The 72,089-nt window shown below is 43.6% G+C and overlaps 2 protein-coding genes across 2 annotated transcripts; both read left to right on the top strand.

Annotated features, from left to right (window-relative positions):
- The first annotated feature begins 14,724 nt into the window (after nt 1-14,724).
- LOC130405726 (uncharacterized) lies at nt 14,725-25,840 on the top strand. Its single transcript, XM_056610892.1, has 17 exons — nt 14,725-15,972; nt 21,551-21,644; nt 21,794-21,897; nt 21,995-22,267; nt 22,361-22,454; nt 22,593-22,660; nt 22,765-22,992; nt 23,075-23,146; nt 23,278-23,412; nt 23,581-23,643; nt 23,790-23,909; nt 24,069-24,143; nt 24,363-24,503; nt 24,853-24,918; nt 25,123-25,185; nt 25,418-25,693; nt 25,829-25,840. Exons 2-17 carry the CDS (start codon nt 21,551-21,553, stop codon nt 25,838-25,840), a joined length of 1,884 nt encoding a protein of 627 aa, XP_056466867.1. The 5' UTR covers nt 14,725-15,972.
- Nucleotides 25,841-26,018: 178 nt separating this feature from the next.
- On the top strand, nt 26,019-32,861 carry LOC130406357 (uncharacterized). Its single transcript, XM_056611886.1, has one exon. The coding sequence runs from the start codon at nt 26,404-26,406 to the stop codon at nt 32,650-32,652; it is 6,249 nt and encodes a 2,082-aa protein (XP_056467861.1). The 5' UTR covers nt 26,019-26,403; the 3' UTR covers nt 32,653-32,861.
- The last annotated feature ends 39,228 nt before the right edge of the window (nt 32,862-72,089 follow it).

Here is a 72,089-nt window from a genome sequence, read left to right as displayed (position 1 = left end):
GTGCTGGCCTTAATGGCGTTCAATAAAGAATTCGGAATATTTCGCCATTAGGGGGCGCAATAAACGAGGAAATTGTATATCTTCTAATTGGCCGAAAGAATGTTCTTCAAACTATAAGGGAACCATCAAGGGGCAAACCCGAGTCTATATAAAAAATATGGCCAAGAATTATTATTAGGGGTCCAAGCCAACAGGTTGGATCCCTATTGTTTTTGTAAGGATTATTATTATTATTATTATATCCCCCCTAGAAGTGGGCCCACAGCACAAACCGTAAATGGTGCAGACATGCCAAATGCATGACTAGATCAAGATCCGTGGCGACTACGCAGACGACAAAATCTAGACATGCCGGCCACTAGGTGGCGCTATACCAAGGAATACGCGTTTGGGGCTATAACTCCCACACCGAACCACCCAGAGTCCAAAAACTTGTACACACAGATGCACTGGAGTCTGTTGCATCTTTTTGCCTAGGCCACGCCCATTTGCGTCAATGAATATTTTTCGCTAAATCGCGAAAACCGCAAACTGTTTTTTCCCTACTCCTCCCACTTTCTTGACCAATCAACCCAAACTTTGCACACGGCATCTTCAGACGCACACGCAAAGAAATCATCAACAGTTTTTTGATCCGACCTTCGACGACGAAACGGTAGCGTTTTGAATATTGGTTTATTAGCTAAATTAGACTGGAATATCAAAAATCCAAAGAAATCCAAAATTAGACATCGGATCGAGTCCAAATTTTACACACATGTTGGTGCTAACCTTAATGTCGTTCGAAAAATTTTTTGGAAAATTTCGCAATTAGGGGGCGTCATAAACGAGGAAATTGTATATCTTCTAAAAAAAATTGCCGCGAACTGACTTCTCGCTACTCCTACCACAGTCAAATCCTTTGTATCCACAGGTTCAGGGTAGCGTTTTGAACACATGCTTCGCGTTGTGCCGGCGAAAGCACATTTCTTGTCGCGTTGTGCCGGCGAAATGCACACTTCTTGGACCCCTGCATAATTAGGGTCCAAGCCAACAGTTGGATCCCTATGTTTTTGTAAGGATTTTTTAGGGTCCAAGCCAACAGGTTGGAACCCTATTGTTTTGTAAGGATTATTATTAGGGGTCCAAGCCAACAGGTTGGATCCCTATTGTTTTTGTAAGGATTTTTTTTTTAGGGGTCCAGCCAACAGGTTGGATCCCTATTGTTTTTGTAAGGATTTTTAGGGGTCCAAGCCAACAGGTTGGATCCCTATTGTTTTTGTAAGGATTATTCCTATTATTATTCCAGCACTAAAAGTGTGCCCACAGCCCAAACCGTAAATGGTGCCGACACGCCAATTGCATGACTAGATCCAGGTCCGTGAGGTGACGGCAGACGACAAAATCCAGACATGCCGGCCACTAGGTGGCGCTATACCAAGGAATACGCTTTGGGGCTATAACTCCCACACCGAACCTCCCACCTTCAAAACTTTATACACACAGATGCACTGGAGTCTGCTGCATCTTTTGGCCTAGGCCACGCCCATTTGCGTCTATGAATATTTTTCGCAAAATCTCGAAAACCGCAAAACTGTTTTTTCGCTACTCCTCCCATTTCTTGACCAATCAACACACAACTTTGCACACGACATCTTCAGACGCACACGCAAAGAAATCATCAACAGTTTTTTGATCCGACCTTCGACGACGAAACGGTCATTTTGAATATTGGTATATTAGCTAATTAGACGTGGAAAATCCAAAATACAAAAAATCCAAAATTAGAAATCGGATCGAGTCCAAATTCTACACACATGTTGTGCTAACCTTAATGACGTTCGATAAAAATTTCGGACAATTTCGCCATTAGAGGGCGCATAAACGAGGAATTGTATACTTCTACAAAATTTTGCCGCGAAAACGCTACACTGACTTCTCGCTACTCCTACCCAGTCGAATCCTTTGTATCCACAAGTTCAGGGTAGCGTTTTGAACACATGCTTCGCGTTGTGCCGGCGAAATTCACATTTCTTGTCGCGCTGTGCCGGCGAAATGCACACTTCTTGGACCCCTGCATAATTATACTTACCCCCCTAAAAGTGGTACCACAGCCCAAACCGTAAATGGTGCACACACGCCAATTACATGACTAGATCCAGATCTCTTCGGACTACGCAGACGACAAATCCAGACACGCCGGCCACTAGGTGGCGCTATACCAGGGAATACGCGTTTGGGGCTATAACTCCGACCCCGAACCTCCCAGAGTCCAAAAACTTGTACACACAGATGCACTGGAGTCTGCTGCATCTTTGGCCTAGGCCACGCCCATTGCGTCTATGAATATTTTTCGCTAAATCGCGAAAACCGCAAAACTGTTTTTCCCTACTCCTCCCACATTTCTTGATCAATCGACACCAAACTTTGCACACGACATCTTCAGACGCACACGCAAAGGAATCGTATAGAGTTTTTTGATCCGACCTTCGACGACGAAACGGTAGCATTTTGAATATTGGTATATTAGCTAAATTAGACGTGGAAAATCCAAAATACAAAAAAATCCACAATTAGAAATCGGATCGAGTCCAAATTCACACACATGTTGGTGCTAACCTTAATGACGTTCGATAAAAATTCGGACAATTCGCCATTAGAGGGCGCAATAACGAGGAAATTGTATATCTTCTACAAAATTTTGCCGCGAAAACGCTACACTGACTTCTCGCTACTCCTACCACAGTCGAATCCTTTGTATCCACAAGTTCAGGGTAGCGTTTGAACACATGCTTCGCGTTGTGCCGGCGAAATTCACATTTCTTGTCGCGTTGTGCCGGCGAAATGCACACTTCTTGGACCCCTGCATAACTGCTTGCAGTTCTAGTTTTATTATTATTATTCCCCCCTAGAAGTGGGTCCACAGCCCAAACCGTAAATGGTGCCGACATGCCAATTGCATGACTAGATCCAGGTCCCTGAGTTCTAGGCAGACGACAAATCCAGACACGCCGGCAACTAGGGGCTCTATACCAAGGAATACGCGTTTAGGGCTATAACTCCCACACCGAACCTCCCAGAGTCCAAAAACTTGTACACACATATTCACTGGAGTCTGCTGCATCTTTGGCATAGGCCACGCCCATTTGCGTCTATGAATATTTTTCGCAAAATCGAGAAAACCGCAAAACAGTTTTTTTCCCTACTCCTCCCACATTTTTTGACCAATCAACACCAAACTTTGCACACGACACTACGACGCACACGCAAAGAAATTATCGGACAGTTTTTTGATCCGACCGTCGACGACGAAACGGTAGCGTTTTGAATATTGGTATATTAGCTAATTAGACGTGGAAAATCAAAAATCCAAAAAATCCAAAAGTAGACATCGGAACGAGTCCAAATTTTACAGACATGTTGGTGCTATCCTTAATGTCGTTCGATAAAAAATTCGGAAGATTTCGCCATTAGGGGGCGCAATAAACAAGGAAATTGTATATCTTCTACAAATTTCGCCGCGAAAACGCTACACTGACTTCTCGCTACTCCTACCACAGTCAAATCCTTTGTATCCACAGGTTCAGGGTAGCGTGTGCCGGCGAAATGCACATTTCTTGTCGCATTGTGCCGGCGAAATGCACACTTCTTGGACCCCTGCATAACTGCTTGCAGTTCTAGTTTAGGGGTCCAAGCCAACAGGTTGGATCCCTATTGTTTTTGTAAGGATTTTTAGGGGTCCTCCAACAGGTTGGATCCCTATTGTTTGGAAGGATTATTATTATTATTCTTACCTCCCTAAAAGTGGGACCACAGCCCAAACCGTAAATGGTGCCGACACGCGAATTGCATGACTAGATCCAGATCTCTTCGGACTACGCAGACGACAAAATCCAGACACGCCGAACACTAGGTGGCGCTATACCAAGGGAAAAGCCTTTGGGCTATAACTCCCACACCGAACCTCCCACAATCAAAAACTTGTACCCACATATCCACTGGAGTCTGTTTGCATCTTTTGGCCTAGGCCACGCCCATTTGCGTCTATGAATATTTTTTCGCAAAAATCGCGAAAACCGTAAAAACTGTTTTTTTTCGCTACTCCTCCCACATTTCTTGACCAATCAACACCAAACTTTGCACACGGACATCTTCAGACAGACACGCAAATAAATTTTTGAACACTTTTTGATTTGCCCTTCGACGACGAAACAGGTAGCGTTTTGAATATTTGTTTATTAGCTACGTTTCACGTCGAAACGCAAAAAATTAAAAAATACCAAAATTAAACATCGGATCAAGTCCAAATTTTTTGACACATGTCGATGCTACCCCTACTGGCGTTCAGTAAAAATAATCGGAATATTTCGCCATAAGGGGGCGCAATAAACGAGGGAAATTGTATATCTTCTAATTGGCCAAAGGAATGTTCTTCAAACTATAAGGGAACCATCAAGGGGCAAACCCGCGTCTAATTAAAAACTATGGCCAAGAATTATTAATGTGGGCGGGAGTTATTTGGCAAAGGAAAATTGTCTTTGGAAAATTTCGCCACAAGGGGGCGCAATAAACGACGAATAATACATCTCCTAACTGGCCAATGGATGTTCTGAATAACGCGTTTTGGGCTTATACTCCCACACCGAAGCTCCCCACAGTCAAAACCTTTAATATCCACAGATTCACTGGAGTCAGCTGCAGTTGTGCCTGGCGACAATGCACACTTCTTTATTCTTAACTCCCTAAAAGTGGGACCACAGCCCCAAACCGTAAATGGTGCCGACACGCGAATTGCATGACTAGATCCAGATCTCTTCGGACCACGCAGAGGACAAAATCCAGACACGCCGAACCACTAGGTGGCGCTTATACCAAGGGAAAACGCCTTTGGGGCTATAACTCCCACACCGAACCTCCCACAATCAAAAACTGTACCCACATATCCATGGAGTCTGTTGCATCTTTTGGCATAGGCCACGCCCATTTGCGTCAATAATTTTTTTTCGCAAAATCGCGAAAACCGTAAAACTGTTTTTTTCGCTACTCCTCCCACATTTCTTGACCAATCAACACCAAACTTTGCACACGACATCTTCAGACAGACACGCAAAGACATTTTTGAACACTTTTTTGATTTGCCCTTCGACGACGAAACGGTAGCGTTTTGAATATTTGTTTATTATTAGGGGTCCAAGCCAACAGGTTGGATCCCTATTGTTTTTGTAAGGATTTTTATTATTAGGGGTCCAAGCCAACAGGTTGGATCCCTATTGTTTTTGTAAGGCTTTTTCTTTTTAGGGGTCCAAGCCAACAGGTGGATCCCTATTGTTTTTGTAAGGATTTTTCTTTTTATTATACTTCCCGCCTTGAAAGTGGGTTCCACAGCCCAAACCGTAAATGGTGCACACGCGCCAATTACATGACTAGAACCAGGTCCGGCACCGCTACTCAGATAACCAAATCCAGACATGCGGCCACTAGGTGGCGCTATACCGAGGAGAAACACCGTTTGGGGCTATAAACTCCCACACCGAACCTCCCAGAGTCCAAAAACTTGTACACACAGATGCACTGGAGTCTGCTGCATCTTTTGGCCTAGGCCACGCCCATTTGCGTCCATGAATATTTTTCGCTAAATCGCGAAAACCGCAAAACTGTTTTTTTCGCTACTCCTCCCACATTCTTGACCAATCGACACCAAAGAAATCGTATACAGTTTTTGATCCGACCTTCGACGACGAACGGTAGAGTTTTGAATATTTGTTTATTAGCTAAATTAGACGTGGAAAATTAAAATCCACAGGTTCAGGGTAGCGTTTTTGAACACATGCTTCGCGTTTGTGCCGGCGAAATGCACACTCTTGGACCCCTGCATAACTGCTTGCAGTTCTAGTTAGGGGTCCAAGCCAACAGGTTGGATCCCTATTGTTTTTGTAAGGATTATTATTATTAGGGGTCCAAGCCAACAGGTTGGATCCCTATTGTTTTTGTAAGGATTTTTTTTATTATTATTATTATTATTATTATTATTATTCCCCCCTAGAAGTGGGTCCACAGCCCAAACCGTAAATGGTGCCGACACGCCAATTGCATGACTAGATCCAGGGCCCTGAGTTCTAAGCAGACGACCAAATCCAGACACGCCGGCCACTAGGTGGCGCTATACCAAGGAAAGACGCGTTTGGGGCTATAACTCCCACACCGAACCTCCCACAGTCAAAAACTTGTACCCACATATTCACTGGAGTCTGCTGCATCTTTTGCCATAGGCCACGCCCATTTGCGTCTATGAATATTTTTCGCAAAATCGCGAAAACCGCCAAAACAGTTTTTTCCCTACTCCTCCACATTTTTTTGACCAATCAACACCAAACTTTGCACACGACATCTTCAGACGCACACGCAAAGAAATTATCGGACAGTTTTTTGATCCGACCGTCGACGACGAAACGGTAGCGTTTTGAATATTGGTATATAGCTAATTAGACGTGGAAAATCAAAAATCCAGAAAAATCCAAAAGTAGACATCGGAACGAGTCCAAATTTTACAGACATGTTGGTGCTAACCTTAATGTCGTTCAATAAAATTTTCGGAATATTTCGCCATTAGGGGCGCAATAAACGAGGAATTGTATATCTTCTTATTGGCCAAAGGAATGTTCTTCAAACTCAAAGGAAACCAATCAAGGGGCAAACCCGAGTCTATATAAAAAATATGGCCAAGAATTATTAATGTGGGCGGGAGTTATTGGCAAAGGAAAATTGTCTTTGGAAAATTTCGCCACAAGGGGTCGCAAATAAACGACGAAATAATATATCTCCTAACTGGCCAATGGAATGTTCTGAAAACGCGTTTTGGGCTATAACTCCCACACCGAAGCTCCCACAGTCAAAACCTTTCTATCCACAGATTCACTGGAGTCAGCTGCATCTTTTTGGCACACGCTGTTTCTCAATTTTTGAACACATGCTTCGCGTTGTGCCGGCGAAATGCACACTTCTTGGACCCCTGCATAACTGCTTGCAGTTCTAGTTTATTATTATTCCCCCTAGAAGTGGGTCCACAGCCCAAACCGTAAATGGTGCCGACACGCCAATTGCATGACTAGATCCAGGGCCCTGAGTTCTAAGCAGACGACCAAATCCAGACACGCCGGCCACTAGGAGGCGCTATAACAAGGAAAGACGCGTTTGGGGCTATAACTCCCACACCGAACCTCCCACATTCAAAACCTTGTACACACAGATTCACTGGAGTCTGCTGCATCTTTTGGTATAGGCCCGCCCATTTGCGTCTATGAATATTTTTCGCTAAATCGCGAAAACCGCAAAACTGTTTTTTCGCTACTCCTCCCACATTTCTTGACCAATCGACACAAAACTTTGCACACGACATCTTCAGACGCACACGCAAAGGAATCATATACAGTTTTTTGATCCGACCTTCGACGACGAAACGATAGCATTTTGAATATTGGTATATTAGCTAAATTAGACGTGGGAAATCAAAAATACAAAAAAATCCAAAATTAGACATCGGATCGAGTCCAAATTCTACACACATGTGGTGCTAACCTTAATGACGTTCGATAAAAATTTCGGAAAATTCCGCCATTAGGGGGCGCAATAAACGAGGAAATTGTATATCTTCTACAAAATTTCGCCGCGAAAACGCTACACTGACTTCTCGCTACTCCTACCACAGTCAAATCCTTTGTATCCACAGGTTCAGGGTAGCGTTTTGAACACATGCTTCGCGTTGTGCCGGCGAAACGCACATTTCTTGTCGCGTTGTGCCGGCGAAATGCACACTTCTTGGACCCCTGCATAACTGCTTGCAGTTCTAGTTAGGGGTCCAAGCCAACAGGTTGGATCCCTATTGTTTTTGTAAGGATTTTTATTATTAGGGGTCCAAGCCAACAGGTTGGATCCCTATTGTTTTTGTAGGGATTTTATTATTAGGGGTCCAAGCCAACAGGTTGGATCCCTATTGTTTTTGTAAGGATTATTATTATTAGGGGTCCAAGCCAACAGGTTGGATCCCTATTGTTTTTGTAAGGATTATTATTCCTATTATTATTATTCTTACCCCCCTAAAAGTGGGACCACAGCCCAAACCGTAAATGGTGCCGACACGCGAATTGCATGACTAGATCCAGATCTGTTCGGACTAAGCAGACGACAAAATCCAGACACGCCGGTCACTAGGTGGCGCTATACCAAGGAATACGCGTTTGGGGCTATAACTCCCACACCGAACCTCCCACAGTCAAAAACTTGTACCCACATATTCACTGGAGTCTGCTGCATCTTTTGGCATAGGCCACGCCCATTTGCGTCCATAATTTTTTTCCGCAAAATCGCGGAAAACCGCAAAACTGTTTTATCCCTACTCCTCCCACATTTCTTGACCAATTGACACAAACTTTGCACACGGCATCTTCAGACGCACACGCAAAGGAATCATCAAAACTTTTTTGATCCGACCTTCGACGACGGAAACGGTAGCATTTTGAATATTTGTTATTAGCTAAATTAGACGTGGAAATCAAAATACAAAAAAATCCAAAAGTAGACATCGGATCGAGTCCTAATTCTACAGACATGTCGGTGCTACCCTTAATGGCGTTCAATAAAGAATTCGGAATATTTCGCCATTAGGGGGCGCAATAAACGAGGAAATTGTATATCTTCTAATTGGCCGAAAGAATGTTCTTCAAACTATAAGGGAACCATCAAGGGGCAAACCGAGTCTATATAATAAATATGGCCAAGAATTATTAATGGGGCGGGAGTTATTTGGCAAAGGAAAATTGTCTTTGGAAAATTTCGCCACAAGGGGGCGCAATAAACGAGGAAATAATATCTCCTAACTGGCCAATGGAATGTTCTGAAACGCGTTTTAGGCTATGACTCCCACACCGAAGCTCCCACAGTCAAAAACGTTATATCCACAGATTCACTGGAGTCAGCTACATCTTTTGGCATACGCCGTTCCTCAATTTCGAACACATGCTTCGCGTTGGTGCCGGCGAAATGCACACTTCTTGGACCCCTGCATAACTGCTTGCAGTTCTAGTTATTATTCCCCCCCTAGAAGTGGGCCCACAGCACAAACCGTAATGGTGCAGACATGCCAAATGCATGACTAGATCAAGATCCGTGGCGACTACGCAGACGACAAATCCAGACATGCGGCCACTAGGTGGCGCTATACAAGGAATACGCGTTTGGGGCTATAACTCCCACACCGAACCTCCCACAGTCAAAACGTTATACCCACAGATGCACTGGAGTCTGCCTGCATCTTTTGGGCTAGGCCAACGCCCATTTGCGTCTATGAATATTTTTCGCTAAATCGCGAAAACCGCAAAACAGTTTTTTCCCTACTCCTCCCACATTTCTTGACCAATCAACACCAACCTTTGCACACGACATCTTCAGACGCACACGCAAAGGAATCATCAACAGTTTTTTGATCCGACCTTCGACGACGAAAACGGTAGCGTTTTGAATATTTGTTTATTGGCTACGTTTTACGTCGAAACGCAAAAATTCAAAGAATACCAAAAGTAGACGTCGGATCAAGTCCAAATTTTAGACACATGTCGGTGCTACCCTTAGTGGCGTTCAATAAAGAATTCGGAATATTTCGCCATTAGGGGGCGCAATAAACGAGGAAATTGTATATCTTCTAATTGGCCAAAGGAATGTTCTTCAAACTATAAGGGAACCATCAAGGGGCAAACCCGAGTCTATATAAAAAATTATGGCCAAGAATTAATGATGTAGGCGGGAGTTATTTGGCAAAGGAAAATTGTCTTTGGAAATTTCGCCACAAGGGGGCGCAAATAAACGGCAAAATAATATATCTCCTAACTGGCCAATGGAATGTTCTGAAAACGCGTTTTAGGCTATAACTCCCACACCGAAGCTCCCACAATCAAAAACGTTATATCTACAGATTCACTGGAGTCAGCTGCATCTTTTGGCATACGCCGTTCCTCAATTTCGAACACATGCTTCGCGTTGTGCCGGCGAAATGCACACTTCTTGGACCCCTGCATAACTGCTTGCAGTTCTAGTTAGGGTCCAAGCCAACAGGTTGGATCCCTATTGTTTTTGTAAGGATTATTATTATTATTATTTCGTACGCCTTAGAAGTGGTACCACAGCCCAAACCGTAAATGGTGCACACGCGCCAATTGCATGACTAGATCCAGAATCGGCACCGCTACTCAGATAACAAAATCCAGACACGCCGGTCCCTAGGTGGCGCTATACCAAGGAATACGCGTTTGGGGCTATAATTTCCACACCGAACCTCCCAGAGTCCAAAAACTTGTACACACAGATGCACTGGAGTCTGCTGCATCTTCGGCCTAGGCCACGCCCATTTGCGTCTATGAATATTTTTCGCTAAATCGCGAAAACCGCAAAACTGTTTTTTCGCTACTCCTCCCACATTTCTCGCCCGATCAACACCAAACTTTGCACACGACATCTTCAGACGCACACGCAAAGAAATCCTAGACACTTTTTTGATCCGACCTTCGACGACGAAACGGTAGCGTTTTGAATATTTGTTTATTAGCTAAATTAGACGTGAAAAGTCAAGAATCCGAAGAAATCCAGAATTATACATCGGATCGAGCCCAAATTTTACAGACATGTCGGTGCTAACGTTAATGACGTTCGATAAAAATATCGGAAAATTTCGCCATTAGGGGGCGCAATAAACGAGGAAATTGTATATCTTCTACAAAATTTCGCCGCGAAAACGCTACACTGACTTCTCGCTACTCGTACCACAGTCAAATCCTTTGTATCCACAGGTACAGGGTAGCGTTTTGAACACATGCTTCGCGTTGTGCCGGCGAAATGCACATTTCTTGTCGCGGTGTGCCGGCGAAATGCACACTTCTTGGACCCCTGCATAACTGCTTGCAGTTCTAGTTATTATACTTCCTTCCCTAAAGTGGGCCCACACCCCAAACCGTAAATGGTGCGGACACGCCAATTGCATGACTAGATCCATGTCTGTGATGTGTACGCAGACGACAAAATCCGGACACGCCGGTCACTAGGTGGCGCTATACCAAGGAATACGCGTTTGGGGCTATAACTCCCACACCGAACCTCACAGAGTCCAAAAACTTGTACCCACAGATGCACTGGAGTCTGCTGATCTTTTGGCCTAGGCCACGCCCATTTGCGTCTATGAATATTTTTCGCTAAATCGCGAAAACCGCAAAACTGTTTTTTTCCCTACTCCTCCCACATTTTTTGACCAATCGACACCAAACTTTGCACACGACATCTTCAGACCCACACGCAAAGAAATCATCAACAGTATTTTGATCCGACCTTCGACAACGAAACGGTAGAGTTTTCAATATTTGTTTATTAGCTAAATTAGACGTGGAACATTTAAAATCCAAAAAAATCCAAAATTAGACATCGGATCGAGTCCAAATTCTACACATATGTTGGTGCTAACCTTAATGACGTACGATAAAAAATTCGGACAATTTCGCCTTTAGGGGGCGCAATAAACGAGGAAAATGTATATCTTCTAATTGGCCAAAGGAATGTTCTTCAAACTCAAGTGAAACCATCAAGGGGCAAACCCGAGTCTATACAGAAAATATGGCTTATAATTATTAATGTGGGCGGGAGTTATTTGGCAAAGGAAAATTGTCTTTGGAAAATTTCGCCAACAGGGCGGCTCCAAAAACGACGACATTGTCTATCTCCTATTTGGCCAATGGAATGTTCTGAAAACGCGTTTTAGGCTATAACTCCCACACCGAAGCTCCCACAGTCAAAACCTTTATATCCACATGTTGTTCACGGTAGCGTTTTGAATACTTGCTACGCGTTGTGCCGGCGAAATGCACATTTCTTGTCGCGTTGTTGTGCCGGCGAAATGCACACTTCTTGGACCCCTGCATAACTGCTTGCAGTTCTAGTTATTATTATACTTCCTACCAAGAAAGTGGGAATACAGCCCATACCGTAAATGTTGCACACACGCCAATTGCATGACTAGATCCAGGTCAGTGAAGACTATGCAGACGACAAAATCCAGACACGCCGGCCACTAGGTGGCGCTATACCAAGGAATACGCGTTTGGGCTATAACTCCCACACCCGAACCTCCCACAGTCCAAAAACTTGTACACACAGATGCACTGGAGTCTGCTGCATCTTTTGGCCTAGGCCACGCCCATTTGCGTCTATGAATATTTTTCGCTAAATCGCGAAAACCGCAAAACTGTTTTTTCCCCTACTCCTCCCACATTTCTTGACCAATCGACACCAAACTTTGCCACACGACATCTTCAGACGCACACGCATAGAAATCTTAGACAGTTTTTTGATCCGACCTTCGACGACGAAACGGTAGAGTTTTGAATATTGGTTTATTAGCTAAATTAGACGTGGAAAATTAAAAATCCAAAATAATCCAAAATTAGACATCGGATCGAGTCCAAATTCTACACACATGTTGGTGCTAACCTTAATGACGTTCGATAAAAATTTCGGAAAATTCCGCCATTAGGGGGCGCAAATAAACGAGGAAATTGTATATCTTCTACAAAATTTCGCCGCGGGAAAACGCCACACTGACTTCTCGCTACTCCTACCACAGTCAAATCCTTTGTATCCACAGGTTCAGGGTAGCGTTTTCAACACATGCTTCGCGTTGTGCCGGCGAAATGCACATTTCTTGTCGCGTTGTGCCGGCGAAATGCACACTTCTTGTTATACTTCCTACCAAGAAAGTGGGAATACAGCCCATACCGTAAATGTTGCACACACGCCAATTGCATGACTAGATCCAGGTCAGTGAAGACTATGCAGACGACAAAATCCAGGACACGCCGGCCACTAGGTGGCGCTATACCAAGGAATACGCGTTTGGGGCTATAACTCCCACACCGAACCTCCCACAGTCCAAAAACTTGTACACACAGATGCACTGGAGTCTGCTGCATCTTTTGGCCTAGGCCACGCCCATTTGCGTCAATGAATATTTTTCGCTAAATCGCGAAAACCGCAAAACTGTTTTTTCCCTACTCCTCCCACATTTCTTGACCAATCGACACCAAACTTTGCACACGACATCTTCAGACGCACGCGCATAGAAATCTTAGACAGTTTTTTGATCCGACCTTCGGCGACGAAACGGTAGAGTTTTGAATATTTGTTTATTAGCTAAATTAGACGTGGAAAATTAAAAATCCAAAAAAATCCAAAATTAGACATCGGATCGAGTCCAAATTTCGGAAAATTTCGCCTTAAGGGGGCGCAATAAACGAGGAAATTGTATATCTTCTAATTTGCCAGAGGAATGTTCTTCAAACTCAAGGGAAACCATCAAGGGGCAAAGCCGAGTCTATAAAAAAAATATGGCCAAGAATTATTAATGTGGGCGGGAGTTATTTGGCAAAGGAAAATTGTCTTTGGAAAATTTCGCCACAAGGGGGCACAAAAAAACGACGAATAATATATCTCCTAACTGGCCAATGGAATGTTCTGAAAACACGTTTTGGGCTATAACTCCCACAACGATCCTCCCACAGTCAAAACCTTTACATCCACAGATTCACTGGAGTCAGTTGCATCTTTTGGCAAAGGCCACGCCCATTTGTTTTGAACACATGCTTCGCGTTGTGTCGGCGAAATGCACATTTCTTGTTAATGTATTTGCATTGTACTAAAATGCATTCATTTTCAATGGGTATCAATGTGTCTGAAACAGGTGCATCCCAATTTTTTCTAGAAAAATGTTTTTGGGGGAAAGTGGCTGTGTGTGTCACTAATTCACAGATGGGATAAATGCAGTGACCAAATTCCTTGTATGTGTGAGCATACTTGGCAAAAAAAGCTGATGATAATTCAATAGGCCCCTGTGGCACGGCCTATGCTTTTATACTTGGCAAAAAAAGCTGATGATAATTCAATAGGCCCCTGTGGCACGGCCTATGCTTTTGTCCTTAATGGCATTTTTTCCCCCTTGCATTACTTTAAGTAGTTTTGAAACCAGTACTTTTATACTTTTACTTAAGTAAAAAGCTTGAGTTGATACTTCAACTTCTACAGAAGTATTTTTAAACGCTAGTACTTCAACTTCTACAGAAGTATTTTCAAACGCTAGTATATTTTTAAACGCTAGTATCTATACTTCTACTTGAGTAATGAATGTGAAGCATTTTTTCCCCCTTGCATTACTTTAAGTAGTTTTGAAACCAGTACTTTTATACTTTTACTTAAGTAAAAAGCTTGAGTTGATACTTCAACTTCTACAGAAGTATTTTTAAACGCTAGTACTTCAACTTCTACAGAAGTATTTTCAAACGCTAGTATATTTTTAAACGCTAGTATCTATACTTCTACTTGAGTAATGAATGTGAATACTTTTGACACCTCTGGATGTCAATTTGTGTAAATGAAGTGTAATAAATAAACAACATGAAATGTTTTTCATTTTTCTTTTGACACCTCTGGATGTCAATTTGTGTAAATTAAGTGTAATAAATAAACAATATGAAATGTTTTTTTTCATTTTTTATTCACGCTTAACACATCACTCTTAACACATCACTCTATTTACACTCCATTTACATTGTCCTCTCTTTCCGTTTTCAGGGGCTTGGTAGTAGATCTGCAAAATGTAAAGAGAAAAGTATCAGTTTTCCGTATTTTTTTTTCATGGATTTTTATAACCACTGACAGACATTTAAAAGAAGAAGGTGTACCTCCATTCCCGTTCTCGTCCATGATGTCATCGTAGTCTCGGGTTGAACACAATTGCGGGGTATCAGTATCTGATGGGAGGAAAGATTGTTTTGATTATTTTTCACATTTGGCTAATAGGTGTTATACATGACAAATCAAATCCATATTGGGAGGAATCAGTATCTGATGTCCAATTCATATTAACACCATGTATCGTCATACCTTGGGAGGCAGTCGTGCTGTCCAGGTTGTCTAGTTCTAGATAGGAATTAAAACAAACGTTATTAATTAGTAATTTCGATTGATCTCTAACCAAATTAAATCACATAGCCATAATATAATTATGGCCGTTTATCAATATTAAGTATTGTCATACCTTGGGAGGCGTTCGTGCAGCGGAGGTCATCAAGTTCTAGATAGGAATGAGAGTCATGTTAATATTCCATTTGTAATCGTCATTTGGATTGGGATGCACATTTTGTAAGCTAGGTTAATAAATGAGTTGGTAAATATAGTCTAATGGGTAAAATCATAAGACTTGAAATCTCCAACCAAATTAAAACACATAAGCATAATATAAATATGTCTGTTAGTCTGAGTGTTCTGTAGTTGGGAGTTGGCTGAAGGCCTTCATGTAATTAAGTTGTTTTGGTTGGTAATCTGCCTTCATTTTTACCGTTCTGTTGAAAATAAAAAACACTACAATTAAATAATTACGCTGGTATACATACTGCCCCACAAAATACAGTATTTATTAATTAAACCTAAAATTGGAATATTCAATGAACGAACCATACACGGAGTTCTCTGCCTCTCTGTCCATTGTTTGATTTGAATTCGCGGGCTTTTCCCATCATTCATTGCGGTTGTATCCATTTTCACGCAAACAAAACAAACCAACTGTATTATTCAGTCTACCCGTTTTGGACATCCGTCAATCTTATCTTTTTTACTTTGGCGAGCAAGAAGTCAGGAGATGTTGTCTGGTATGAAGAGCAGAGAAACACATCTACAAGATCTGTAGAGGTGTGGGCGTGGCATACTCCCATGGTGCTTCGCGAGTTGAATGACTATCGTCAGCGACGCACGGCACGGCTCACTCTCTGATCGGATTTTCTCTGCTTGAGACATCTTTGTTCAGATAGGCCCTTTTGCTCTCCTTTCCACGGATTAATATTGTGAGCGGATTCATTCGAGTACGTTCTGTCTTTCAACTTTGCGGTTCAACCAAAGAACTTCGTTGTCAAGGTAAGTCCTTATGAAATGGATAATTATGTTTATTGTATTACGTTGGCATGGTTGCTTTGGCGGTTTGCTTTTGATGCAGTAATGGCAAGCAAAGGATTTGCGACAAAACATTAAAGCCCGTGGATCCGCCATTTTGCCACAGAAAAGCTTTGTGGTGGAATCTGTTGTAGCGGTCATTGACGCTGTATGTATAATACAAAACACACTGAAGGCATGATATTTTGTCGCAAATCCTTTGCTATATAGTGTTCATTATTTAACTCTCGAAACGAGAAAACGTGGGATCATCTGAAATGGATATTTATGTTTATTGCCATACGGCGGCGTCTTAGGCCGCCATTTTGTCGCTTTGTGGTGGAATCTTGTAGCGGAAATCTTGACGGATTTACAAACGGTTTGGTTTCTTACAAACGCAGCTTTTCTCTTCGGCAGTGATGTTGATAGGTTTTCAATGTAGGGTTAGGGTTGTAGTTGTTTTGGTAGCGGCTAAATTAGCATGCGCCGAGTAGATGCGCAGAGGGTTGAAACGGCGGCGTCCAGGCCGCCAGCCATATTACCACAGAAAAGCTTTCTGGTGGACTCTGTCCATACAATGCAATGTGTTTTAAATGCTGAAATGTCTGCGCAGAGGGTTGAAACGGCGGCGTCCAGGCCGCCAGCCATATTACCACAGAAAAGCTTTCTGGTGGACTCTGTCCATACAATGCAATGTGTTTTAAATGCTGGAATGTCGTGTTACATTCACTTTTACACGCACACATCCGCCCAACAGTCTAAACTCTACCTCTGTCCACCATATGCAATGTGTTTTAAATGCTGTGCTGTTGGTCATGAAACGGGAGAGTGTCTGTGTGTCTGTGTCTGTCTGTGTCTGTGTGTGTCTGTGTGTCTGTCTGTCTGTGTGTCTGTCTGTGTGTCTGTCTGTGTGTCTGTCTGTGTGTCTGTCTGTGTGTGTCTGTGTCTGTGTGTGACTGTGTCTGTGTGTGACTGTCTCTGTGCCTGTCTGTGTGTGTCTGTCTGTGTGTGCCTGTCTGTGTGTCTGTCTGTGTGTGTCTGTCTGTGTGTGTGCCTGTGTGTGTGTCTGTCTGTGTGTGTCTGTCTGTGTGTGTGCCTGTGTGTGTGTCTGTGTCTGTATGCCTGTCTGTGTGTGTGTCTGTGTGTGCCTGTCTGTGTGTGCCTGTCTGTGTGTGTGTGTGTGTCTGTGTGTGTGCCTGTCTGTGTGTGTGTGTCTGTGTCTCTGTGTCTGTGTGTCTGTGTGTGTGTCTGTGTGTGACTGTGTCTCTGTGTGACTGTGTCTCTGTGCCTGTCTGTGTGTGTCTGTGTCTGTATGTGTGTGTGTCTGTGTCTGTATGCCTGTGTGTGTGTGTGTGTGTCTGTGTCTGTCTGTGTCTGTATGCCTGTCTGTGTGTGTCTGTGTGTCTGTGTGTGTGTCTGTGTGTGTGTGTGCCTGTCTGTGTGTGTGCCTGTTTGTGTGTGTGCCTGTCTGTGTGTGTCTGTGTCTGTGTGTGTGTGTGTGCCTGTCTGTGTGTGTGCCTGTCTGTGTGTGTGTGCCTGTGTGTGTGCCTGTTTGTGTGTGTGCCTGTCTGTGTGTGTGCCTGTCTGTGTGTGCCTGTCTGTGTGTGTGTCTGTGTGCGTGTCTGTGTGTGTGTGTCTGTGTGTGTCTGTGTGTGTGTGTGTCTGTGTGTGTGTGTCTGTGTGTGTGTGTGCCTGGCTGTGTGTGTGTCTGTGTGTGTGTCTGTGTGTGTGTCTGTGTGCGTGTCTGTGTGTGTGTCTGTGTGTGTGTGTCTGTGTGTGTGTCTGTGTGCGTGTCTGTGTGTGTGTGTCTGTGTGTGTCTGTCTGTGTGTGTCTGTGTGTGTGTGTCTGTGTGTGTGCCTGTCTGTGTGTGTGTGTGTGTGTCTGTGTGTGCCTGTCTGTGTGTGTGTGTGCCTGTCTGTGTGTGCCTGTGTGTGTGTGACGTCTGTGTGTGTGCCTGTCTGTGTGTGTGTGACGTCTGTGTGTGTGCCTGTGTGTGTGCCTGTCTGTGTGTGTGCCTGTTTGTGTGTGTGCCTGTCTGTGTGTCTGTGTCTGTGTCTGTGTGTGTGTGTGTGTGTGTGTGTGCGTCTATAGGCCGCCATTTTGTCGCTTTGTGGTGGAATCTTGTAGCGGAAATCTTGACGGATTTACAAACGGTTTGGTTTCTTACAAACGCAGCTTTTCTCTTCGGCAGTGATGTTGATAGGTTTTCAATGTAGGGTTAGGGTTGTAGTTGTTTTGGTAGCGGCTAAATTAGCATGCGCCGAGTAGATGCGCAGAGGGTTGAAACGGCGGCGTCCAGGCCGCCAGCCATATTATCACAGAAAAGCTTTCTGGTGGACTCTGTCCATACAATGCAATGTGTTTTAAATGCTGAAATGTCGTGTTACATTCACTTTTTACACGCACACATCCGCCCAACAGTCTAAACTCTACCTCTGTCCACCATATGCAATGTGTTTTAAATGCTGTGCTGTTGGTCATGAAACGGGAGTGTGTCTGTGTGTGTCTGTGTGTGTCTGTCTGTCTGTCTGTCTGTCTGTCTGTCTGTCTGTGTGTCTGTGTGTCTGTCTGTGTGTCTGTCTGTGTGTCTGTCTGTGTGTCTGTCTGTGTGTCTGTGTGTGTCTGTCTGTGTGTCTGTCTGTGTGTGTGTCTGTCTGTGTGTGTCTGTCTGTGTGTGTCTGTGTGTGTCTGTGTGTGACTGTCTCTGTGCCTGTCTGTGTGTGTCTGTGTGTGTGTCTGTCTGTGTGTGTCTGTCTGTGTGTGTCTGTCTGTGTGTGTATGTCTGTGTGTGTCTGTGTGTGTGCCTGTCTGTGTGTGTTTGTGTGTCTGTGTGTGTGTCTGTGTGTGTGTGTGTGTCTGTGTGTGTGTCTGTGTGTGTGTCTGTGTCTCTGTGCCTGTCTGTGTCTGTGTGTCTGTGTGTCTGTGTGTGACTGTCTCTGTGCCTGTCTGTGTGTGTCTGTGTGTGTGTATGTGTGTGTGTGTCTGTGTCTGTATGTGTGTGTGTCTGTGTCTGTATGCCTGTCTGTGTGTGTGTGTGTCTGTGTCTGTCTGTGTCTGTATGCCTGTCTGTGTGTGTCTGTGTGTCTGTGTGTGTGTGTGTGTGTGTGCCTGTCTGTGTGTGTGCCTGTTTGTGTGTGTGCCTGTTTGTGTGTGTGCCTGTCTGTGTGTGTGTGTGTGTGTGTGTGTGCCTGTCTGTGTGTGTGCCTGTCTGTGTGTGTGTGCCTGTCTGTGTGTGTCTGTGTCTGTGTGCCTGTGTGTGTGCCTGTTTGTGTGTGTGCCTGTCTGTGTGTGTGTGCCTGTCTGTGTGTGTCTGTGTCTGTGTGCCTGTGTGTGTGCCTGTTTGTGTGTGTGCCTGTCTGTGTGTGTGTCTGTGTGTGTGTGTGTGTGTCTGTGTGTGTGTGTCTGTCTGTGTGTGTGTCTGTCTGTGTGCGTGTCTGTGTGTGTGTGTCTGTGTGTGTCTGTCTGTGTGTGTGTGTGTGTGTGTGTGTCTGTGTGTGTGCCTGTCTGTGTGTGTGTGTGCCTGTCTGTGTGCCTGTGTGTGTGTGACGTCTGTGTGTGTGCCTGTGTGTGTGTGTGCCTGTTTGTGTGTGTGCCTGTCTGTGTGTGTGTGTGACGTCTGTGTGTGTGCCTGTCTGTGTGTGTGCCTGTTTGTGTGTGTGCCTGTCTGTGTGTGTCTGTGTGCCTGTGTGTGTGGCTGTTTGTGTGTGTGTCTGTGTGTGTGTCTGTGTGGGTGTCTGTGTCTGTGTGTGTGTGTGCCTGTTTGTGTGTGTGACTGTGTGTGTGTGTCTGTGTGCCTGTGTGTGTGTGTGACGTCTGTGTGTGTGCCTGTCTGTGTGTGTGCCTGTGTGTGTGTGTCTGTGTGCCTGTCTGTGTGTGTGTGTCTGTGTCTGTGTGCCTGTTTGTGTGTGTCTGTGTGCCTGTCTGTCTGTGTGTGTGTGTCTGTCTGTGTGCGTGTCTGTGTGTGTGTGTCTGTGTGTGTCTGTCTGTGTGTGTGTGTGTGTGTGTGTCTGTGTGTGTGCGTGTCTGTGTGTGTGTGTCTGTGTGTGTCTGTCTGTGTGTGTGTGTGTGTGTGTGTGTCTGTCTGTGTGTGTGCCTGTCTGTGTGTGTGTGTGCCTGTCTGTGTGCCTGTGTGTGTGTGCCTGTCTGTGTGTGTGCCTGTCTGTGTGTGTGCCTGTCTGTGTGTGTCTGTGTGCCTGTGTGTGTGCCTGTCTGTGTGTGTGCCTGTTTGTGTGTGTGCCTGTCTGTGTGTCTGTGTGTGTGTCTGTGTGGGTGTCTGTGTCTGTGTGTGTGTGTGCCTGTTTGTGTGTGTGCCTGTCTGTGTGTGTCTGTGTGCCTGTGTGTGTGTGACGTCTGTGTGTGTGCCTGTCTGTGTGTGTGCCTGTTTGTGTGTGTGTGTGTGCCTGTCTGTGTGTGTCTGTGTGCCTGTGTGTGTGTGACGTCTGTGTGTGTGCCTGTGTGTGTGTGTGCCTGTTTGTGTGTGTGCCTGTCTGTGTGTGTCTGTGTGCCTGTCTGTGTGTGTGCCTGTGTGTGTCTGTGTCTGTGTGTGTGTGTCTGTGTCTGTGTGGGTGTCTGTGTGTGTGTGTGTGTGTGTGCCTGTTTGTGTGTGTGCCTGTCTGTGTGTGCCTGTGTGTGTGTGTGTGTCTGTGTGTGTCTGTGTCTGTGTGTGTGTGTGTGTGTCTGTCTGTGTGTGTCTGTGTGTGTGCCTGTGTGTGTGTGTGTGCCTGTCTGTGTGTGTGCCTGTTTGTGTGTGTGCCTGTCTGTGTGTGTGTGTCTGTGTGTGTGCCGGGCTGTGTGGGGCTGTGCCTGTCTGTGTGTGTGCCTGTCTGTGTGTGTGCCGGGCTGTGTGGGGCTGTGCCTGTCTGTGTGTGGGGCTGTGTCGTGTGTGGCTGTCTGTGTGTGTGCCTGTCTGTGTGTATGGGGCTGTGTGTGGGGCTGTGTCGTGTGTGGCTGTATACTGATTTTCAGATTGTCTAAGCAAGGTAGGTTTGTTGGTCATGTGTTGAAAGGGGAAACAGGAGATCGTCCGCCGTTCAACTCAAGGTGAGGTGCTGGTTAAATTACTTGGTGCTGGTTGGGTTTTGACTGAATTAGCATTTTAGTTGTCTATTAATAGATTTTTTTGGGAAAATGGTTTCTGTACTGCCTATGTCATTCTATGCAAATATTTGGCTTTAAATTTGTCCTGGGATGAAAGCTTTATAAGTTGGCTGTGATTAGGAAATTTTAAATGCTGCAATGTCGTGTTACATTTCCTTTTTACACGCACACATCCGCCCAACAGTCTAAATTCTACCTCTGTCCACCATATGCAATGTGTTTTAAATGCTGTGCTTTAGCCCATATATTGATTTCACATGAACACCTTGTGCGTGTGTGTATTTATTGCACCTATCTGTTCTGTTTAATGTTCATTTCATATGAAAACACATGGTTATAATTACATGAATACATCTCTGTACAGGGTGTGGTTTTCAACATGCAGCCTTTCTTGATGTATATTTGTAAAGGGAAATCCTGTACCTATTTTGAAGCATTCTATTTTTCTTATTGTGAAATCATTAGATGCCTCGTGTCTCGCGCGCTTCGTCTGCAGCCAAGGTGAGGAGGAGGACGATTCTTCCGATGGCAACGACTCTGGCTAGAGGCTTCCTCCCTGGTATGTAGTCGTAAAGATACAATAATGTTTTCAACTCATTTATATCCCTCAGAATTCTATTGCATGAATGTGTGATGTTTGACTTTTAGATCAACAGCTCGAGATAAGTTATTCATTTTAGTTTTGTGTTGAATTTGTCTTTTTATTAGTGCGTGGCACTGGAGCTCGTCACCGTGTCAAGCCTTGGCCTGTCTCTGCCCGCACTGGGAAGTTCAACCGATTGGATCTCCCTCCTGAGTCTCCAGATAAGCAGGTAAACTTGTCAAAGACCTTTCAGAAAATAATGTATAATTTAGCTGTGGAATATGTTTGGAGTGGAATGACAACTTTTTATTTGTCCTTATTTATAGTTTGTGCTGTTTGTGGGCGACTCGCATCTGCGTGCGTTGGTTGACCGTTACGTGAGGATGCCAGACGGTTGCCTTTCGTTTGGGTTCCTGTCTACGCCTGGGGCGTCTGCCGCTGAGCTCCGCACCGAGTTGCTGAACGCAGACATCCCCAGAACCCCCGACATCGTTTGCTTGCTGGCTCCGAGCAACAACCTCACGGCGACGCCTGGCATCGAAGCGGCTGGAGTTGCCTTCGATGGACTTCTGAGAGCTGCCCGCAGTCGATGGCCTAAGGTAGTTTTTGTGTTACAAAATAAAGTGTATTTTCAAGGCAGACTATTTAACAGAATTGTATAGTGTGTAATCCAAAACTTTTGTGCGGATCAGGTGTTTGTGCTCGATTTCCCTCCCCGGCTGGCGAGTGAATTGACACCGCAACAATTCCTTCGAGAGGAGTTTCGTCGCGTTGCAGCAAAGAACGGTATGTAAAATTGATTAAGAGATAATGTCAGTATAGAATATCTTTGTAGGAAAGCTTTTAGTGTATCAACACCACCTCTTGGTACCACGTGTAAAATATGTATATAGTGTATGGTTTAATATTTGTTTTCTTCTGCAGATGTAAAGTACTGCGTCACAGCTGACCGCTTTCCGCTGGACTCGCGTGCCTTGTGGAGTCGTGATGGGGTAAGTCGTGTTATAACTTGGCACGTGAGAAATTCATGTAATGTCATTTTTATATGGCAAAAGCAGTTTAATTCAATAATAACCCGTGCTTCTCATTATAATAGATCCACCTGAGTGACGATCTGGGGATGCCGCTTCTCGCGAAGCTTCTGTGGCACTTCTCCTTTCTGCAGCTACAGTCACCTCTGCCTGCTACACCTCCGCCTGTGTCTCCTCCCAAGTCACCCCCGACTGTGAGACCCTTTGCTACCACCGTGGTTGTGAAGGGAGAGGTTTCCCGTCCACGTCCCCTTGACCCCTTCAAGGAAACTGTCGTCGGACGTCGCGGAAAGGTAAAAGTTATACAATTTTGAAGAGCTTTAGTTTTAGTTAGGCCACATTTATTGAATACTAATTCCCCCTATGTGTTTATAGCGCAGCCAACCTGAGTCCTGGGATGCGCCTGAGGACTGGGATCAGTCTTCCGTGCGGATCCTTCCTCATGAGGTTTGTACATTGGTATGATAGCTGATAGGAAATTAAACCGTAATGATGCGTACATTTGTTGTTTCATTTAAATGCTATTCCTATAAGACAGGGCAAATGGTCAATGGCTCAATTCTGTTTTTTATTTCTAGGTTTGTGTGCCTCCTCTGGTCCTGAGGGAGTGCTTTGTCGTGCTAAACCCTATCCGGTTTAGCACTGACAAGTTGGCTGCAATGGATCGCATTGTTCCATCCAACCTTGACGTCCCCATGGGGAATCGCTCAAAGGTAATTTGTGTGATTTTAATATTAACTGTTTGTGAGTGCATACATATTAATAGCGCCTGTAATCCTATATGACAAGCTTTACATTGTATGGTACAGATAGTTGCATTGATAACAAATGTGTTATATTTCATTAACTGTTATCATTTCCGTTCTCTTCCATTATGATAGAAACGGAAGGTGGCACATGGAACCACGGCTGTGGTCTCCAAAGGAAAGAAGGCCCGCCTTGAGGTTGGTAATTTCTCAGTGAAATATGTACTTGTTTTTTGGTTGAAACACAGGAACAACTATTTTCTGATTTCGCCTTTAACACAAGAGATAGTCCAACATTCTCTGTGTAGGTATTGTTTTGCCAATGATTTACAATTATTTTCCAGGCACTTCCAACTCCAGCAAGGATTGCCAAACCTTCGAAGCTGGTACCTCCCCCTCGACCTGTTCCAGAAGCTGCTGTACCAGCCACTCTGGAGGGCAGCGTCTTTGTGCCTTCGAGCAAGGTAATTTGCATACAACATGTGATGATTACACACATTCAGTGAATAGAGTGCGGTTCTCTATTCTTTTGATTTTTCTCTAAGTACCCTTTAAGAAAGTGTAGTTTTGTGTTTCCATTTCTCAATTGTAATGTACATATAATTCTTTCTATGTCATTGCAGTTTGCTCAACCGGAGGGGGATGACAAGACTCTGTGTGTTGATGAGTGGCCGCTTCTTCAAACAGAGTTTTGTGAGGTAAAGGAATGGGGGAAAAAGAGCATCTTGTAATAATTTAATGTTTGGGTTTTGTTGTTAAATTTGTATGTAGTGCCACAAAATACAGGCGTGCACAACACTATGTTTGTTACTGTTTTAAATAAACTACATTAGCTGTAAGTTCTTTGAACTGCCCACTTTTCAATTTTCATACAATTGTATCTCTCATGATAATTTTGCTCCCTTACCTCATTGTAGAAGGTGAACCAGCCAGCTGCTCGGGTTGTCTCTGGACAGAGAAAACAAGAGGAGCCAACACCTTGGGGTCCAAAAGTTGCGATGGCCCAGGCTGATAAACCAACAGCCAATGAGACCAGCTTCTTGAGATGTTCAACCAAGGTAATGACAACAATATAAAAAATGATTTGCAAATAAGCAATCAATCTGTTCCAGGATCAGCATCTAGTAACATTTACATTTTTACTTCATAATTACAATCAACATAGTTTAACTGTTTTTAACATGTTCTTGGTAATATCCTCACACTATGAATTGGAAATGTCAAGAAGGTTGGCTGATGAACTTGTTGTGCTCATTTTAATTATTTAAACTGAACTGAAATAAAAGTTTTCTTTGTCCTTAATTCTGTTCACCACAATACACTAAATGTCCCCTTTTCTATGGCTTATGAGTTTGCATGTAGGGGTAAACCTAATTTTTTTAACATTCGTAATGTTTGTAATTGCAGATGACACACATTGAGGACCATGAGCCGTTTGAACCAGCACCTGAGGTCACTGCGAGCAGTCAGCAGGTATGTAATTACTAGTGTAAAAATTGTATACCAACGGGAAAAGCCACAGCTTAAGAGACCCATTTTGTTTTGATGTGTTTATTCTTTTAAAACATTGATATGGTGTAAGTGTGCAGTTCTGACTAATTTGCCTATACTATGTACATTTTCAAATTACTTACTGGGAACCAACATGCTTTTAAAAACACTGAATTGTCATTTCAGCAGAGCCCGCCTGAGGACAATGGCCAGCTTGAAGATCCTCATGTAACACTTGGCAATCAGAAGGTACTTACTTTTAACATGTTATTCCCTGTTCCTTGTGAGTTTTCCTGCCATTTATTAGATCTTGGAAATTAGTTAAAGTAATGTTGATATCATGTACAATTCCGTTTTCCCATTATACACAGCCATGAACTACAGCTGATTGATTCCTAGCCTTTTTTATGAATTCCTTGTTAATTTCGATATAAACTATTGGTCACACTCCTTTTTCATTGAACTACTGTTGTGTTTTTAGGCACCCTGTGATTTCGCACCTGCCAGAGCTGCTACATCAAGTCATATGACTTATGACAACCCTGGGTGTCTTCAAGGATCGTTTGACCAGAGCAGCCACATATTCGGGGAAAATGCAGGTAAGCAGTGTGCTACAAATGGCATAGCGGCGATTATGACCCACACCACCCATAGCGTTCTCAAATGGAAAAAAAAGAACATTCATCATATTCTAAAACAAGGTAATGCCTTGTACACATCTATGCTAGAAAATAAGGAAATCAGTGCAGCCAAACCAGTGGGCATATTTTCATTTCCGAGTTACCCAGACACTGCAAATTCAACAATAAATTATTTAGTTTGGAATATTTTGATGCACTCACTGGAAGTCTTGATCAAAAGGATGATTATGACGCTTCTTTGCAAAACATAGCCATGCCTTTAGAAGAGGCTATTCAGAAGACACTGCTGCAGACAGACACATGCTTGCTCAACATCCTAGGAAGTGTCTGTGCCGTTTTCAAGGTCGAAACTGCTTTTGCAGTTTTCGATCCTCATTCTCGTAGTACTTGGGGTTCGGTTGCACCGGATGGAACCAGCATAGTAGCGCACTATACTACTGTGTATGAGTTATATGACCATATTAAGAACCTTTGCAATTCCTTATATCAAAATCATCCACATGCTTTTGATATCCCAAACAAGGTGTTTGAAGTCACTGGTGTGAAAGCTGTTGAGGTAAACTCACCATTTACTGCACAGCCTGAAGCCAGCACTTCGGCACATGACGGTACTTTGGACACTGACAGTGACTCTGATCTCTGTGTCCTTTCGGTAACAGATAGAAATTCCCTTGCAGTAAACGCGTCTTTTACCCTTGAAACTGTGCAGCCTGTAGCAAACACTACTACATGTGACACAACGGTAAACATTGACAGTGATCCTCCAATTCACACAGAGGGTGCATCAGATGTCTGTTTAATTTCTGTAACAGATAGCCCCAATATAATGTTTACGGGATTTACATTAAGGGAAAAAAACAGTATCTGCAACAAACTGAATATCGTACCAAGTTTAGATCAAAATGTTGTTGTACAAACCTTCGATATGGGACAGCCTGAACCATGCAAAACAACATCCATTGTAGGTGACGGTAATTGTTTCTTTCGTTCTCTTTCGTCTGTAATTAGTGGTTGCGAGTCAAATCACAAGGCCTATAGAAAGGCTGTAGTGAATCACATCTCAAATAATCCCCTTCATTACGTTACTTGTCTAAGACAGCAATTTGCTTCTGTGGAGCAATATCTCAGGGACTCAAAAATGAAATATGTTGGATCTTGGGCAACAGAGTTGGAAATACAAGCTTCTGCAGATTTGCTCTGTGTTGATATTTACACATACAGTCAACAGAAATGGATTACGTTTACGGCGAACATTGAGCCGATTTCACGAAAAGCTATATATCTGAATCACTGCAATGAATGCCATTATGAACCAATTGCATGTGTCAAAGAAAAAACCTCTCTTACATGCTTTAGTTTAACTAGCTTCTGTGAAATGTCGCACCAAATGTCCAATGCAGACCTTGTTTCACCAAGTAAAAAATGTACTGATAAATTAAGACTTCTAAGACAAAAGAAAACATATGCTGAAGACACAGAATATAGGCAACTTAAAAAGCAAAAAACACAACAAAGATATAATTGTGATGAACAGTATCAAGCAAATCGGAAAAATAGCAGTATCGAAAAATATGTAAATAATGAACACTTCAAAGAACAAGTAAAAAACCGCAGTATTGAAAAATATGCTAATAATGAACCGTTCAAAGAACAAGTAAAAACCAGCAGTATTGAAAAATATGCTAATAATCCGGCCCATCGTAACCAGGTGATTGAAAGTATTGTAATCAAATACAGAGATGATCCAGCTTATAAACCCTCTGTAATTGAAAGAAACTGTCAAAGGAAACTTAATCTAACCCTCTTAAAACACAATATTGACTTTGTAATTGAACTCTTCCAAGAAGAGGTCAAACATGGACCAGAACATGTTTGTTGTGTATGTCACAGATTATTGTTCCGAAAGCAAGTTAGATTATGTGACATAACTTCATATGGATCCAAGGCTTCAACTGTGTCAGCAATTGCAAAACAATGCATTACCACAAAATATCTCCATCAATGTGATAACGCATGTTTATCGCCATGCACACTAAAACAGACAGTTGCTGGTAAATTGTGGATATGTTTCAGTTGCAACTCCAAGTTACTCAGTGGTAAGGTTCCCCAGGAGAGCGCTGTGAACAATATGGCATTAGATCCAATTCCGGACGAATTAGGCACACTGAACTCATTAGAACAACACCTGTGCGCATTGAATATTCCCTTTATGCGACTTGTGGCATTGCCACGAGGTTCTCAGAATTCTGTCCATGGGCCGGTGACTTGCGTTCCATCAAACAGCGATGTAGTCACTTCGGTTCTCCCTAGGCTAGAAAATCAAGATTTAATGATCCGAATAAAACTGAAAAGAAAACTTACTTATAAGGGGCATTATCAGTATCAATATGTGCACACTCAAAAAATCCAAAATGCGATAGCCTGTTTAAAGGACATGAATAAATGGTATAAGGACATAGACTTTAACGCAGAATGGGAAAATCCCTTGCCAGAAGATGCATGTTCTGTTTTGAAAGAATGCAACCCAGTTAATGACACTCCATCTGCACCTGAAAGCAGTGACATTACAACTCAATCAGACCAGGTGTCGGATGATGAAGAAGCTGACCACATCTATGAAACTCAAACACACGGGTTACTCTTGGACACATGTTTGCAACCGATTGATATCGCACAAGAAATATTTGATCAGCATTTCGAAAGTGTTTTATCAATAGCTCCAGCTGAGGGCAACAGTCCTGTTAGGCTGCTGACAGATAAGGGCAATGAAGCAAAATGTTTCCCAACTCTTTTCCCCAAAGGGACGGGTACATTCCATGATGCACGGCCCCACAGGCTCACTCTCAGTAGATACATCAACACACGCATCCTAAATGCTGATGGGAGGTTTAGCAGCAACTTGGACTACATTTTCTATGCTCAATATTTATCTGAGGTCAATCAGGTTGTTTCCAAGGTGTCCATAGCATTGAGAAAAGGTTACCATGCAGGGGAATCATTGGCTATAACTTCCGCCATGCTTTCAAACAAAGACTATGTAAGTAATGTCTTAAAAACCGATCTCGGTTACAAGTTCCTTCAACCGATCCGAGGGACTCCAGTTTTTTGGCAAGGTGTACAGAAAAATCTATTTGCTATGGTTCGTCAGCTTGGTGTCCCTACTTGGTTCTGTTCATTTTCATGTGCTGATTTACGCTGGACTGAACTCATCGATGTTTTCATGAGACTACAGAAAATACAGGGAAATGTCAACGACCTGGACTGGTCACAGAGGTGCAATTTACTCAAAACTAATCCGGTTACCGCGGCAAGAATGTTCCAACACAGGTTTCAGACTTTCCTAAATGACGTCATCAAGTCACCAGCTAACCCCATTGGTAAAGTTATCGAGACATTTTTTAGAGTTGAATTCCAACAACGCGGCTCACCCCATACTCATTGTCTGTTCTGGGTAGAAAATGCACCGAAAATAGGCAAAAACACAGACCAAGAAGTCACACAATTTATTGATAAATACATCAGTTGTGAACTCCCGCCAGCAACCGACGCATTGCATGAAGTTGTTTCCAGCGTTCAAAAACACAGCTCCAAGCACTCAAAGAGTTGTAGGAAAAAAGGCACAACATGCAGATTTAACTTTCCACGTCCTCCAAGCAACCACACCTTTCTTTGTAGAAGTAAAATAGACGAGAACCAGGAGGTAACAGACGCTGATCCGATAGACGTCTCTATATTAGAAATGCGAAAAGAAAAAGAGGTGGCTAAAAGTGTCATGACAAGGGTCAAACATGCTCTTTCAAGTCCAGACCTAACCTTCGACACTGTGGATCAGCTATTTGCTTCCATTAACATCACCCAGGAAATGTTTGAAAATGCCTACCGATTGACAACCAATAAAAACGCGGTTGTACACAAACGCAACCCATCAGATGTTTACGTTAATCAATACAACAAAGACCTTTTGCGTTGCTGGGATGCCAACATGGACATACAATATGTCTGTGATGCTTTTGCTTGTGTAGTATACATAATATCCTACATCTCAAAAGCAGAACAAGACATGGGCTTATTGTTACAACATACTCAAAATGAAATGAAAAAACATGGAAATTTAGATGCAAAACAAACACTCAATAAGTTGGGAAGTGTCTTTCTCCACAATCGCGAGGTCTCAGCTCAAGAAAGTGTTTATCGAGTCACAAACATGCATCTCAACGAATGCTCAAGACTGGTCACATTTATCCCTACTGGTGAAAATACCGTCAGAATGAGTTATCCTCTCAGTGTCATTCAAAGCAAAGCAGAACAGGGTGACACATCAACAGACTCGATATGGATGACGAGCATAACGGACCGCTACAAAAACCGCCCCCAGGGCGCAATTTTCCATGATATTTGTATAGCCACATTTGCTTCAAAATACAGAGTTCTGTACGGGAAAGAGCAGCACAGCCAGGGCTCTGTTAAACTGGAAAATAACACTGGCTTTGTTAAGATGAGAACTAGGGGACCTGATGCTGTTGCTAAATACGCTCGTTTCTCACAAACCAAATATCCAGAAAAACACTACCACAGTTTGCTACAATTGTTTTTGCCTCATTATTCAACAGATGAGTTAAAACCTCCACCGTACAACAGTTATGAGCAGTTTTACAGGACCGGTTCCATCACTAACAGCAGCAATACAACGCAAAGTGTTAAGGAAGTTGTAGATTTCAATAGATCCCTGTTTGAAGTAGATGCAGATGAGCTCGACAGATGCCAAGAGGTTGCAGGGCACCGCGGGGCTCACGACGAGGCATGGGCAGACCTTTGCCCTGAATCTGAGTTGGAGCGATTAGAATGTCAGGAGGAGATGTCTAACAACAACGACACAAATCACAATGAAAGAGAAGCCATACCGGACTTGCAGTCGGACGCAAAGGCAACGCTGTCTAAAGAATTTCCCACACACTCGATACAAAGAGCTGAAGGTCTGTCCATTATGCGCACGTTAAACGAACAACAGACTCAAATTTTTTACAAAATCCGCGCATGGTGCCTTGACAAAATCAATGGCAAAAACCCAGACCCGTTTCGCGTATTCATTTCAGGGGGAGCAGGCACGGGAAAGTCGCACCTGATTAAAGCTGTGTACTACGAGTCATGCAGACTCTTTGCAAGAATGTCCATTAATCCAGACGACACTCATGTTTTGCTAGCTGCTCCTACAGGAGTAGCAGCATATAATATCAACGGAAGCACAATACACAGCACCTTTGCTATTACTACCACTGCCAAACTGCCATATCAACCTCTAGGAGATGAAAGAATCAATTCGTTAAGAGCCACCATGAAAGACTTACAAATACTCATTTTGGACGAGGTGAGTATGGTTGATCATAAAATCCTGACGTATGTCCATGGCAGACTACGACAAATAAAGCAACAAGGAGATTATGCATTGTTTGGGAATGTATCAATCATGGCAGTTGGTGACTTCTTCCAGCTCGGCCCTGTAAAGGGAGCACCTCTTTACCACGAGCAATTGGTGACCGATCTGTGGAACAATCATTTCACTCACATTGAGTTGACATTGATAATGCGACAAAAAAACAAAGAGTTTGCTGAAACATTAAATCGTCTTAGAAAACACAGAAAAGGAGACAATCTTTACCAGCGAGATGAAGTCTTGCTAAGACAACGCGAGACCGGCGAGGGGGAACTGAGACAGGACCTTCACATTTTCGCCACAAACGATGAAGTGGCAGCCCATAACACCGCCATGTTACACAAGACGTGTACGGATTTGGTGCAAATTAAAGCTCAAGATTCTCAGAGAAACCCTACCACAGGACAAGTAACAAGAAAAAATAATCCAAAATTTGATAGTCAGACATGTTTAAGCAGAACGTTAATCGTTGGTCCATCAGCTCGCGTAATGCTCATCAAAAATATAGATCTGTCAGATGGATTGGTCAATGGTGTATTCGGTACCGTTTGCAAAATCACCTTTGAAGGGAACGTTCAGTTTCCCAAAACCATTTTGGTTAAGTTTGACAATGACACAATCGGCAGGAAACTGAGGAGTAGGTCTATGTGCTTTGAGCCTCAATTTCAACAAGCAACACCCATAGATGCTGTGGAAGACAAAGTAATGACTGGTGGATCTAGACGCCAATTCCCGTTACGCCTAGCATGGGCCTGTACCATACACAAAGTTCAAGGTTTAACTTTAGAAAGAGCTGTAGTGTCCCTTAAAAGGATATTTGCAGCTGGCCAAGCATACGTAGCATTAAGCCGAGTAACGTGTGAGGAAAACCTTATCATTCAAGACTACGCAGCCAAAGCCTTCTATTCGAAACCAGACATCGACATTTCCCTGCAAAAAATGGAACCATTCATTGCAACTCCACCAGCAGAAATAACTTCAACCCTCAAAATATGCCTCCACAACATTCAAGGTCTATGTCAACACATGGAAGACCTTAAACATGACCAGAGAATCTTGAGTGCTGACATCATTTGCGTGACAGAAACATGGCTGGAGCAAAGCACATCAGTCAGTTCCATTGAAATGCCAGGTTGGACTTTTAATCACAAACTCCGGTCCCAATCCTACCATAACATGACCCAATTCCAAGACTTGGTAAACAAACGGCACGGTGGTGTGGGCTACTATCACAAAGACCACATCACTTGTAACATTATACACATGCCGTGCAGTGACTTGGAAGCCATCATGTTTAATGTTCAGCCTTTGAATTACAATTTCATTGTGCTGTACAAACCGCCATCATATCAACTCGCCTTATTCAAACAAAATCTCGCTTTGGTAATGCAACAATTTAACCAACTTTCAGGAGGAAAGGTAATTATGGGTGACTTCAACGACAATGCCCTTGTTTCTAAATCTGCAGAAAATTTCATGCAACAACAAGGTTACACCCAAATTGTCTCTTCGCCAACAACAGAAAACGACACAACAATTGATCACGTTTACATTCGTGACATTAGTCCCACTGATATCAAAGTGCAAATTCTGTCCACCTACTACTCCGATCATGAGTGCCTCTGTTTAGATTTCCTTCTGTAACTGGTTAGCTCGTTTAGCTCGCAGGTTTTAGCACTACCCAATATTTTTAATGTTTTGTCTGTCTTTTCTATTTATTCAAATAAATAATAAATATTAAATATTATATATTTTTTATTTTTTTTACATTTTCTATTTTTTCTAATAAATCATGAATTTTCGCCCCATTATTTTTTTATGGATTTGCCCCTCTAATGAAAGCCATAGATATGGGGTTTTTTTTAGCACTACCCAATGATTTAAATGTCTTTTCTATTTTTTCTAATCAATAATAAATTTTATCAATTTTTACCTTTTTTTTCAATTTTTTTCTAATAAATAATACATATTATCCATTTTTTACTTTTTGGATTTTAACTTTACATTTTCTCCCCATTTTTTTTAATTTTTATTTTTTATTTGCCCCTCTAATAAAAGCCATAGCTATTTTGGCCCTTTTCAGCATTTTTTCCCTATTCATCTATAACTTACAATTTACAATAAGGGTACATAAATAAGCTATTTGTTAATGCTTAGTTAATAACTCATAGCTAACTAACCATTTCTAAATACTTGCGTAATGCTTGATTAGCATTGACTAAGTCAAACTAACTGTTATCCTTAGTTAATGCTAATCTAAGCATCAACCAAGTGAAACTAACTGTAATGCTTAGTTAATACTTATCTTAGCATTAACTAAGAATTACAGTTACTTTTACTTAGTTAATACTTATCTTGGCATTAACTAAGTAAAACTAACTGTTAGGCTTAGTTAATACTATGGTAAGTATAGTTAACTAAGCATACTTAATGCCTAACCAATCATTACTTCACATTAAATAGTGTTAAATACGCATTAACAAACCATTGATAACATTACGTAAGTATTAGTCCACATATATATGATGTACCCTCATTGTAGTATGTTAACCATGGATTTAGGTTTCCTTTTTATTCAATCTTTAAAATACCATTTGAATTTTTTTGATTTTTCCAAATTTATTTGCCTCTCAAAACCCAACCCCTCGTCCACGTCGTGAGAGGCGGAAACAGTGTGTCTGTATTCCAGGTCCATCCAAGACGCTGTCTGGATGGACCTGGATACATGCTGGCCAACGGGGCTCTGGTAAAGCAAACCAATCAAAACGGTAGCGGACAAGGCGTTTGGGGCAACAACTCCCACACCGAACCTCTCACAGTCAAAACCTTTATATCCACAGGTTCACGGTAGCGTTTTGAACACATGCTTCGCGTTGTGCCGGCGAAACGCACATTTCTTGTTGCGTTGTGCCGGCGAAATGCACACTTCTTGGACCCCTGCATAACTGCTTGCAGTTCTAGTTATTTTTATTATTATACTTCCTACCAAGAAAGTGGGAATACAGCCCATACCGTAAATGTTGCACACACGCCAATTGCATGACTAGATCCAGGTCAGTGAAGACTATGCAGACGACAAAATCCAGACACGCCGGCCACTAGGTGGCGCTATACCAAGGAATACGCGTTTGGGGCTATAACTCCCACACCGAACCTCCCACAGTCCAAAAACTTGTACACACAGATGCACTGGAGTCTGCTGCATCTTTTGGCCTAGGCCACGCCCATTTGCGTCTATGAATATTTTTCGCTAAATCGCGAAAACCGCAAAACTGTTTTTTTCCCTACTCCTCCCACATTTCTTGACCAATCGACACCAAACTTTGCACACGACATCTTCAGACGCACACGCATAGAAATCTTAGACAGTTTTTTGATCCGACCTTCGACGACGAAACGGTAGAGTTTTGAATATTGGTTTATTAGCTAAATTAGACGTGGAAAATTAAAAATCCAAAAAAATCCAAAATTAGACATCGGATCGAGTCCAAATTCTACACACATGTTGGTGCTAACCTTAATGACGTTCGATAAAAATTTCGGAAAATTCCGCCATTAGGGGGCGCAATAAACGAGGAAATTGTATATCTTCTACAAAATTTCGCCGCGAAAACGCTACACTGACTTCTCGCTACTCCTACCACAGTCAAATCCTTTGTATCCACAGGTTCAGGGTAGCGTTTTAAACACATGCTTCGCGTTGTGCCGGCGAAACGCACATTTCTTGTTATTCTTACCTCCCTAAAAGTGGGACCACAGCCCAAACCGTAAATGGTGCCGACACGCGAATTGCATGACTAGATCCAGATCTCTTCGGACTACGCAGACGACAAAATCCAGACACGCCGAACACTAGGTGGCGCTATACCAAGGGAAAACGCGTTTGGGGCTATAACTCCCACACCGAACCTCCCACAGTCAAAAACTTGTACCCACATATCCACTGGAGTCTGCTGCATCTTTTGGCATAGGCCACGCCCATTTGCGTCTGTAATTTTTTTTCGCAAAATCGCGAAAACCGTAAAACTGTTTTTTCGCTACTCCTCCCACATTTCTTGACCAATCAACACCAAACTTTGCACACGACATCTTCAGACAGACACGCAAAGAAATTTTTGAACACTTTTTTGATTTGCCCTTTGACGACGAAACGGTAGCGTTTTGAATATTTGTTTATTAGCTACGTTTTACGTCGAAACGCAAAAAAATTAAAGAATACCAAAATTAAACATCGGATCAAGTCCAAATTTTTGACACATGTCGATGCTACCCCTACTGGCGTTCAGTAAAATAATCGGAATATTTCGCCATAAGGGGGCGCAATAAACGAGGAAATTGTATATCTTCTAATTGGCCAAAGGAATGTTCTTCAAACTATAAGGGAACCATCAAGGGGCAAACCCGAGTCTATATAAAAAATATGGCCAAGAATTATTAATGTGGGCGGGAGTTATTTGGCAAAGGAAAATTGTCTTTGGAAAATTTCGCCACAAGGGGGCGCAAATAAACGACGAAATAATACATCTCCTAACTGGCCAATGGAATGTTCTGAAAACGTGTTTTGGGCTATAACTCCCACACCGAAGCTCCCACAGTCAAAACCTTTATATCCACAGATTCACTGGAGTCAGCTGCATCTTTTGGCACACGCTGTTTCTCAATTTTTGAACACATGCTTCGCGTTGTGCCGGCGAAATGCACACTTCTTGGACCCCTGCATAACTGCTTGCAGTTCTAGTTATTATACTTACCCCCTTGAAAGTGGTACCACAGCCCAAACCGTAAATGGTGCCGACACGCCAATTGCATGACTATATCCAGATCTCTTCGGACTACGCAGACGACAAAATCCAGATACGCCGAACACTAGGTGGCGCTATACCAAGGAATACGCGTTTGCGGCTATAACTCCCACACCGAACCTCCCACATTCAAAACCTTGTACACACAGATTCACTGGAGTCTGCTGCACCTTTTGGCATAGGCCACGCCCATTTGCGTCCATGAATATTTTTCGCTAAATCGCGAAAACCGCAAAACAGTTTTTTCCCTACTCCTCCCACATTTCTTGACCAATCAACACCAAACTTTGCACACGACATCTTCAGACGCACACGCAAAGGAATCATCAACAGTTATTTTATCCGACCTTCGACGACGAAACGGTAGCGTTTTGAATATTTGTTTATTGGCTACGTTTTACGTTGAAACGCAAAAATTCAAAGAATACCAAAAGTAGACGTCGGATCAAGTCCAAATTTAAGACACATGTCGGTGCTACCCTTAATGGCGTTCAATAAAGAATTCGGAATATTTCGCCATTAGGGGGCGCAATAAACGAGGAAATTGTATATCTTCTAATTGGCCAAAGGAATGTTCTTCAAACTATAAGGGAACCATCAAGGGGCAAACCCGAGTCTATATAAAAAATATGCCCAAGAATTAATAATGTAGGCGGGAGTTATTTGGCAAAGGAAAATTGTCTTTGGAAAATTTCGCCAACAGGGCGGCGCCAAAAAACTACGAAATAATATATCTCCTATTTGGCCAATGGAATGTTCTGAAAACGCGTTTTAGGCTATAACTCCCACACCGAAGCTCCCACAGTCAAAAACGTTATACGCACAGATTCACTGGAGTCAGCTGCATCTTTTGGCATAGGCCAGGCTCATTTGAGTCAGTATTTTCTTTATGCAAAATCGCAAAAACAGCTAAACTGCCTTTTCGCTACTCCTCCCACATTTCTTGCCCAATTGACACCAAACTTTGCACACGACATCTTCAGACGCACACTACAAGAAATCAGCAAAACTATTTTGATCCGACCATCGTTGACGAAACGGTAGCGTTTTGAATATATGTTTTGCGTTGCAAATCAGTAAAAACTATTTTGATCCAACCGTCGACGACTAAACGGTAGCGGAAAATGCGTTTGGGGCCGAAACTCCCACACTGAACCTCTCACAGTCAAAACCTTTATATCCACAGGTTGTTCACGGTAGCGTTTTGAATACTTGGTTCGCGTTGTGCCGGCGAAATGCACATTTCTTGTCGCGTTGTGCCGGCGAAATGCACACTTCTTGGACCCCTGCATAACTGCTTGCAGTTCTAGTTAGGGGTCCAAGCCAACAGGTTGGATCCCTATTGTTTTTGTAAGGATTATTATTAGGGGTCCAAGCCAACAGGTTGGATCCCTATTGTTTTTGTAAGGATTTTTATTATTAGGGGTCCAAGCCAACAGGTTGGATCCCTATTGTTTTTGTAAGGATTTTTTTTATTATTATTAGGGGTCCAAGCCAACAGGTTGGATCCCTATTGTTTTTGTAAGGATTATTATTATTATTATTTCGTACGCCTTAGAAGTGGTACCACAGCCCAAACCGTAAATGGTGCACACGCGCCAATTAGATGACTAGATCCAGAATCGGCACCGCTACTAAGATAACAAAATCCAGACACGCCGGTCCCTAGGTGGCGCTATACCAAGGATTACGCGTTTGGGGCTATAACTCCCACACCGAACCTCCCAGAGTCCAAAAACTTGTACACACAGATGCACTGGAGTCTGCTGCATCTTTTGGCCTAGGCCACGCCCATTTGCGTCTATGAATATTTTTCGCAAAATCGCGAAAACCGCAAAACTGTTTTTTCGCTACTCCTCCCACATTTCTTGACCAATTGACACAAAACTTTGCATACGGCATCTTCAGACGCACACGCAAAGAAATCCTAGACACTTTTTTGATCCGACCTTCGACGACGAAACGGTAACGTTTTGAATATTTGCTTATTAGCTAAATTAGACGTGAAAAGTCAAAAATCCAAAGAAATCCAGAATTATACATCGGATCGAGCCCAAATTTTACAGACATGTCGGTGCTAACCTTAAGGACGTTCGATAAAAATATCGGAAAATTTCGCCATTAGGGGGCGCAATAAACGAGGAAATTGTATATCTTCTACAGAATTTCGCTGCGAAAACGCTACACTGACTTCTCGCAACTCCTACCACAGTCAAATCCTTTGTATCCACAGGTTTAGGGTAGCGTTTTAAACACATGCTTCGCGTTGTGCCGGCGAAACGCACATTTCTTGTCGCGTTGTGCCGGCGAAATGCACATTTCTTGGACCCCTGCATAACTGCTTGCAGTTCTAGTTATTATTAGGGGTCCAAGCCAACAGGTTGGATCCCTATTGTTTTTGTAAGGATTTTTTTTATTATTATTAGGGGTCCAAGCCAACAGGTTGGATCCCTATTGTTTTTGTAAGGATTATTAGGGGTCCAAGCCAACAGGTTGGATCCCTATTGTTTTTGTAAGGATTATTATTATTATTATTTCGTACGCCTTAGAAGTGGTACCACAGCCCAAACCGTAAATGGTGCACACGCGCCAATTGCATGACTAGATCCAGAATCGGCACCGCTACTCAGATAACAAAATCCAGACACGCCGGTCCCTAGGTGGCGCTATACCAAGGAATACGCGTTTGGGGCTATAACTTCCACACCGAACCTCCCAGAGTCCAAAAACTTGTACACACAGATGCACTGGAGTCTGCTGCATCTTTTGGCCTAGGCCACGCCCATTTGCGTCTATGAATATTTTTCGCTAAATCGCGAAAACCGCAAAACTGTTTTTTCGCTACTCCTCCCACATTTCTCGCCCGATCAACACCAAACTTTGCACACGACATCTTCAGACGCACACGCAAAGAAATCCTAGACACTTTTTTGATCCGACCTTCGACGACGAAACGGTAGCGTTTTGAATATTTGTTTATTAGCTAAATTAGACGTGAAAAGTCAAGAATCCGAAGAAATCCAGAATTATACATCGGATTGAGCCCAAATTTTACAGACATGTTGGTGCTAACCTTAATGACGTTCGATAAAAATATCGGAAAATTTCGCCATTAGGGGGCGCAATAAACAAGGAAATTGTATATCTTCTACAAAATTTCGCCGCGAAAACGCTACACTGACTTCTCGCTACTCGTACCACAGTCAAATCCTTTGTATCCACAGGTACAGGGTAGCGTTTTGAACACATGCTTCGCGTTGTGCCGGCGAAATGCACATTTCTTGTCGCGTTGTGCCGGCGAAATGCACACTTCTTGGACCCCTGCATAACTGCTTGCAGTTCTAGTTATTATTCTTCCCGCCATAGAAGTGGGACTACAGCCCAAACCGTAAACGGTGCACACACGCCAATTGCATGACTAGATCCAGGTCCGGCACCGCTACTCAGATAACCAAATCCAGACACGCCGGTCCCTAGGTGGCGCTATACCAAGGGAAAATGCGTTTGGGGCTATAACTCCCACACCGAACCTCCCAGAGTCCAAAAACTTGTACACACAGATGCACTGGAGTCTGCTGCATCTTTTGGCCTAGGCCACGCCCATTTGCGTCTATGAATATTTTTCGCAAAATCGCGAAAACCGCAAAACTGTTTTTTCGCTACTCCTCCCACATTTCTTGACCAATCAACACCAAACTTTGCACACAACATCGTCAGACGCACAAGCAAAGAAATCATCAACAGTTTTTTGATCCAACCTTCGACAACGAAACGGTAGAGTTTTGAATATTTGTTTATTAGCTAAATTAGACGTGGAAAATTAAAAATCCAAAAAAATCCAAAATTAGACATCGGATCGAGTCCAAATTCTACAAACATGTTGGTGCTAACCTTAATGATGTTCGATAAAAATGTCGGACAATTTCGCCGTTAGGGGGCGCAATAAACGAGGAAATTGTATATCTTCTACAAAATTTCGCCGCGAAAACGCCACACTGACTCCTCGCTACTCCTACCACAGTCAAATCCTTTGTATCCACAGGTTCAGGGTAGCGTTTTGAACACATGCTTCGCGTTGTGCCGGCGAAATGCACATTTCTTGTCGCGTTGTGCCGGCGAAATGCACACTTCTTGGACCCCTGCATAACTGCTTGCAGTTCTAGTTATTATTATTTTTATACTTACCCCCCTAAAAGTGGTACCACAGCCCAAACCGTAAATGGTGCACACACGCCAATTACATGACTAGATCCAGATCTCTTCGGACTACGCAGACGACAAAATCCAGACATGCCGGCCACTAGGTGGCGCTATACCAAGGAATACGCGTTTGGGGCTATAACTCCCACACCGAACCTCCCACAGTCCAAAAACGTGTACACACAGATGCACTGGAGTCTGCTGCATCTTTTGGTCTAGGCCACGCCCATTTGCGTCAATGAATATTTTTCGCTAAATCGCGAAAACCGCAAAACTGTTTTTTCGCTACTCCTCGCACATTTCTTGACCAATCAACACCAAACTTTGCACACGGCATCTTCAGACGCACACGCAAAGAAATTATATACACTTTTTTGATCCGACCTTCGACGACGAAACGGTAGAGTTTTGAATATTCTTTTATTAGCTAAATTAGACGTGGAAAATTAAAAAACCAAAGAATTCCAAAATTAGACATCGGATCGAGTCCAAATTTTAGACACATGTTGGTGCTAACCTTAATGACCTTCGATAAAAATTTCGGAAAATTTCGCCATTAGGGGGCGCAATAAACGAGGAAATTGTATATCTTCTACAAAAATTTCGCCGCGAAAACGCTACACTGACTTCTCGCTACTCCACAGGTTCAGGGTAGCGTTTTGAACACATGCTTCGCGTTTTTCCGGCGAAATGCACATTTCTTGTCGCGTTGTGCCGGCGAAATGCACACTTCTTGGACCCCTGCATAACTGCTTGCAGTTCTAGTTAGGGGTCCAAGCCAACAGGTTGGATCCCTATTGTTTTTGTAAGGATTTTTTTTATTATACTTCCTACCAAGAAAGTGGTACCACAGCCCAGACCGTAAATGGTGCCGACATGCCAATTGCATGACTAGATCCAGGTCCGTGAAGACTATTCAGACGACAAAATCCAGACACGCCGGTCACTAGGTGGCGCTATACCAAGGAATACGCGTTTGGGGCTATAACTCCCACACCGAACCTCCCACAGTCAAAAACTTGTACCCACATATTCACTGGAGTCTGCTGCATCTTTTGCCATAGGCCACGCCCATTTGCGTCTATAATTTTTTTTCGCAATATCGCGAAAACCGAAAAACTGTTTTTTCCCTACTACTCCCACATTTCTTGACCAATCGACACCAAACTTTGCACACGACATCTTCAGACGCACGCGCAAAGAAATTATCGGACAATTTTTTGATCCGACCTTCGTTGACGAAACGGGAGCGTTTTGAATATTGGTTTATGAGCTAAATTAGACGTGGAAAATCAAAAATCCAGAAAAATCCAAAAGTAGACATCGGAACGAGTCCAAATTTTACAGACATGTTCGTGCTAACCTTAATGCCGTTCGATAAAAAAATCGGAAAATTTCTCCATTAGGGGGTGCCATAAACGAGGAAATTGTATATCTTCTAAAAAATTTTGCTGCGAACTGACTTCTCGCTACTCCTACCACAGTCAAATCCTTTGTATCCACAGGTTCAGGGTAGCGTTTTGAACACATGCTTCGCGTTGTGCCGGCGAAACGCACATTTCTTGTCGCGTTGTGCCGGCGAAATGCACACTTCTTGGACCCCTGCATAACTGCTTGCAGTTCTAGTTATTATACTTCCTACCAAGAAAGTGGGAATACAGCCCATACCGTAAATGTTGCACACACGCCAATTGCATGACTAGATCCAGGTCAGTGAAGACTATGCAGACGACAAAATCCAGACACCCCGGCCACTAGGTGGCGCTATACCAAGGAATACGCGTTTGGGGCTATAACTCCCACACCGAACCTCCCACAGTCCAAAAACTTGTACACACAGATGCACTGGAGTCTGCTGCATCTTTTGGCCTAGGCCACGCCCATTTGCGTCCATGAATATTTTTCGCTAAATTGCGAAAACCGCAAAACTGTTTTTTCGCTACTCCTCGCACATTTCTTGACCAATCAACACCAAACTTTGCACACGGCATCTTCAGACGCACACGCAAAGAAATCATATACAGTTTTTTGATCCGACCTTTGAGGACGAAACGGTAGAGTTTTGAATATTGGTTTATTAGCTAAATTAGACGTGGAATATCAAAAATCCAAAGAAATCCAAAATTAGACATCGGATCGATTCCAAATTTTACACACATGTTGGTGCTAACCTTATTGTCGTTCGATAAAAAAATCGGAAAATTTCGCCATTAGGGGGCGCCATAAACGAGGAAATTGTATATCTTCTACAAAATTTCACCGCGAAAACGCTACACTGACTTCTCGCTACTCCTACCACAGTCAAATCCTTTGTATCCACAGGTTCAGGGTAGCGTGTGCCGGCGAAACGCACATTTCGTGTCGCGTTGTGCCGGCGAAATGCACACTTCTTGGACCCCTGCATAACTGCTTGCAGTTCTAGTTATTATTAGGGGTCCAAGCCAACAGGTTGGATCCCTATTGTTTTTCTAAGGATTTTTCCTATTATTATTCTTCCCCCCGTACTTGTTGGACTACAGCCCAAACCGTAAATGGTGCACACGCGCCAATTGCATGACTAGAACCAGTACCGGCACCGCTACTCAGATAACCAAATCCAGACATGCCGGCCACTAGGTGGCGCTATACCAAGATGAAACACGTTTGGGACTATAACTCCGACACCGAACCTCCCAGAGTCCAAAAACTTGTACACACAGATGCACTGGAGTCTGCTGCATCTTTTGGCCTAGGCCACGCCCATTTGCGTCCATGAATATTTTTCGCTAAATCGCGAAAACCGCAAAACTGTTTTTTCCCTACTCCTCCCACATTTCTTGATCAATCGACACCAAACTTTGCACACGACATCTGCAGACGCACACGCAAAGAAATCATATATACTTTTTTGATCCGACCTTCGACGACGAAACGGTAGCGTTTTGAATATTTGTTTATTAGCTAAATTAGACGTGGAAAATCAAAAATCAAAAAAAATCCTAAATTAGACATCGGATCGAGTCCAAATTTTACACACATGTCGGTGCTAACCTTAATGACGTTCGATAAAAAATGCGGAAATTTTCGCCATAAGGGGGCGCAATAAACGAGGAAATTGTATATCTTCTACAAAATTTCGCCGCAAAAACGCTACACTGACTTCTCGCTACTCCTACCACAGTCAAATCCTGGTTCAGGTTCAGGGTAGCGTTTTGAACACATGCTTCGCGTTGTGCCGGCGAAATGCACATTTCTTGTCGCGTTGTGCCGGCGAAATGCACACTTCTTGGACCCCTGCATAACTGCTTGCAGTTCTAGTTAGGGGTCCAAGCCAACAGGTTGGATCCCTATTGTTTTTGTAAGGATTTTTTTTATTAGGGGTCCAAGCCAACAGGTTGGATCCCTATTGTTTTTGTAAGGATTATTATTATTTCGTACGCCTTAGAAGTGGTACCACAGCCCAAACCGTAAATGGTGCACACGCGCCAATTGCATGACTAGATCCAGAATCGGCACCGCTACTCAGATAACAAAATCCAGACACGCCGGTCCCTAGGTGGCGCTATACCAAGGAATACGCGTTTGGGGCTATAACTTCCACACCGAACCTCCCAGAGTCCAAAAACTTGTACACACAGATTCACTGGAGTCTGCTGCATCTTTTGGCCTAGGCCACGCCCATTTGCGTCTATGAATATTTTTCGCTAAATCGCGAAAACCGCAAAACTGTTTTTTCGCTACTCCTCCCACATTTCTCGCCCGATCAACACCAAACTTTGCACACGACATCTTCAGACGCACACGCAAAGAAATCCTAGACACTTTTTTGATCCGACCTTCGACGACGAAACGGTAGCGTTTTGAATATTTGTTTATTAGCTAAATTAGACGTGAAAAGTCAAAAATCCGAAGAAATCCAGATTTATACATCGGATCGAGCCCAAATTTTACAGACATGTTGGTGCTAACCTTAATGACGTTCGATAAAAATATCGGAAAATTTCGCCATTAGGGGGCGCAATAAACAAGGAAATTGTATATCTTCTAAAAAATTTCGCCGCGTAAAACGCTACACTGACTTCTCGCTACTCCTACCACAGTCAAATCCTTTGTATCCACAGGTTCAGGGTAGCGTGTGCCGGCGAAACGCACATTTCTTGTCGCGTTGTGCCGGCGAAATGCACACTTCTTGTTAGGGGTCCAAGCCAACAGGTTGGATCCCTATTGTTTTTGTAAGGATTATTATTCCTATACTTGCCCCCCTAAAAGTGATACCACAGCCCAAACCGTAAGTGGTGCCGACACGCGAATTGCATGACTAGATCCAGGTCTGTGATGTGTACGCAGACGACAAAATCCAGACACGCCGGCCACTAGGTGGCGCTATACCAAGGAATACGCGTTTGGGGCTATAACTCCCACACCGAACCTCCCAGAGTCCAAAAACTTGTACACACAGATGCACTGGAGTCTGCTGCATCTTTTGGCATAGGCCACGCCCATTTGCGTCCATAATTTTTTTTCGCAAAATCGCGAAAACCGCTAAACTGTATTTTCGCTACTCCTCCCACATTTTTGGACCAATCAACACCAAACTTTGCACACGGCATCTTCGGACGCACACGCAAAGAATTGATAGACAGTTTTTTGATCCGACCTTCGACGACGAAACGGTAGAGTTTTGAATATTTGTTTATTAGCTACGTTTTACGTCGAAACGCAAAAATTCAAAAAATACCAAAATTAGACATCGGATCAAGTCCGAATTTTACACACATGTTGGTGCTAACCTTAATGTCGTTCGATAAACATTTCGGAAAATTTCGCCATTAGGGGGCGCAATAAACGAGGAAATTGTATATCTTCTACAAAATTTCGCCGCGAAAACGCCACACTGACTTCTCGCTACTCCTACCACAGTCAAATACTTTGTATCCACAGGTTCAGGGTAGCGTTTTAAACACATGCTTTGCGTTGTGCCGGCGAAACGCACATTTCTTGTCGCGTTGTGCCGGCGAAATGCACACTTCTTGGACCCCTGCATAACTGCTTGCAGTTCTAGTTATTATTATTATTATTATTCCCCCCTAGAAGTGGGTCCACAGCCCAAACCGTAAATGGTGCCGACAAGCCAATTGCATGACTAGATCCAGGGCCCTGAGTTCTAAGCAGACGACCAAATCCAGACACGCCGGCCACTAGGTGGCGCTATACCAAGGAAAGACGCGTTTGGGGCTATAACTCCCACACCGAACCTCCCACAGTCCAAAAACTTGTACACACAGATGCACTGGAGTCTGCTGCATCTTTTGGCCTAGGCCACGCCCATTTGCGTCTATGAATATTTTTCGCTAAATCGCGAAAACCGCAAAACTGTTTTTTCGCTACTCCTCGCACATTTCTTGACCAATCAACACCAAACTTTGCACACGGCATCTTCAGACGCACACGCAAAGAAATCATATACAGTTTTTTGATCCGACCTTTGAGGACGAAACGGTAGAGTTTTGAATATTTGTTTATTAGCTAAATTAGACGTGGAATATCAGAAATCCAAAGAAATCCAAAATTAGACATCGGATCGATTCCAAATTTTACACACATGTTGGTGCTAACCTTATTGTCGTTCGATAAAAAAATCGGAAAATTTCGCCATTAGGGGGCGCCATAAACGAGGAAATTGTATATCTTCTACAAAATTTCACCGCGAAAACGCTACACTGACTTCTCGCTACTCCTACCACAGTCAAATCCTTTGTATCCACAGGTTCAGGGTAGCGTGTGCCGGCGAAACGCACATTTCGTGTCGCGTTGTGCCGGCGAAATGCACACTTCTTGGACCCCTGCATAACTGCTTGCAGTTCTAGTTATTAGGGGTCCAAGCCAACAGGTTGGATCCCTATTGTTTTTGTAAGGATTTTTCCTATTATTATTCTTCCCCCCGTACTTGTTGGACTACAGCCCAAACCGTAAAAGGTGCACACGCGCCAATTGCATGACTAGAACCAGTACCGGCACCGCTACTCAGATAACCAAATCCAGACATGCCGGCCACTAGGTGGCGCTATACCAAGGAGAAACACGTTTGGGACTATAACTCCCACACCGAACCTCCCAGCGTCCAAAAACTTGTACAGACAGATGCACTGGAGTCTGCTGCATCTTTTGGCCTAGGCCACGCCCATTTGCGTCTATGAATATTTTTCGCTAAATCGCGAAAACCGCAAAACTGTTTTTTTCGCTACTCCTCCCACATTTCTCGCCCGATCACCACCAAACTTTGCACATGGCATCTTCAGACGCACACGCAAAGAAATCATAGACAGTTTTTTGATCCGACCTTCGACGACGAAACGGTAGAGTTTTGAATATTTGTTTATTAGCAAAATTAGACGTGGAAAATTAAAAATCCAAAGAAATCCAAAATTAGACATCGGATCGAGTCCAAACTCTACACACATGTTGGTGCTAACCTTAATGACGTTCGATAAAAATTTCGGAAAATTTCACCAATGGGGGCGCAATAAACGAGGATATTGTATATCTTCTACAAAATTTCGCCGCGAAAACGCTACACTGACTTCTCGCTACTCATACCACAGTCAAATCCTTTGTATCCACAGGTTCAGGGTAGCGTTTTGAACACATGCTTCGCGTTGTGCCGGCGAAATGCACACTTCTTGGACCCCTGCATAACTGCTTGCAGTTCTAGTTAGGGGTCCAAGCCAACAGGTTGGATCCCTATTGTTTTTGTAAGGATTATTATTATACTTACAGGCTTGAAAGTGGGACCACAGCCCAAACCGTAAATGGTGCACACGCGCCAATTGCATGACTAGACCCAGAATCGGCACCGCTACTCAGATAACAAAATCCAGACACGCCGGTCCCTAGGTGGCGCTATACCAAGGAATACGCGTTTGGGGCTATAACTCCCACACCGAACCTCCCACAGTCCAAAAACTTGTACACACAGATGCACTGGAGTCTGCTGCATCTTTTGGCCTAGGCCACGCCCATTTGCGTCAATGAATATTTTTCGCTAAATCGCGAAAACCGCAAAACTGTTTTTTCCCTACTCCTCCCACATTTCTTGACCAATCGACACCAAACTTTGCACACGACATCTTCAGACGCACACGCAAAGGAATTGTATACAGTTTTTTGATCCGACCTTCGACGACGAAACGGTAGCGTTTTGAATATTTGTTCATTAGCTAAATTAGACGTGGAAAATCAAAAATCCCAAAAAAATCAGAATTCGACATCGGATCAAGTCCAAATTTTAGACACATGTCGGTGCTACCCTTAATGGCGTTCAATAAAAAAATCGGAATATTTCGCCATTAGGGGGCGCAATAAACGAGGAAATTGTATATCTTCTACAAAATTTCGCCGCGAAAACGCTACACTGACTTCTCGCTACTCCTACCACAGTCAAATCCTTTGTATCCACAGGTTGAGGGTAGCGTTTTGAACACATGCTTCGCGTTGTGCCGGCGAAATGCACATTTCTTGTCGCGTTGTGCCGGCGAAATGCACACTTCTTGGACCCCTGCATAACTGCTTGCAGTTCTAGTTATACTTACAGGCTTGAAAGTGGGACCACAGCCCAAACCGTAAATGGTGCACACGCGCCAATTGCATGACTAGACCCAGAATCGGCACCGCTACTCAGATAAAAAAATCCAGACACGCCGGTCCCTAGGTGGCGCTATACCAAGGAATACGCGTTTGGGGCTATAACTCCCACACCGAACCTCCCACAGTCCAAAAACTTGTACACACAGATGCACTGGAGTCTGCTGCATCTTTTGGCCTAGGCCACGCCCATTTGCGTCCATGAATATTTTTCGCTAAATCGCGAAAACCGCAAAACTGTTTTTTCCCTACTCCTCCCACATTTCTTGACCAATCGACACCAAACTTTGCACACGACATCTTCAGACGCACACGCAAAGGAATCGTATACAGTTTTTTGATCCGACCTTCGACGACGAAACGGTAGCGTTTTGAATATTTGTTCATTAGCTAAATTAGACGTGGAAAATCAAAAATCCCAAAAAAATCAGAATTCGACATCGGATCAAGTCCAAATTGTAGACACATGTCGGTGCTACCCTTAATGGCGTTCAATAAAAAAATCGGAATATTTCGCCATTAGGGGGCGCAATAAACGAGGAAATTGTATATCTTCTACAAAATTTCGCCGCGAAAACGCTACACTGACTTCTCGCTACTCCTACCACAGTCAAATCCTTTGTATCCACAGGTTGAGGGTAGCGTTTTGAACACATGCTTCGCGTTGTGCCGGCGAAATGCACATTTCTTGTCGCGTTGTGCCGGCGAAATGCACACTTCTTGGACCCCTGCATAACTGCTTGCAGTTCTAGTTATTCTTACCCCCCTAAAAGTGGGACCACAGCCCAAACCGTAAATGGTGCCGACACGCGAATTGCATGACTAGATCCAGATCTGTTCGGACTAAGCAGACGACAAAATCCAGACGCGCCGGTCACTAGGTGGCGCTATACCAAGGAATACGCGTTTGGGGCTATAACTCCCACACCGAACCTCCCACAGTCAAAAACTTGTACCCACATATTCACTGGAGTCTGCTGCATCTTTTGGCCTAGGCCACGCCCATTTGCGTCTATGAATATTTTTCGCTAAATCGCGAAAACCGCAAAAATGTTTTTTCGCTACTCCTCGCACATTTCTTGACCAATCAACACCAAACTTTGCACACGGCATCTTCAGACGCACACGCAAAGAAATCATATACAGTTTTTTGATCCGACCTTCGACGACGAAACGGTAGAGTTTTGAATATTCTTTTATTAGCTAAATTAGACGTGGAAAATTAAAAAAACAAAAAATTCCAAAATTAGACATCGGATCGAGTCCAAATTTTAGACACATGTTGGTGCTAACCTTATTGACCTTCGATAAAAATTTCGGAAAATTTCGCCATTAGGGGGCGCAATAAACGAGGAAATTGTATATCTTCTACAAAAATTTCGCCGCGAAAACGCTACACTGACTTCTCGCTACTCCACAGGTTCAGGGTAGCGTTTTGAACACATGCTTCGCGTTTTTTCCGGCGAAATGCACATTTCTTGTCGCGTTGTGCCGGCGAAATGCACACTTCTTGGACCCCTGCATAACTGCTTGCAGTTCTAGTCTTATTAGGGGTCCAAGCCAACAGGTTGGATCCCTATTGTTTTTGTAGGGATTTTTCTTATTAGGGGTCCAAGCCAACAGGTTGGATCCCTATTGTTTTTGTAAGGATTATTATTCCTATACTTGCCCCCCTAAAAGTGATACCACAGCCCAAACCGTAAATGGTGCCGACACGCGAATTGCATGACTAGATCCAGATCTGTTCGGACTAAGCAGACGACAAAATCCAGACGCGCCGGTCACTAGGTGGCGCTATACCAAGGAATACGCGTTTGGGGCTATAACTCCCACACCGAACCTCCCACATTCAAAACCTTGTACACACAGATGCACTGGAGTCTGCTGCATCTTTTGGCATAGGCCACGCCCATTTGCGTCTATGAATATTTTTCGCAAAATCGCGAAAACCGCAAAACAGTTTTTTCCCTACTCCTCCCACATTTTTTGACCAATCAACACCAAACTTTGCACACGACATCTTCAGACGCACACGCAAAGAAATTATCGGACAGTTTTTTGATCCGACCGTCGACGACGAAACGGTAGCGTTTTGAATATTGGTATATTAGCTAAATTAGACGTGGAAAATCAAAAATCCAGAAAAATCCAAAGGTAGACATCGGAACGAGTCCAAATTTTACAGACATGTTGGTGCTAACCTTAATGTCGTTCAATAAAATTTTCGGAATATTTCGCCATTAGGGGGCGCAATAAACGAGGAAATTGTATATCTTCTTATTGGCCAAAGGAATGTTCTTCAAACTCAAAGGAAACCATCAAGGGGCAAACCCGAGTCTATATAAAAAATATGGCCAAGAATTATTAATGTGGGCGGGAGTTATTTGGCAAAGGAAAATTGTCTTTGGAAAATTTCGCCACAAGGGGTCGCAAATAAACGACGAAATAATATATCTCCTAACTTGCCAATGGAATGTTCTGAAATGCGTTTTGGGCTATAACTCCCACACCGAAGCTCCCACAGTCAAAACCTTTCTATCCACAGATTCACTGGAGTCAGCTGCATCTTTTGGCACACGCTGTTTCTCAATTTTTGAACACATGCTTCGCGTTGTGCCGGCGAAATGCACACTTCTTGGACCCCTGCATAACTGCTTGCAGTTCTAGTTATTATTATTCCCCCCTAGAAGTGGGTCCACAGCCCAAACCGTAAATGGTGCCGACACGCCAATTGCATGACTAGATCCAGGGCCCTGAGTTCTAAGCAGACGACCAAATCCAGACACGCCGGCCACTAGGTGGCGCTATACCAAGGAAAGACGCGTTTGGGGCTATAACTCCCACACCGAACCTCCCACATTCAAAACCTTGTACACACAGATTCACTGGAGTCTGCTGCATCTTTTGGTATAGGCCACGCCCATTTGCGTCTATGAATATTTTTCGCTAAATCGCGAAAACCGCAAAACTGTTTTTTCGCTACTCCTCGCACATTTCTTGACCAAACAACACCAAACTTTGCACACGGCATCTTCAGACGCACACGCAAAGAAATCATATACAGTTTTTTGATCCGACCTTCGACGACGAAACGGTAGAGTTTTGAATATTCTTTTATTAGCTAAATTAGACGTGGAAAATTAAAAAACCAAAAAATTCCAAAATTAGACATCGGATCGAGTCCAAATTTTAGACACATGTTGGTGCTAACCTTATTGACCTTCGATAAAAATTTCGGAAGATTTCGCCATTAGGGGGCGCAATAAACGAGGAAATTGTATATCTTCTACAAAAATTTCGCCGCGAAAAAGCTACACTGACTTCTCGCTACTCCACAGGTTCAGGGTAGCGTTTTGAACACATGCTTCGCGTTTTTCCGGCGAAATGCACATTTCTTGTCGCGTTGTGCCGGCGAAATGCACACTTCTTGGACCCCTGCATAACTGCTTGCAGTTCTAGTTATTATTATTATTATACTTACCCCCCTAAAAGTGGTACCACAGCCCAAACCGTAAATGCTGCACACACGCCAATTACATGACTAGATCCAGATCTCTTCGGACTACGCAGACGACAAAATCCAGACATGCCGGCCACTAGGTGGCGCTATACCAAGGAATACGCGTTTGGGGCTATAACTCCCACACCGAACCTCCCACAGTCCAAAAACTTGTACACACAGATGCACTGGAGTCTGCTGCATCTTTTGGCCTAGGCCACGCCCATTTGCGTCCATGAATATTTTTCGCTAAATCGCGAAAACCGCAAAACTGTTTTTTTCGCTACTCCTCGCACATTTCTTGACCAATCAACACCAAACTTTGCACACGGCATCTTCAGACGCACACGCAAAGAAATCATATACAGTTTTTTGATCCGACCTTCGACGACGAAACGGTAGAGTTTTGAATATTATTTTATTAGCTAAATTAGACGTGGAAAATTAAAAAAACAAAAAATTCCAAAATTAGATATCGGGTCGTTTCCAAATGTTAGACACATGTTGGTGCTAACCTTAATGACCTTGGATAAAAATTTCGGAAAATTTCGCCATTAGGGGGCGCAATAAACGAGGAAATTGTATATCTTCTACAAAAATTTCGCCGCGAAAACGCTACACTGACTTCTCGCTACTCCACAGGTTCAGGGTAGCGTTTTGAACACATGCTTCGCGTTTTTCCGGCGAAATGCACATTTCTTGTCGCGTTGTGCCGGCGAAATGCACACTTCTTGGACCCCTGCATAACTGCTTGCAGTTCTAGTTATTATTATTCCCCCCTAGAAGTGGGTCCACAGCCCAAACCGTAAATGGTGCCGACACGCCAATTGCATTACTAGATCCAGGGCCCTGAGTTCTAAGCAGACGACCAAATCCAGACACGCCGGCCACTAGGTGGCGCTATACCAAGGAAAGACGCGTTTGGGGCTATAACTCCCACACCGAACCTCCCACATTCAAAACCTTGTACACACAGATTCACTGGAGTCTGCTGCATCTTTTGGCATAGGCCACGCCCATTTGCGTCTATAATTTTTTTTCGCAAAATCGCGAGAACCGCAAAACTGTTTTTTCGCTACTCCTCCCACATTTCTTTACCAATTGACACAAAACTTTGCACACGGCATCTTCAGACGCACACGCAAAGAAATCATCAACAGTTTTTTGATCCGACCTTCGACGACGAAACGGTCGCATTTTGAATATTGGAATATTAGCTAAATTAGACGTGGAAAATCAAAAATCCAAAAAAATCCAAAATCAGACATCGGATCGAGTCCAAATTGTACAGACATGTTGGTGCTAACCTTATTGTCGTTCGATAAAAATTCCGGAATTTTTCGCCATTAGGGGGCGCAATAAACGAGGAAATTGTATATCTTCTAATTGGCCCAAGGAATGTTCTTCAAACTATACGGAAACCATCAAGGGGGAAACCCGAGTCTATATAAAAAATATGGCCAAGAATTATTAATGTGGGCGGGAGTTATTTGGAAAAGGAAAATTGTCTTTGGAAAATTTCGCCAACAGGGCGGCGCCAAAAAACGACGACATTGTATATCTCCTATTTGGCCAATGGAATGTTCTGTAAACGCGTTTTGGGCTATAACTTCCACACCGAAGCTCCCACAGTCAAAACCTTTGTATCCACAGATTCACTGGAGTCAGCTGCATCTTTTGTCATACGCCGTTCCTCAACTTCGAACACATGCTTCGCGTTGTGCCGGCGAAATGCACACTTCTTGGACCCCTGCATAACTGCTTGCAGTTCTAGTTATTATACTTCCCGCGCTAAAAGTGGGTCCACAGCCCAAACCGTAAATGGTGCCGACACGCCAATTGCATGACTAGATCCAGGTCCGGCACCGCTACTCAGATGACAAAATCCAGGCACGCCGGCCACTAGGTGGCGCTATACCAAGGGAAAATGCGTTTGGGGCTATAACTCCCACACCGAACCTCCCACATTCAAAACCTCGTACACACAGATTCACTGGAGTCTGCTGCATCTTTTGGCATAGGCCACGCCCATTTGCGTCTATAATTTTTTTTCGCAAAATCGCGAAAACCGCAAAACTGTTTTTTCGCTACTCCTCCCACATTTCTTGACCAATCGACACAAAACTTTGCACACGACATCTTCAGACGCACACGCAAAGGAATCATATACAGTTTTTTGATCCGACCTTCGACGACGAAACGATAGCATTTTGAATATTGGTATATTAGCTAAATTAGACGTGGAAAATCAAAAATACAAAAAAATCCAAAATTAGACATCGGATCGAGTCCAAATTCTACACACATGTTGGTGCTAACCTTAATGACGTTCGATAAAAATTTCGGAAATTTCCGCCATTAGGGGGCGCAATAAACGAGGAAATTGTATATCTTCTACAAAATTTCGCCGCAAAAACGCTACACTGACTTCTCGCTACTCCTACCACAGTCAAATCCTTTGTATCCACAGGTTCAGGGTAGCGTTTTGAACACATGCTTCGCGATGTACCGGCGAAATGCACATTTCTTGTCGCGTTGTGCCGGCGAAATGCACACTTCTTGGACCCCTGCATAACTGCTTGCAGTTCTAGTTATTATTATTCCCCCCTAGAAGTGGGTCCACAGCCCAAACCGTAAATGGTGCCGAAACGCCAATTGCATGACTAGATCCAGGTCCCTGAGTTCTAGGTAGACGACAAAATCCAGACACGCCGGCCACTAGGTGGCGCTATACCAAGGAAAGACGCGTTTGGGGCTATAACTCCCACACCGAACCTCCCACAGTCCAAAAACTTGTACACACAGATGCACTGGAGTCTGCTGCATCTTTTGGTCTAGGCCACGCCCATTTGCGTCTATAATTTTTTTTCGCAAAATCGCGAAAACCGCAAAACTGTTTTTTCGCTACTCCTCCCACATTTCTTGACCAATCGACACAAAACTTTGCACACGACATCTTCAGACGCACACGCAAAGGAATCATATACAGTTTTTTGATCCGACCTTCGACGACGAAACGATAGCATTTTGAATATTGGTATATTAGCTAAATTAGACGTGGAAAATTAAAAATCCAAAAAAATCCAAAATTAGACATCGGATCGAGTCCAAATTCTACACACATGTTGGTGCTAACCTTAATGACGTTCGATAAAAATTTCGGAAAATTTCGCCATTAGGGGGCGCAATAAACGAGGAAATTGTATATCTTCTACAAAATTTCGCCGCGAAAACGCTACACTGACTTCTCGCTACTCCTACCACAGTCAAATCCTTTTGTATCCACAGGTTCAGGGTAGCGTTTTCAACACATGCTTCGCGTTGTGCCGGCGAAATGCACATTTCTTGTCGCGTTGTGCCGGCGAAATGCACACTTCTTGGACCCCTGCATAACTGCTTGCAGTTCTAGTTAGGGGTCCAAGCCAACAGGTTGGATCCCTATTGTTTTTGTAAGGATTTTTCCTATTATTATTCTTCCCCCCGTACTTGTTGGACTACAGCCCAAACCGTAAAAGGTGCACACGCGCCAATTGCATGACTAGAACCAGTACCGGCACCGCTACTCAGATAACCAAATCCAGACATGCCGGCCACTAGGTGGCGCTATACCAAGGAGAAACACGTTTGGGACTATAACTCCCACACCGAACCTCCCAGCGTCCAAAAACTTGTACAGACAGATGCACTGGAGTCTGCTGCATCTTTTGGCCTAGGCCACGCCCATTTGCGTCTATGAATATTTTTCGCTAAATCGCGAAAACCGCAAAACTGTTTTTTCGCTACTCCTCCCACATTTCTCGCCCGATCACCACCAAACTTTGCACATGGCATCTTCAGACGCACACGCAAAGAAATCATAGACAGTTTTTTGATCCGACCTTCGACGACGAAACGGTAGAGTTTTGAATATTTGTTTATTAGCAAAATTAGACGTGGAAAATTAAAAATCCAAAGAAATCCAAAATTAGACATCGGATCGAGTCCAAACTCTACACACATGTTGGTGCTAACCTTAATGACGTTCGATAAAAATTTCGGAAAATTTCACCAATGGGGGCGCAATAAACGAGGATATTGTATATCTTCTACAAAATTTCGCCGCGAAAACGCTACACTGACTTCTCGCTACTCATACCACAGTCAAATCCTTTGTATCCACAGGTTCAGGGTAGCGTTTTGAACACATGCTTCGCGTTGTGCCGGCGAAATGCACACTTCTTGGACCCCTGCATAACTGCTTGCAGTTCTAGTTAGGGGTCCAAGCCAACAGGTTGGATCCCTATTGTTTTTGTAAGGATTTTTCTTATTATTATTATACTTCCCGCCTTGAAAGTGGGCCCACAGCCCAAACCGTAAATGCTGACGACATGCCAATTGCATGACTAGATCCAGGTCCGGCACCGCTACTCAGATAACCAAATCCAGACACGTCGGTCACTAGGTGGCGCTATACCAAGGAATACGCGTTTGGGGCTATAACTCCCACACCGAACCACCCAGAGTCCAAAAACTTGTACACACAGATGCACTGGAGTCTGCTGCATCTTTTGGCCTAGGCCACGCCCATTTGCGTCTATGAATATTTTTCGCAAAATCGCGAAAACCGTAAAACTGTTTTTTCGCTACTCCTCCCACATTTCTTGACCAATTCACACAAAACTTTGCACACGGCATCTTCAGACGCACACGCAAATAAATCATCAACAGTTTTTTGATCCGACCTTCGACGACGAAACGGTAGAGTTTTGAATATTTGTTTATTAGCTAAATTAGACGTGGAAAATTAAAAATCCAAAAAAATCCAAAATTAGACATCGGATCGAGTCCAAATTCTACACACATGTTGGTGCTAACCTTAATGACGTTCGATAAAAATTTCGGAAAATTTCGCCATTAGGGGGCGCAATAAACGAGGAAATTGTATATCTTCTACAAAAATTTCGCCGCGAAAACGCTACACTGACTTCTCGCTACTCCACAGGTTCAGGGTAGCGTTTTGAACACATGCTTCGCGTTTTTCCGGCGAAATGCACATTTCTTGTCGCGTTGTGCCGGCGAAATGCACACTTCTTGGACCCCTGCATAATTCTTATTATTATTATACTTCCCGCCTTGAAAGTGGGCCCACAGCCCAAACCGTAAATGGTGCCGACATGCCAATTGCATGACTAGATCCAGGTCCGGCACCGCTACTCAGATAACCAAATCCAGACACGTCGGTCACTAGGTGGCGCTATACCAAGGAATACGCGTTTGGGGCTATAACTCCCACACCGAACCTCCCTCCGTCAAAAACTTGTACGCACATATTCACTGGAGTCTGCTGCATCTTTTGGCATAGGCCACGCCCATTTGCGTCTATCATTTTTTTTCGCAAATTCGCGAAAACCGCAAAACGGTTTTTTCCCTACTCCTCCCACATTTCTTGACCAATCGTCACTAAACTTTGCACACGCCATCGGCGGACTCACACAAAAAAATAAATTCGAACACTTTTTTGATCCGACTTTTTCCGACGAAACGGTAGCGTTTTAGATATTGGTTTATTAGCTAAATTAGACGTGGAAAATCAAAAATCCAAAAAGATTCAAAATTAGACATCGGATGAAGTCCAAATTTTTGACACATGTCGATGCTACCCCTACTGGCGTTCATTAAAAAAATCGGAATATTTCGCCATTAGGGGGCGCAATAAACGAGGGAATTGTATATCTTCTAAATGGCCCAAGGAATGTTCTTCAAACTATAAGGGAACCATCAAGGGGCAAACCCGAGTCTATATAAAAAATATGGCCAAGAATTATTAATGTGGGTGGGAGTTATTTGGCAAAGGAAAATTGTCTTTGGAAAATTTCGCCACAAGGGGGCGCAAATAAACGACGAAATAATATATCTCCTAACTGGCCAATGGAATGTTCTGAAAACGCGTTTTGGGCTATAACTCCCACACCGAACCTCCCACAGTCAAAACCGTTATATCCACAGATTCACTGGAGTCAGCTGCATCTTTTGGCATACGCCGTGCCCATTTGTTTTGAACACATGCTTCGCGTTGTGCCGGCGAAATGCACATTTCTTGGACCCCTGCATAACTGCTTGCAGTTCTAGTTATACTTCCTTCCCTAAAAGTGGGCCCACACCCCAAACCGTAAATGGTGCGGACACGCCAATTGCATGACTAGATCCAGGTCTGTGATGTGTACGCAGACGACAAAATCCAGACATGCCGGCCACTAGGTGGCGCTATACCAAGGAATACGCGTTTGGGGCTATAACTCCCACACCGAACCTCCCACAGTCAAAAACGTTATACCCACAGATGCACTGGAGTCTGCTGCATCTTTTGGGCTAGGCCACGCCCATTTGCGTCTATGAATATTTTTCGCTAAATCGCGAAAACCGCAAAACAGTTTTTTCCCTACTCCTCCCACATTTCTTGACCAATCAACACCAAACTTTGCACACGACATCTTCAGACGCACACGCAAAGGAATCATCAACAGTTTTTTGATCCGACCTTCGACGACGAAACGGTAGCGTTTTGAATATTTGTTTATTGGCTACGTTTTACGTCAAAACGCAAAAATTCAAAGAATACCAAAAGTAGACGTCGGATCAAGTCCAAATTTTAGACACATGTCGGTGCTACCCTTAATGGCGTTCAATAAAGAATTCGGAATATTTCGCCATTAGGGGGCGCAATAAACGAGGAAATTGTATATCTTCTAATTGGCCAAAGGAATGTTCTTCAAACTATAAGGGAACCATCAAGGGGCAAACCCGAGTCTATATAAAAAATATGGCCAAGAATTAATTATATAGGCGGGAGTTATTTGGCAAAGGAAAATTGTCTTTGGAAAATTTCGCCAACAGGGCGGCGCCAAAAAACGACGAAATAATATATCTCCTATTTGGCCAATGGAATGTTCTGAAAACGCGTTTTAGGCTATAACTCCCACACCAAAGCTCCCACAGTCAAAAACGTTACACGCACAGATTCACTGGAGTCAGCTGCATCTTTTGGCATAGGCCAGGCCCATTTGCGTCAGTATTTTCTTTATGCAAAATCGCAAAAACAGCTAAACTGCCTTTTCGCTACTCCTCCCACATTTCTTGCCCAATTGACACCAAACTTTGCACACGACATCTTCAGACGCACACTACAAGAAATCAGCAAAACTATTTTGATCCGACCATCGTTGACGAAACGGTAGCGTTTTGAATATATGTTTTGCGTTGCAAATCAGTAAAAACTATTTTGATCCAACCGTCGACGACTAAACGGTAGCGGAAAATGCGTTTGGGGCCGAAACTCCCACACTGAACCTCTCACAGTCAAAACCTTTATATCCACAGGTTGTTCACGGTAGCGTTTTGAATACTTGGTTCGCGTTGTGCCGGCGAAATGCACACTTCTTGGACCCCTGCATAACTGCTTGCAGTTCTAGTTATTATTAGGGGTCCAAGCCAACAGGTTGGATCCCTATTGTTTTTGTAAGGATTATTAGGGGTCCAAGCCAACAGGTTGGATCCCTATTGTTTTTGTAAGGATTTTTAGGGGTCCAAGCCAACAGGTTGGATCCCTATTGTTTTTGTAAGGATTTTTATTATTATACTTCCTACCAAGAAAGTGGGAATACAGCCCATACCGTAAATGTTGCACACACGCCAATTGCATGACTAGATCCAGGTCAGTGAAGACTATGCAGACGACAAAATCCAGACACGCCGGCCACTAGTTTTTATTATTAGGGGTCCAAGCCAACAGGTTGGATCCCTATTGTTTTTGTAGGGATTTTTCTTATTAGGGGTCCAAGCCAACAGGTTGGATCCCTATTGTTTTTGTAAGGATTATTATTATTTCGTACGCCTTAGAAGTGGTACCACAGCCCAAACCGTAAATGGTGCACACGCGCCAATTGCATGACTAGATCCAGAATCGGCACCGCTACTCAGATAACAAAATCCAGACACGCCGGTCCCTAGGTGGCGCTATACCAAGGAATACGCGTTTGGGGCTATAACTTCCACACCGAACCTCCCAGAGTCCAAAAACTTGTACACACAGATGCACTGGAGTCTGCTGCATCTTTTGGCCTAGGCCACGCCCATTTGCGTCTATGAATATTTTTCGCTAAATCGCGAAAACCGCAAAACTGTTTTATCGCTACTCCTCCCACATTTCTCGCCCGATCAACACCAAACTTTGCACACGACATCTTCAGACGCACACGCAAAGAAATCCTAGACACTTTTTTGATCCGACCTTCGACGACGAAACGGTAGCGTTTTGAATATTTGTTTATTAGCTAAATTAGACGTGAAAAGTCAAAAATCCGAAGAAATCCAGAATTATACATCGGATCGAGCCCAAATTTTACAGACATGTTGGTGCTAACCTTAATGACGTTCGATAAAAATATCGGAAAATTTCGCCATTAGGGGGCGCAATAAACAAGGAAATTGTATATCTTCTACAAAATTTCGCCGCGAAAACGCTACACTGACTTCTCGCTACTCGTACCACAGTCAAATCCTTTGTATCCACAGGTACAGGGTAGCGTTTTGAACACATGCTTCGCGTTGTGCCGGCGAAATGCACATTTCTTGTCGCGTTGTGCCGGCGAAATGCACACTTCTTGGACCCCTGCATAACTGCTTGCAGTTCTAGTTATTATTATTATTATACTTCCTACCAAGAAAGTGGGAATACAGCCCAAACCGTAAATGTTGCACACACGCCAATTGCATGACTAGATCCAGGTCGGTGAAGACTATGCAGACGACAAAATCCAGACACGCCGGCCACTAGGTGGCGCTATACCAAGGAATACGCGTTTGGGGCTATAACTCCCACACCGAACCTCCCACAGTCCAAAAACTTGTACACACAGATGCACAGGAGTCTGCTGCATCTTTTGGCCTAGGCCACGCCCATTTGCGTCTATGAATATTTTTCGCTAAATCGCGAAAACCGCAAAACTGTTTTTTCCCTACTCCTCCCACATTTCTTGACCAATCGACACCAAACTTTGCACACGACATCTTCAGACGCACACGCAAAGGAATCATATACAGTTTTTTGATCCGACCTTCGACGACGAAACGATAGCATTTTGAATATTGGTATATTAGCTAAATTAGACGTGGAAAATCAAAAATCCAAAAAAATTCAAAATTAGACATCGGATCGAGTCCAAATTCTACACACATGTTGGTGCTAACCTTAATGACGTTCGATAAAAATTTCGGAAAATTCCGCCATTAGGGGGCGCAATAAACGAGGAAATTGTATATCTTCTAATTGGCCAAAGGAATGTTCTTCAAACTCAAGTGAAACCATCAAGGGGCAAACCCGAGTCTATACAGAAAATATGGCTTATAATTATTAATGTGGGCGGGAGTTATTTGGCAAAGGAAAATTGTCTTTGGAAAATTTCGCCAACAGGGCGGCTCCAAAAAACGACGACATTGTCTATCTCCTATTTGGCCAATGGAATGTTCTGAAAACGCGTTTTAGGCTATAACTCCCACACCGAAGCTCCCACAGTCAAAAACTTTATACGCACAGATTCACTGGAGTCAGCTGCATCTTTTGGCATAGGCCAGGCCCATTTGCGTCAGTATTTTCTTTATGCAAAATCGCAAAAACAGCTAAACTGCCTTTTCGCTACTTCTCCCACATTTCTTGCCCAATTGACACCAAACTTTGCACACGACATCTTCAGACGCACACTACAAGAAATCAGCAAAACTATTTTGATCCGACCATCGTTGACGAAACGGTAGCGTTTTGAATATATGTTTTGCGTTGCAAATCAGTAAAAACTATTTTGATCCAACCGTCGACGACTAAACGGTAGCGGAAAATGCGTTTGGGGCCGAAACTCCCACACTGAACCTCACATTCAAAACCTTTATATCCACAGGTTGTTCACGGTAGCGTTTTGAATACTTGGTTCGCGTTGTGCCGGCGAAATGCACACTTCTTGGACCCCTGCATAACTGCTTGCAGTTCTAGTTATTATTATTATTCCCCCCTAGAAGTGGGTCCACAGCCCAAACCGTAAATGGTGCCGACACGCCAATTGCATGACTAGATCCAGGTCCCTGAGTTCTAGGTAGACGACAAAATCCAGACACGGCGGCCACTAGGTGGCGCTATACCAAGGAAAGACGCGTTTGGGGCTATAACTCCCACACCGAACCTCCCACAGTCCAAAAACTTGTACACACAGATGCACTGGAGTCTGCTGCATCTTTTGGTCTAGGCCACGCCCATTTGCGTCAATGAATATTTTTCGCTAAATCGCGAAAACCGCAAAACTGTTTTTTCGCTACTCCTCGCACATTTCTTGACCAATCAACACCAAACTTTGCACACGGCATCTTCAGACGCACACGCAAAGAAATCATATACAGTTTTTTGATCCGACCTTCGACAACGAAACGGTAGAGTTTTGAATATTCTTTTATTAGCTAAATTAGACGTGGAAAATTAAAAAAACAAAAAATTCCAAAATTAGACATCGGATCGAGTCCAAATTTTAGACACATGTTGGTGCTAACCTTAATGACCTTCGTTACAAATTTCGGAAAATTTCGCCATTAGGGGGCGCAATAAACGAGGAAATTGTATATCTTCTACAAAAATTTCGCCGCGAAAACACTACACTGACTTCTCGCTACTCCACAGGTTCAGGGTAGCGTTTTGAACACATGCTTCGCGTTTTTCCGGCGAAATGCACATTTCTTGTCGCGTTGTGCCGGCGAAATGCACACTTCTTGGACCCCTGCATAACTGCTTGCAGTTCTAGTTATTATACTTCCCGCGCTAAAAGTGGGTCCACAGCCCAAACCGTAAATGGTGCCGACACGCCAATTGCATGACTAGATCCAGGTCCGGCACCGCTACTCAGATGACAAAATCCAGGCACGCCGGCCACTAGGTGGCGCTATACCAAGGGAAAATGCGTTTGGGGCTATAACTCCCACACCGAACCTCCCACATTCAAAACCTCGTACACACAGATTCACTGGAGTCTGCTGCATCTTTTGGCATAGGCCACGCCCATTTGCGTCTATAATTTTTTTTCGCAAAATCGCGAAAACCGCAAAACTGTTTTTTCGCTACTCCTCCCACATTTCTTGACCAATCGACACAAAACTTTGCACACGACATCTTCAGACGCACACGCAAAGGAATCATATACAGTTTTTTGATCCGACCTTCGACGACGAAACGATAGCATTTTGAATATTGGTATATTAGCTAAATTAGACGTGGAAAATCAAAAATACAAAAAAATCCAAAATTAGACATCGGATCGAGTCCAAATTCTACACACATGTTGGTGCTAACCTTAATGACGTTCGATAAAAATTTCGGAAATTTCCGCCATTAGGGGGCGCCATAAACGAGGAAATTGTATATCTTCTACAAAATTTCACCGCGAAAACGCTACACTGACTTCTCGCTACTCCTACCACAGTCAAATCCTTTGTATCCACAGGTTCAGGGTAGCGTGTGCCGGCGAAACGCACATTTCGTGTCGCGTTGTGCCGGCGAAATGCACACTTCTTGGACCCCTGCATAACTGCTTGCAGTTCTAGTTATTAGGGGTCCAAGCCAACAGGTTGGATCCCTATTGTTTTTGTAAGGATTTTTCTTTTTAGGGGTCCAAGCCAACAGGTTGGATCCCTATTGTTTTTGTAAGGATTATTATTATTATTATTTCGTACGCCTTAGAAGTGGTACCACAGCCCAAACCGTAAATGGTGCACACGCGCCAATTGCATGACTAGATCCAGAATCGGCACCGCTACTCAGATAACAAAATCCAGACACGCCGGTCCCTAGGTGGCGCTATACCAAGGAATACGCGTTTGGGGCTATAACTTCCACACCGAACCTCCCAGAGTCCAAAAACTTGTACACACAGATGCACTGGAGTCTGCTGCATCTTTTGGCCTAGGCCACGCCCATTTGCGTCTATGAATATTTTTCGCTAAATTGCGAAAACCGCAAAACTGTTTTTTCGCTACTCCTCCCACATTTCTCGCCCGATCAACACCAAACTTTGCACACGACATCTTCAGACGCACACGCAAAGAAATCCTCGACACTTTTTTGATCCGACCTTCGACGACGAAACGGTAGCGTTTTGAATATTGGTTTATTAGCTAAATTAGACGTGGAATATCAAAAATCCAAAGAAATCCAAAATTAGACATCAGATCGAGTCCAAATTTTACACACATGTTGGTGCTAACCTTAATGTCGTTCGATAAAAATCTCGGAAAATTTCGACATTAGGGGGCGCAATAAACGAGGAAATTGTATATCTTCTACAAAATTTCGCCGCGAAAAGGCTAAACTGACATCTCGCTACTCCTACCACAGTCAAATCCTTTGTATCCACAGGTTCAGGGTAGCGTTTTGAACACATGCTTCGCGTTGTGCCGGCGAAACGCACATTTCTTGTCGCGTTGTGCCGGCGAAATGCACACTTCTTGGACCCCTGCATAACTGCTTGCAGTTCTAGTTATTATTATTTTTATACTTACCCCCCTAAAAGTGGTACCACAGCCCAAACCGTAAATGGTGCACACACGCCAATTACATGACTAGATCCAGATCTCTTCGGACTACGCAGACGACAAAATCCAGACACGCCGGCCACTAGGTGGCGCTATACCAGGGAATACGCGTTTGGGGCTATAACTCCGACACCGAACCTCCCAGAGTCCAAAAACTTGTACACACAGATGCACTGGAGTCTGCTGCATCTTTTGGCCTAGGCCACGCCCATTTGCGTCTATGAATATTTTTCGCTAAATCGCGAAAACCGCAAAACTGTTTTTTCGCTACTCCTCGCACATTTCTTGACCAATCAACACCAATCTTTGCACACGGCATCTTCAGACGCACACGCAAAGAAATCATATACAGTTTTTTGATCCGACCTTCGACGACGAAACGGTAGAGTTTTGAATATTATTTTATTAGCTAAATTAGACGTGGAAAATTAAAAAAACAAAAAATTCCAAAATTAGACATCGGATCGAGTCCAAATTTTAGACACATGTTGGTGCTAACCTTAATGACCTTCGATAAAAATTTCGGAAAATTTCGCCATTAGGGGGCGCAATAAACGAGGAAATTGTATATCTTCTACAAAAATTTCGCCGCGAAAACGCTACACTGACTTCTCGCTACTCCACAGGTTCAGGGTAGCGTTTTGAACACATGCTTCGCGTTTTTCCGGCGAAATGCACATTTCTTGTCGCGTTGTGCCGGCGAAATGCACACTTCTTGGACCCCTGCATAACTGCTTGCAGTTCTAGTTAGGGGTCCAAGCCAACAGGTTGGATCCCTATTGTTTTTGTAGGGATTTTTCTTATTATTATTATTATTATACTTCCTACCAAGAAAGTGGGAATACAGCCCATACCGTAAATGTTGCACACACGCCAATTGCATGACTAGATCCAGGTCGGTGAAGACTATGCAGACGACAAAATCCAGACACGCCGGCCACTAGGTGGCGCTATACCAAGGAATACGCGTTTGGGGCTATAACTCCCACACCGAACCTCCCACAGTCCAAAAACTTGTACACACAGATGCACAGGAGTCTGCTGCATCTTTTGGCCTAGGCCACGCCCATTTGCGTCTATGAATATTTTTCGCTAAATCGCGAAAACCGCAAAACTGTTTTTTCGCTACTCCTCCCACATTTCTTGACCAATCGACACAAAACTTTGCACACGACATCTTCAGACGCACACGCAAAGGAATCATATACAGTTTTTTGATCCGACCTTCGACGACGAAACGATAGCATTTTGAATATTGGTTTATTAGCTAAATTAGACGTTGAATAACAAAAATCCCAGAAAATCCAAAATTAGACATCGGATCGAGTCCAAATTTTACACACATGTTGGTGCCAACCTTAACGTCGTCCCTAAAAAAATTCGGAAGATTCCGCCTTTAGGGGGCGCAATAAACGAGGAAATTGTATATCTTCTAATTGGCCAAAGGAATGTTCTTCAAACTCAAGTGAAACCATCAAGGGGCAAACCCGAGTCTATACAGAAAATATGGCTTATAATTATTAATGTGGGCGGGAGTTATTTGGCAAAGGAAAATTGTCTTTGGAAAATTTCGCCAACAGGGCGGCTCCAAAAAACGACGACATTGTCTATCTCCTATTTGGCCAATGGAATGTTCTGAAAACGCGTTTTAGGCTATAACTCCCACACCGAAGCTCCCACAGTCAAAAACTTTATACACACAGATTCACTGGAGTCAGCTGCATCTTTTGGCATAGGCGAGGCCCATTTGCGTCAGTATTTTCTTTATGCAAAATCGCAAAAACAGCTAAACTGCCTTTTCGCTACTTCTCCCACATTTCTTGCCCAATTGACACCAAAATTTGCACACGACATCTTCAGACGCACACTACAAGAAATCAGCAAAACTATTTTGATCCGACCATCGTTGACGAAACGGTAGCGTTTTGAATATATGTTTTGCGTTGCAAATCAGTAAAAACTATTTTGATCCAACCGTCGACGACTAAACGGTAGCGGAAAATGCGTTTGGGGCCGAAACTCCCACACTGAACCTCTCACAGTCAAAACCTTTATATCCACAGGTTGTTCACGGTAGCGTTTTGAATACTTTGTTCGCGTTGTGCCGGCGAAATGCACACTTCTTGGACCCCTGCATAACTGCTTGCAGTTCTAGTTATTATTATTCCCCCCTAGAAGTGGGTCCACAGCCCAAACCGTAAATGGTGCCGACACGCCAATTGCATGACTAGATCCAGGGCCCTGAGTTCTAAGCAGACGACAAAATCCAGACACGCCGGCCACTAGGTGGCGCTATACCAAGGAAAGACGCGTTTGGGGCTATAACTCCCACACCGAACCTCCCACATTCAAAACCTCGTACACACAGATTCACTGGAGTCTGCTGCATCTTTTGGCATAGGCCACGCCCATTTGCGTCTATAATTTTTTTTCGCAAAATCGCGAAAACCGCAAAACTGTTTTTTCGCTACTCCTCCCACATTTCTTGACCAATCGACACAAAACTTTGCACACGACATCTTCAGACGCACACGCAAAGGAATCATATACAGTTTTTTGATCCGACCTTCGACGACGAAACGATAGCATTTTGAATATTGGTATATTAGCTAAATTAGACGTGGAAAATTAAAAATCCAAAAAAATCCAAAATTAGACATCGGATCGAGTCCAAATTCTACACACATGTTGGTGCTAACCTTAATGACGTTCGATAAAAATTTCGGAAAATTTCGCCATTAGGGGGCGCAATAAACGAGGAAATTGTATATCTTCTACAAAATTTCGCCGCGAAAACGCTACACTGACTTCTCGCTACTCCTACCACAGTCAAATCCTTTTGTATCCACAGGTTCAGGGTAGCGTTTTCAACACATGCTTCGCGTTGTGCCGGCGAAATGCACATTTCTTGTCGCGTTGTGCCGGCGAAATGCACACTTCTTGGACCCCTGCATAACTGCTTGCAGTTCTAGTTAGGGGTCCAAGCCAACAGGTTGGATCCCTATTGTTTTTGTAAGGATTATTATTATTATTCTTACCTCCCTAAAAGTGGGACCACAGCCCAAACCGTAAATGGTGCCGACACGCGAATTGCATGACTAGATCCAGATCTCTTCGGACTACGCAGATGACAAAATCCAGACACGCCGAACACTAGGTGGCGCTATACCAAGGGAAAACGCGTTTGGGGCTATAACTCCCACACCGAACCTCCCACAGTCAAAAACTTGTACCCACATATCCACTGGAGTCTGCTGCATCTTTTGGCATAGGCCACGCCCATTTGCGTTTATAATTTTTTTTCGCAAAATCGCGAAAACCGTAAAACTGTTTTTTCGCTACTCCTCCCACATTTCTTGACCAATCAACACCAAACTTTGCACACGACATCTTCAGACAGACACGCAAAGAAAAAAAAAAATTAAAGAATACCAAAATTAAACATCGGATCAAGTCCAAATTTTTGACACATGTCGATGCTACCCCTACTGGCGTTCAGTAAAATAATCGGAATATTTCGCCATAAGGGGGCGCAATAAACGAGGAAATTGTATATCTTCTAATTGGCCAAAGGAATGTTCTTCAAACTATAAGGGAACCATCAAGGGGCAAACCCGAGTCTATATAAAAAATATGGCCAAGAATTATTAATGTGGGCGGGAGTTATTTGGCAAAGGATAATTGTCTTTGGAAAATTTCGCCACAAGGGGGCGCAAATAAACGACGAAATAATACATCTCCTAACTGGCCAATGGAATGTTCTGAAAACGCGTTTTGGGCTATAACTCCCACACCGAAGCTCCCACAGTCAAAACCTTTATATCCACAGATTCACTGGAGTCAGCTGCCTCTTTTGGCACACGCTGTTTCTCAATTTTTGAACACATGCTTCGCGTTGTGCCGGCGAAATGCACACTTCTTGGACCCCTGCATAACTGCTTGCAGTTCTAGTTAGGGGTCCAAGCCAACAGGTTGGATCCCTATTGTTTTTGTAAGGATTATTATTATTATTATTTCGTACGCCTTAGAAGTGGTACCACAGCCCAAACCGTAAATGGTGCACACGCGCCAATTGCATGACTAGATCCAGAATCGGCACCGCTACTCAGATAACAAAATCCAGACACGCCGGTCCCTAGGTGGCGCTATACCAAGGAATACGCGTTTGGGGCTATAACTTCCACACCGAACCTCCCAGAGTCCAAAAACTTGTACACACAGATGCACTGGAGTCTGCTGCATCTTTTGGCCTAGGCCACGCCCATTTGCGTCTATGAATATTTTTCGCTAAATCGCGAAAACCGCAAAACTGTTTTTTCGCTACTCCTCCCACATTTCTCGCCCGATCAACACCAAACTTTGCACACGACATCTTCAGACGCACACGCAAAGAAATCCTAGACACTTTTTTGATCCGACCTTCGACGACGAAACGGTAGCGTTTTGAATATTTGTTTATTAGCTAAATTAGACGTGAAAAGTCAAGAATCCGAAGAAATCCAGAATTATACATCGGATCGAGCCCAAATTTTACAGACATGTCGGTGCTAACGTTAATGACGTTCGATAAAAATATCGGAAAATTTCGCCATTAGGGGGCGCAATAAACGAGGAAATTGTATATCTTCTACAAAATTTCGCCGCGAAAACGCTACACTGACTTCTCGCTACTCGTACCACAGTCAAATCCTTTGTATCCACAGGTACAGGGTAGCGTTTTGAACACATGCTTCGCGTTGTGCCGGCGAAATGCACATTTCTTGTCGCGTTGTGCCGGCGAAATGCACACTTCTTGGACCCCTGCATAACTGCTTGCAGTTCTAGTTAGGGGTCCAAGCCAACAGGTTGGATCCCTATTGTTTTTGTAAAGATTTTTCTTTTTATTTTTATTATACTTACCCCCCTAAAAGTGGGCCCACAGCCCAAACCGTAAATGGTGCCGACACGCCAATTGCATGACTAGATCCAGATCTCTTCGGACTACGCAGAGGACCAAATCCAGACATGCCGGCCACTAGGTGGCGCTATACCAAGGAATACGCGTTTGGGGCTATAACTCCCACACCGAACCTCCCAGAGTCCAAAAACTTGTACAAACAGATGCACTGGAGTCTGCTGCATCTTTTGGGCTAGGCCACGCCCATTTGCGTCTATGAATATTTTTCGCTAAATCGCGAAAACCGCAAAACAGTTTTTTCCCTACTCCTCCCACATTTCTTGACCAATCAACACCAAACTTTGCACACGACATCTTCAGACGCACACGCAAAGGAATCATCAACAGTTTTTTTATCCGACCTTCGACGACGAAACGGTAGCGTTTTGAATATTTGTTTATTGGCTACGTTTTACGTCGAAACGCAAAAATTGAAAGAATACCAAAAGTAGACGTTGGATCAAGTCCAAATTTTAGAAACATGTCGGTGCTACCCTTATTGGCGTTCAATAAAGAATTCGGAATATTTCGTCATTGGGGGGCGCAATAAACGAGGAAATTGTATATCTTCTAATTGGCCAAAGGAATGTTCTTCAAACTATAAGGGAACCATCAAGGGGCAAACCCGAGTCTATATAAAAAATATGGCCAAGAATTAATAATGTAGGCGGGAGTTATTTGGCAAAGGAAAATTGTCTTTGGAAAATTTCGCCAACAGGGCGGCGCCAAAAAACGACGAAATAATATATCTCCTATTTGGCCAATGGAATGTTCTGAAAACGCGTTTTAGGCTATAACTCCCACACCGAAGCTCCCACAGTCAAAAACGTTATACGCACAGATTCACTGGAGTCAGCTGCATCCTTTGGCATAGGCCAGGCCCTTTTGCGTCAGTATTTTCTTTATGCAAAATCGCAAAAACAGCTAAACTGCCTTTTCGCTACTCCTCCCACATTTCTTGCCCAATTGACACCAAACTTTGCACACGACATCTTCAGACGCACACTACAAGAAATCAGCAAAACTATTTTGATCCGACCATCGTTGACGAAACGGTAGCGTTTTGAATATATGTTTTGCGTTGCAAATCAGTAAAAACTATTTTGATCCAACCGTCGACGACTAAACGGTAGCGGAAAATGCGTTTGGGGCCGAAACTCCCACACTGAACCTCTCACAGTCAAAAGCTTTATATCCACAGGTTGTTCACGGTAGCGTTTTGAATACTTGGTTCGCGTTGTGCCGGCGAAATGCACATTTATTGTCGCGTTGTGCCGGCGAAATGCACACTTCTTGGACCCCTGCATAACTGCTTGCAGTTCTAGTTATTATTATTCCCCCCTAGAAGTGGGTCCACAGCCCAAACCGTAAATGGTGCCGACACGCCAATTGCATGACTAGATCCAGGGCCCTGAGTTCTAAGCAGACGACAAAATCCAGACACGCCGGCCACTAGGTGGCGCTATACCAAGGAAAGACGCGTTTGGGGCTATAACTCCCACACCGAACCTCCCACATTCAAAACCTCGTACACACAGATTCACTGGAGTCTGCTGCATCTTTTGGCATAGGCCACGCCCATTTGCGTCTATAATTTTTTTTTCGCAAAATCGCGAAAACCGCAAAACTGTTTTTTCGCTACTCCTCCCACATTTCTTGACCAATCGACACAAAACTTTGCACACGACATCTTCAGACGCACACGCAAAGGAATCATATACAGTTTTTTGATCCGACCTTCGACGACGAAACGATAGCATTTTGAATATTGGTATATTAGCTAAATTAGACGTGGAAAATTAAAAATCCAAAAAAATCCAAAATTAGACATCGGATCGAGTCCAAATTCTACACACATGTTGGTGCTAACCTTAATGACGTTCGATAAAAATTTCGGAAAATTTCGCCATTAGGGGGCGCAATAAACGAGGAAATTGTATATCTTCTACAAAATTTCGCCGCGAAAACGCTACACTGACTTCTCGCTACTCCTACCACAGTCAAATCCTTTTGTATCCACAGGTTCAGGGTAGCGTTTTCAACACATGCTTCGCGTTGTGCCGGCGAAATGCACATTTCTTGTCGCGTTGTGCCGGCGAAATGCACACTTCTTGGACCCCTGCATAACTGCTTGCAGTTCTAGTTAGGGGTCCAAGCCAACAGGTTGGATCCCTATTGTTTTTGTAAGGATTTTTCCTATTATTATTCTTCCCCCCGTACTTGTTGGACTACAGCCCAAACCGTAAAAGGTGCACACGCGCCAATTGCATGACTAGAACCAGTACCGGCACCGCTACTCAGATAACCAAATCCAGACATGCCGGCCACTAGGTGGCGCTATACCAAGGAGAAACACGTTTGGGACTATAACTCCCACACCGAACCTCCCAGCGTCCAAAAACTTGTACAGACAGATGCACTGGAGTCTGCTGCATCTTTTGGCCTAGGCCACGCCCATTTGCGTCTATGAATATTTTTCGCTAAATCGCGAAAACCGCAAAACTGTTTTTTCGCTACTCCTCCCACATTTCTCGCCCGATCACCACCAAACTTTGCACATGGCATCTTCAGACGCACACGCAAAGAAATCATAGACAGTTTTTTGATCCGACCTTCGACGACGAAACGGTAGAGTTTTGAATATTTGTTTATTAGCAAAATTAGACGTGGAAAATTAAAAATCCAAAGAAATCCAAAATTAGACATCGGATCGAGTCCAAACTCTACACACATGTTGGTGCTAACCTTAATGACGTTCGATAAAAATTTCGGAAAATTTCACCAATGGGGGCGCAATAAACGAGGATATTGTATATCTTCTACAAAATTTCGCCGCGAAAACGCTACACTGACTTCTCGCTACTCATACCACAGTCAAATCCTTTGTATCCACAGGTTCAGGGTAGCGTTTTGAACACATGCTTCGCGTTGTGCCGGCGAAATGCACACTTCTTGGACCCCTGCATAACTGCTTGCAGTTCTAGTTAGGGGTCCAAGCCAACAGGTTGGATCCCTATTGTTTTTGTAAGGATTATTATTATACTTACAGGCTTGAAAGTGGGACCACAGCCCAAACCGTAAATGGTGCACACGCGCCAATTGCATGACTAGACCCAGAATCGGCACCGCTACTCAGATAACAAAATCCAGACACGCCGGTCCCTAGGTGGCGCTATACCAAGGAATACGCGTTTGGGGCTATAACTCCCACACCGAACCTCCCACAGTCCAAAAACTTGTACACACAGATGCACTGGAGTCTGCTGCATCTTTTGGCCTAGGCCACGCCCATTTGCGTCAATGAATATTTTTCGCTAAATCGCGAAAACCGCAAAACTGTTTTTTCCCTACTCCTCCCACATTTCTTGACCAATCGACACCAAACTTTGCACACGACATCTTCAGACGCACACGCAAAGGAATT

The sequence above is a fragment of the Gadus chalcogrammus genome, chromosome 16 (assembly GCF_026213295.1).
Source record: "Gadus chalcogrammus isolate NIFS_2021 chromosome 16, NIFS_Gcha_1.0, whole genome shotgun sequence".
Lineage (NCBI taxonomy): Eukaryota > Metazoa > Chordata > Actinopteri > Gadiformes > Gadidae > Gadus > Gadus chalcogrammus.
Note: the sequence above shows the minus strand (reverse complement) of the source record. Positions and strands in the feature narration are given on the sequence as shown.

What these genes read in the sequence shown, in the direction of transcription:
- LOC130405726 (XM_056610892.1), top strand. Translation starts at nt 21,551, where the DNA reads ATGCCTCGTGTCTCGCGCGCTTCGTCTGCAGCCAAGGTGAGGAGGAGG. An exon ending in CCTTGTGGAGTCGTGATGGG is followed by an intron (nt 22,661 to 22,764) that starts GTAAGTCGTGTT and finishes TCATTATAATAG; the next exon opens with ATCCACCTGAGTGACGATCT. An exon ending in TCTTTGTGCCTTCGAGCAAG is followed by an intron (nt 23,910 to 24,068) that starts GTAATTTGCATA and finishes ATGTCATTGCAG; the next exon opens with TTTGCTCAACCGGAGGGGGA.
- LOC130406357 (XM_056611886.1), top strand. Translation starts at nt 26,404, where the DNA reads ATGTTTACGGGATTTACATTAAGGGAAAAAAACAGTATCTGCAACAAA.